The 72,089-nt window shown below is 39.0% G+C and overlaps 1 protein-coding gene across 1 annotated transcript; it reads right to left on the bottom strand.

Moving 5' to 3' along the window:
• Positions 1 to 43,224: 43,224 nt before the first annotated feature.
• Positions 43,225 to 69,092, bottom strand: LOC131216919 (AUGMIN subunit 1-like). Its single transcript, XM_058211533.1, has 6 exons — positions 68,683 to 69,092; positions 66,754 to 66,886; positions 66,484 to 66,618; positions 64,521 to 64,644; positions 43,783 to 43,920; positions 43,225 to 43,698 (listed from the first exon to the last, which is right to left on the bottom strand). Exons 1-6 carry the CDS (start codon positions 68,945 to 68,947, stop codon positions 43,591 to 43,593), a joined length of 903 nt encoding a protein of 300 aa, XP_058067516.1. The 5' UTR covers positions 68,948 to 69,092; the 3' UTR covers positions 43,225 to 43,590.
• Between the last annotated feature and the right edge of the window lie 2,997 nt (positions 69,093 to 72,089).

The following is a 72,089-nucleotide window of genomic DNA, read 5'->3' as shown; positions in this document are numbered from 1 at the left end:
ATCTATTTATTTCGTAATATTCCAAAAGGTTAATAGTCAAAAGCCCATTTTATTTACATATTTACCATTTACAGTAAGTTTTAGTTTAAGTATTGTTCTTCATCATTTAAACTTTAGGATTAGTATCTAATATGAAAGTACTTCAAAAAATTTGAAGAATAAGGTGGTGAAAGGTGAGATTTTTGAAGGAAATGAGAGATTTTGAAGGAAATGGGTTGAAAGAGGATTTGAGACTTTGGGATTGAGGTTTTGAGAAATAATTAAGGTGTTAGGATCGACCCATTGCCTAAATATGTCTAACTCTAAATTGGTAAAAATCTGGGGTGTTACAAGTCTGGATAAGGCTGATAGTATTTATGGGCCTATCAATATGTTTTTCGCATTATTCTAATATTGTATGACTTATGGGCTTGTCAGTATTTCCGCTTACTCTAATTACTCTGATATTGCTTACTTGGCACTTACCTTGTGCACACACTCTCACCACCAACTAAGCTTTGTACAAGCTTATGCACGATAGATGCATGCAGGTGGCGTTAGGTTGTAATAGCGTTGGGCTTGGAGCACGCAGCGGACCTCTGGAGCTTTGATTTTTCAATATATGTATTTCTCTTTTAGCATTATATTCAAATGATTATTTTAGTAGATATGTGATGATGATGTTGCCTTTGTGATTTGGGTAAACTTGTGGTTATGCTTCTTACGAGATAAATGTACATTGGAAAATCCTCCTTATAGGATCCCAGGATCGGAATCTGGCGTATGGGCGCTGAGAGTCGAGAATGGGGTACTACGGAGGCCATCGGCACAGGATTCGATGATCGGGATTCCTGTGAGTCCGATCTCCGGGTTTGGGGCGTGACATCAAGAAAAATGGAGATTGGAAAAGAAGTAAAGTGGGTTTCTAGTAAATCAGATTTTTGAGTAGAAAACCCCAAAAACCAATGGAAAACATGAAATAAATCACATAAATGATGAAAAGGAAGTGCAAACGACTAGAATTTATAAGAAAATCGAAAATAATACACTAACCACAGAGGAATCAAATATGGGTTCGACCGGTCGACGTAGGAGCCATTGGAGAAGACAACCCAAATGAGGAAAAAGTAATTTTTCCTCCAAATAAAGCACCAAACCTGCGGTTCACGGCTAGTCAAGTACATGCTCGACTGGTCGTGCCACGACTGGTTGAGTATGTACTCGACTGGTCATGCACAGCCCAAAATATGCAATTTTACACAAAATTTGAAATTCTAAAATTTTAAAATAACAAATATATACATTATGATACACAAAGATGTGAATTATTAATTCATATTGCACATACTAAGATCAAATTTCAATTTAGCAAACCTGCTTTTGTTGAGCGATTTTGTGAATATGTTAGCTAGTTGATTCTCGGTCAGAATATAATCTAAGGAAATTGTCTTGTCTTCCACTAATTCACAAATGTAGTGAAATCGAATGTCAATATGCTTGGTTCGTGAATGCTGGATTGGACTTATAGATATATTAATTACGCTTGAATTATCACAATATAAAACCATAGAATCTTGCGCAATTCCGTAATCGCTTAGCATTCTTTTCATCCATACAAGCTGAGTACATACATTACCTGTCGTTATGTATTCAGCCTCAACAGTTGAGAGCGATACGGAATTTTATTTCTTACTATGCCAAGAAACTAAATAGTTTCCTACATAGAAACAACCACCACTAGTTAATTTTTTATCATTAATGTTACTAGCCCAATCAGCATCCGTGTAACCAGCTAATTGCACACTAGTATCATGTGGATACCAGAGACCAAGATTTGCTGAACTAACAACATATCTCATAATCCGCTTAACAGCGATTAAATGTAACTCTTTAGGGTCAGATCGATATCTAGCGCAAATTCGTACGCTAAATGCAATATCAGGTAGGCTCGCAGTTAAATAAAGCAAACTTCATATTATACTGCAATATAGCTTAGGATCCACACTCTTACCTATAGAGTCTTTTGAGAGTTTTAAAGTTGTACTCATTTGAGTATCAAAATTTTTTTCACTCTCAAATTCAAACTTTTTAACAAGTTTAAAGCATATTTGGTTTGAGAGATAAAAAAACCATCAGGTTACTGTTTAACTTGCAACCTTAGAAAATAATTCAATTCTCCAACCATGCTCATTTCAAATTTAGACTTCATAAGATCAGCAAACTCAACAGTCATGTTAGCGCATGTAGATCCATAGATATTATCATCAATATAAATTTGAACTATTAAAATGTGATCATTATGTTTCTTTACAAACAATGTCTTATCAACACTTCTCATTATAAAGTTATGACTTAGTAGAAACTTAGTTAACTTTTTGTACCATGCCCTGGGAGCTTGTTTTAAACCGTAAAGGGCTTTTTTAGGCGGTATACATGATCAGCATGCTTAGGGTCTTCAAAACCCGTTGGTTGTTTAACATACACTTCTTCATGCAAATCACCATTTAAAAATGTATTCTTTACATCCATTTGGTATATTTTGAACTTTTTAAAGCATGCAATAGATATAAATAGTTTGATTGATTCAAGACGAGTTACTGGGGCAAAGGTTTCATCATAATCAATGCTTTCAATTTAAGTGTACCCTTGTATAACCAACCTTGCCTTGTTTCTAATAATATTACCACATTCATTAGACTTATTTTTAAAAATCCATTTTGTTTCGATAATATATTTATCTTTCGGTCTTGGAACTAAGTACCAAACATCTTTTTTGACAAATTGATTGAGCTCTTCTTGCATCGCAACAATCCAGTTTTCACCAGAAAGGGTTTCTTTTAAGTTAGTCAGTTCTATTTGAGATGTAAAGTACACGTAATTACACATATCTTCTACTTGTTTACAAGTGCGCACACCAGTGAGAGAATTTTTAAGAATCTGATTAGTTGGATGGTCTTTAACAGTCCCCAGTTCAGAGTTATTTTGACTTGATGAAGTATTTGGTTTATCAATTAAAAGAACTTCATCATTTTCTAAACTTGAGACAGGTGTATTCAAGTGATCGTCAATAACCACATTAATGGACTCTTGAATTACACCAGTCCTCTTGTTAAGAACTCGATACGCTTGACTATTCAGAGCATACCCTAAAAATATCCCTTCATCACTTTTGGTGTCAAACTTACTCAGATATTCTCAGTCACGTAAAATGTAGCACTTGCTGCCAAAAACACGAAAGTATTTGACAGTAGGCTTCTTATTAAACCACATTTCATAAGTCGTTTTACCATTTGATTTTCTAGTGTAAACATGGTTAATTATATAACAAGCAATATTTACAGCTTCAACCCAAAGATTTTTAGGGAGCTTCATACTATTTAGTATTACATTTACCATTTGTTGAAGCACTTTATTTTTTCTTTTTACTATACCATTTTGTTGTGGTGTTTTGGGTGTAGAAAATTCATGTGATATTCCCTGATCACTGTAAAATTTCTCAAAACCGTTATTCTCAAATTCTGATCCATGATCACTATGGATCTTACAGACTTGAGATCATTTTTCCATTTGGATACGTTTAAGTACCCTTTTTACTTCATCGAGAGTTTTTTATTTATCCTTTAAGAAGACTACCCATGTATATATGGTAAAGTCATCAACAATTACTAGAATGTACTTCTTGTCACCTCGACTATCTATTCTAGTTGGTCCAATAAGATCCATGTGGAGAATTTTGAGCGGTTTAGTGTGGCATTGGAGTTCACCTTTTTGTCAGTACTCCTGATTTGTTTACCAATCTAGCATTCACCACATATTTTGTCCACTTTCTATAATTTAGGTAGACCTCTTACTAACTCTCTTTTGCTCAATCTATACACGTTGTGATAGTGTACATGTCTGAGGCACTTCTGCCATAATTCGGTCTCATCGGTATGGATCATGTAACACGATAGATTAGATGAGCTTGAATCACTCACAATGTAGCAGTTTTCAGAAGTTCTGCGACCAGTTAATATTATAGAACCATTTTTATTTAGGATTTCACAACCTTAGTTAGTAAATTTTACACTATGATTATTATCACATATTTGAGAGATGCTTAATAAGTTGTGTTTTAACCCTTTTACATATAAAAAATTCTCAAATAGAGGGAGGTTAAAGAGTTGAACCGTACCTTGGCCAATAATTCTGTAATTGCTACCATCACTGAATATGACTGAACCATTAGTCATGTCTTTAAGATTGGTTAACAGACCTTTGTCGCCTGTCATATATTTGGAGCAACCACTATATAGGTACCACTTTGAATGGCTCGAAGCTTTGAAAGCGGTGTGAGCAACCAAGCAAGTAACCTTAGGGACCCATTTCATTATAGTCTTGGGTTTAGGAGTATAGTTGGTCTTCTTATGTTTGTAGTTGTTATAAGATTAACCCACTGAGTTAGATTTTAAGAGCTCCTTAACTAAGTCAATTCTTATTTTTATAGTTGAAATGGTTGCTTTTAGGTTTTAAGGTTTGAAAAGTCTTAGCATTTTTAGAATAGTTTTGATTCAGACTTTTTCCTTTTGAGTTTGAAGACTCCTCTTTCACAAATTTGGGTAGAGTATTCTTATGTTTGGGAGGAATACTTTTGTTATAGCCTAATCCAGATCGGTCGCCACATTTTCTAGATCCGGATAAAAGTTTTTCTAACTTAAGATCACCTTGGGCATACCTCCAAGTGTCTTTTAAACTCAAAAGTGAAGAGACTTCTAGTTTTTAACTTTTCATTTTCAGATTTTAGATTTTCAACAACAGAGGTTTTGAAATCTAAATCGCATTTATTTTTTGCAAAACAATCTGGAATGTATGATTTTTCTAAGACTAGATTATCAAAATTTTCTTTAAGTTTTGAAAACTTTTCTTTTTGAAGTTTTAGTTTTACAGAAATTTTGTAACTTTTCTTGTATAGGGCATTATAAGCATATTGAAGATCTTCTTCATTTTCATGATCACCATTCAGATTTTCTTCACTAGTTGAATCATCATTATCTGAAAAAGTGAACTTGGCTAGAGTCATTAGGGCTTTAACATCATTATCCGACTCGGTTTCAGAATCTTCTGACTCAGAAGAGGCTTCAGAGCAGGAAGATTCATCCCAAGTAGCCAATATACATTTCTTTTTCGATTTGTCCTTTTTAGGACACTTCTTCGCTAGATGCCCATATTCATGGCAGTTGTAACATTGACTATCTTTTAAAGATTTTCAAGTTTTAGATTTAGATTTTTTCCTTTCATTAGGTTTTTGTAATCAACCCTCTTTTTACTTTTGAAAATCTTATAAAACTTTTTAACTAAAAGGGCCATATCATCTTTAGAATTTTCTAAATCAAAATTGTCATTTTCTTGATAAATAAGTTTGAAAGATTTAAGGGCGATGGATTTACTTTTAGGAGCTTTAAAGTTTAACTCATAGGTCTGTAATGAGCCAACTAATTCTTCTACCCTCATATTATCTGTATTACAAAGTTCCTAGATCGTAGTCACCTTTGAATTGAACCGTTCAGGCAGTGAGCATAGTATCTTTGCATAGACTTTACTTTCTACGATTTTATCACTGAGACCCCACATAGAGTTGACAATGTCATTCAATCTTGTATAGAAGTCCATCAAAGTTTCACTTTCTTTCATACGTACTTCCTCAAATTTGGTTGTGAGGATTTGGACTTTAGATTTCTTGGCAATTGTTGTTCCCTTGTGTGTCATTTCTAAAACATCCTAAGCTTTCTTTGCAGTATCACAGGATATAATTCTCTTGAATTCATCTGGTGATAGTGCGCAAGTAATGGCATTTAGAGCCTTTGCATTGGCACTACTTTCACTTTTCTGAAGACTGGTCCAAGTAAAATAAGGTGTTACTTTTACAGTTACAAATCCATTGGTACCAGTCACTTCAGTGGTTGGAGGGGTTCAATTGGTCGTTGTGGCTTGCCACACGCTCTCATCCATGGATTTTAGGAAAATCCTCATTCTGGCTTTCCAATAGGCATAATTGGAGCCATCAAATGGTGGAGGCCTAGTGACTGAAAGGCTATCAAAATTTGACTTCTTAAAAAGATAAGATCGATTAGCTCAGGAAATAAATCCAAAAAATAATTAAAGCGAGCTATTAGGCTTTGATACCACTTGAAAAGGCCAAGCTACAAGTCCTTGGGGGGGTGAATAGGACTATGCCAAATTAAAAATTAAATATGAAATTTAAACAACTATAAATAAAGATAGCACACAAACAATCTCACAATGCAGAAATGTAAAACAACCTCAAATGTACAAGTATTGAGAGGTTGATATAGATGTTGTTCTAAGGACAACCTTACACCAAAAATCAATGGTTTATGGTAGGACAACCTGATTCCTAGAACGGTCTGTGTATCAAAATCTTAAACTGATATAGAGGAATAAAGAAAAGAATAGCAAAGAAAGTAACTAAGCTATTACAACATTCCTACACTTGCATAAAAAGAATCACAACATTCTCTACAATTGTATAAAGGGAAATTACAACATCCACACAATAAAATATTCAATCAATCACTACAAGACCAGAAATTATAGTGGTTCGCTTGTGTGTACACCAATTGTTTAGAAAAACAGCCACACAATTATCTCCACTCCTAATATCCTCACACAATAGATATTAGCTTTCACTATGAAATAGGTTTTTTAAGGTTCACCTAAAACCCTCACAATTGTGTCTTTCAAGTGAGCTTACACAATTCAAAAGCCCCACACTCTGAGTTTTCTAGATCACCTCAGATAAACCATAAGAAAGAGATTTTTCTGGCACAATCTTAAAGAAACAAAAAGAATGAATTTACAAAAATTATAAAATACTTATCTGGATATTCTCTTTTGTTGTAGTCTGGTAGAACCAATTCAAAGTAGAAGTTCAACGTAGATGTTCAATGTTCACACTTACTTATAAAATGGTTCTAAGTTCTAAATTGATTTTAGATTAAATCACCTTGGCTAGCTTGATTTGATTTTGATTCCAAGAAATGGGAAAACTTCAATCCCTTCTTCAAATAATATTGAAATGTAGAATACAAAATCAAATACAAAAAGTTAATTAAAGAGAATATTAAATGAGCACTAAATAACTAAAGAATATCACAAACTTATCTCTCAGAGTGATGTCTTGATTTTGCTTGAATTGGATATCAAACTCTGAAAATTGTGCTATATTTATAAGTGCAGAACTTGTTCCTTCGATTGGCATAGAGGACAGCTCGACTGGTCGAAGGACCAATAAACTTTTGAAAATTTGGGCACGAAAAGATCAGGTCATTCCATGACTGGTCGAAGGGCCTGCTCAACCGGTCGAGTCCTATCCACGACTAGTCATGCGGGACCCATTTTAGTTACTGGACTTTGAGTCGAGCCTACTGGACTGGTCGAGCAGTCTCCAGGACTGGTCGAGGTTTTAACAAAAAATTCTGAAAATTAGTAACAAACTTAGGACTGGTCAAGAAATTTCTTGGACTGGTCAAGCCAGTATTAGGACTAGTCGAACATAGTCTATGTCTAGTCGAAAAACAGACTATGCACTTATAAAGTGACCCAATTAAATTATGTATTCAAAATGACCTATCTTATGGTCAATCTAGGGTCATTCATACCTTAAAAAACGATATATAAACATTAAATCTTCTTTTGCTTCAGTTGATATTTGTTCTTTGAAGTTCACGAAGCTTGAGATCTTGACATATGATGAAGCTTGAACTTGAGACATTTTGAACCTTGAATTTGAAATACATTGAAGCTTGAGCTCGAGGTACTTGAGTTGTACTTCACCTTGAGCTTTGAGTACTAAAGTAAAGACTATTGTCTTGCCTTAGATGAAGCTTTAAAACCTTGAACTTTGAAGCTTGAAGGAGTGAACTATCCTATGGTATTATACTTGAGTATGTATATCTCTTAATCTTACATTTGAAGTTCTTGAGGTAAAGACCTTTGTTCTTGTACATGAGATGCACAGTCTTGAATATATAGATGAGCTACACAAGACACAGATTCCAAGAGGTTTTGACACTACACAATTTGACAATTATAGGAGCTAGAAAACATAGCACTTGCAGAATCCATAGGGACTAATCTTGTGAGTATTCTGAGAGTAACTAAAAGAAGAACTAGAAAAAGATGAAAACTTAATCTGGAATATTTGAGAGAGTAATTGTGATTAAAACTAGCAAAATTAAATGTGGTAAGTAGGGTGTCGAGGATCCACTTGTAGAGATCAGGGAGATCTAATTTGATTCAAGTTACACGATTTGAATCGGAGTCTCATCCTATCCAATTAGAAGATATTTCAGTAAAATCAAATCTGAACTTCCTTTGACTTAGTTCTCACTAGATGAGAGGTGTGAGAACTGAAAGTGATTCTGTCACAAAACCATGCCCAGGAGATAAGGCAAACAACAACAATTTACCAAAATCATAACCACTTTGGGAGAATTGGGAAAGATAGGGAGGATTCCATCATCCAACCATGCCCAAGGGACAATGGTGAACAATAGAATTTCCTAAATTCACAATATGAATACATGAAAAGAACATACTCAAAGCTATCGCAGATCCATTGTAATTTGAGTCACAAAAAACCATTAAAAACTGAAAGTATTCCTTATAATCGAAGTAGAATCAAAGAAAGTTCAATATAAACATGAATCAAAGCAATAGAAACATCTCAATCATGCTATAAGCTTCACCTCTTAGCCTTAACAAAGAGGTTTAGCCAACCATAGACATAATTGAACTAGAATCTCTTAAGAAAAGCATAAAACAACTAAGGAAAAAGAAGAAAAAAACTCTTAGCGACGGCTTCTCCACGCCTTTGCTCCACTCCTCAAACCCTATATGATGCCTAGGAGTGCCCTAGAGACCCTTATTTATAGTTTTAAGTCTTACACTTTCGCACCGAGTGAAAATTTTTGAAAACCGTCTCAAATTTACGCAGTCCGCATAAAAATTGCATAACGCTCGACTGGTCGTGGGACGTCCTCGACTGGTCATGGGACGTCCTCAACCGGTTGTGGGACACCCTCGACTAGTCGAGCAGGACAAAATTTTAGTTGTTTTACTCGCTAGAGTTCGAATCGAGGAACCTTGACTAGTTGAGCTTCAACTGGTTGAGCGGTGTCCAGGACTGGTCAAGCAGAGGCTAGGACTGGTCGAGGATTATGCACTTTCACTTCAAAACTTCAATTTTCTTCATTCTTGACTTGGTTTACCTGGATCTTTAGTATGTACATTCTTCATTCTTGGTTTCATCAGATCCACTCTTGTCATTAGTGATTCTTAAGCGTCAAATCCATGCTTTTAACATCCATTTCAATCTAAGCTCTTAAATTCACCTTACAACACAAACATGATTAAAATAGAACATTAAGCATTATCATATTCGTAAAACCAAGTAATAAATAGGGTCTAATATGCAATATTTGACCCTCAACACAATTCCCAACTAGCATTTTTCTAGTCCCGAGTAAAGTATGTGAAAAATATTTCGAAAACCGTTGTATAATTTCTATAAGCTCAAGTCGTTTTAAAAACAATCTAGATAATAGAATTCTAAAATACATCAATGTCGAGCATTACTTTCTCCTAAACCCTAGCACTCAGTAAATTTCACAATCTAGTTCAAAGTATTAATCCACGAATTAGAACAATTCTAAACATTGAGTTCCATGAATGCATAGTGAAACCTAAACTTATCACAATCAAATGTTCAATTCTTTATTTTCATGATAACATTGATAATCAAAGGAGCATTCGGGATAACTATAACCTAAACCAAAACTTACCTTACAGTTCAACATTTTATTGTTCCAACTTTTGATTTTTCCATCGATGGCTTTCACGCTATGTTCAATCTTTTCAATGATCATCAATAGGTAGCCCTTTTTTATGACAACTGTTTTTAGCTGGGTATTCTTTTTTTCTCTTTTTTTTAATATTGAACATGATAGATAAATTCCCCAGGTTGGTTCCTTCTATGCTTAATAATCACCAAGTTAATAATTCAATGTTGACTGAAGCTTTAATGTGAAAGCTAGATGTGACATGTGAAATCATGACTCAATCAATGTTTAAAACTTCTAATCATCGATTAATAATTCAAGCTTAACTATGAAATCTAATAAGTAACTGAACCCAAGAGTCATAAATCACCAACCTTAAGTATCTTATACTTCAAAATCACGGATGAACTTCAAAATCACTTGAATTTACAAAATTTTCTGTAAAATTTTCACAATTTTTACTCAAAAACTAAGAAAACACTGATTAGCTTGCCTAATCCACACCCCCAACATAAAATTTACATTATCCTCAATGTAAAAGATATAAGCTTGCAATGCACATGAGACAATGAAAGTAAAGGAGAAGTAATGGAAAGGTAGTACCTGAAGAAGGAAATTTGAGGTGTTTCCTATGATCTCAGTATGAAGATGGTTTAGCACAAAAGACTCAAACAGACAATAGGTAAACTATCCTAAATAGCATAAAGCTGACTATCCTAAACATAACATGAAAGCAATAAACTAATCCTAAACTAGGAAAGCAAAGGAAAAACTACCCAGTCATGCCGTAAGGTTTCTCTTCCAACCAATACATTGATAAATTTCTCAGTAGGTTTCTCAACAAGATCATCCAAAAGCCTTTTTTGCAATAGGCTTGGATGCCCTGGAGCATGAATTTCTAAAGAAATTTATAGACTTCAGTAAAAAATTATCGTTGAATCACTTGAGGTATCCAAAGTATATATGATTCACTTGTGATAGAAAAAGTTTTAATGTTAGTACTCCATGGTGAATCAGAGACTATAAGTAGATAAAATTCAGAAAAATTCTCAGCGGATAATGTAGTCTCAACACATTCCGAAGTTTCAAACTTCGGTTCAATTCCTAGCTCCTCCCCCTTTAATGGTAAACATTCAAGATCTGTGGAGGGATAGGTTTAAGGATAAGGGTTCTCTTAGTCAGTAACAACTACCGAGGTGTTGTCATGCCATGCATTCACTATGTCTTGTATGATGGGACCATTTGAATCCGCAAAGTGTGTCAAGCAATCGTCCAAAGAGTTAGAAAATTCAGCTTGTGATGATCTGCCCAAGTGACTCATTTTCCTCATTAAAGCTTGTGATGATCTGCCCAAGGATTCCATCATTTCTGGAAGTGGATGGATGCATGCTCTCTTGCACTTGCCTTGCACAGACAGATTGAAGATCAATGGGTGAAGCATTGATGTGAAAACTCTGTTCATCGATACCACTCAGTAAAGGCATTGTATTGTTAAGGGTTGACAACTCAAATGGTGGCCTCAACTGGATGGTTTCAAATTCCAAAGTCATATCGAGCAACTCGTCCATCTTCCTTATCTTATCATCATTTAATTCAGAGGAGTACTCTAACCATACCTCATAAAAGTTGGAAGGGTTAGTTGAAAGTGGTTTATCCTCCACATTTAAATCGGCCATGTCAGATAGGTGGAGTAGATCATTATGGTTGACAACTTCCTGAACCTCTTAATCATTGACCTAGGCCAAACTTGAGATCGATTCCAGTCGAATTTGGGCTAAACATTCATGATCGTCATCCCAATACTCATTATCTTCTAATTTTGTGCAGTACACACTTGGGATGGTATCACATTCCTCACATTCTATTCCTAAATTGGGTTGAGGTTCGAATAAACTAACCTATCCTTCATCATTGAAACCAAGTGTGTCATGTGAGTGAAGTATATCAATGTCATTATATTTGAAAGACACCCACCTCTCTTGATCATTCCTTTAGATCATCATCAAGATCAACTCTTCAGAAAATTGAGCCGCATACTCATTAACGGAATCCAACTCCTCATTCCAGATTCCAGAGTTCTTCACAAGCAAGTTAGGTCACTTTTCTCACATTGTGTTTCTGGGTTGAGTTATGGCTGGGATGAACGAGCCTCCTCTAACTTATTAATGCGCAAATCAAGCGCTTCTAATATTTTTCTACTTTTTGCAAGACAGTCTATGTAACTCTAATATGAATCCTCTTGGATTGTTTCTGGTTGAATCTCAAAGGTAGGGGATCTAAGAGAATAATCATTATAACATGTTGTTGGTTTATCTTTCTAATTTTCATGTTTCCACTGATCATAGTCATAGGGATCATAGGTGGGAGAATCCGATGGTTGTTAATACACATTATCACCCATAATATAATTTCTCATTGTTTTCTTCTTGTCTGATGGGTGATAATAATTCTCACTCCCATAGTTATGATAACCCAGACACTCACATACTGTCTTCTTAATCCATGGGGTGTAATTATTCTCCTGCATATGATCGCGTAAGGACTTCTTAACTGGTCGAGCATTATATTCCGGTCGGTTCTCGATGATGGTTTCAGAAAAATTTTGAGACATAGGTTGATTTCTATCATAATCATCATACATCCCTTCCTAATAGCTCTTATCCATCTCAGCATACTGACGTATCTATTCTTGCATGGTGAAACCCTAACTCTAAATTAAATCCTGAAAAAATAAATGAAAAATCCTACAGTAATAAGAGATCTAGAAATAGAAAGAGAGAATTAGAAAAAAGTTACCAATTTAGAAGGTTCTATGTTAGAATCCTATAAAAGAAAACAACAAGTCATTTTCTAAAAATAGAAATTCTAAAATTAGAAAGTTCTTAAAAACAAAAATAAAAAAAAAAGGAGTTAATTTTTAAAAAGGAAAGTTTCGAAAAGAGTTAGTTTCTAAAATAATTCAAAAAATCTTAATCCTAAAAATAGAAACTAGAAAAACCCTAATCTTAAACTAATTCCAAATCTGGCTAATCTTAGAAAAAGGCAACCGTTAGTCCCGGGCAACGGCGCCAAAAACTTGTTCACAACCCCAAGTGTAGGGTCGCGATGCAGTAATAATCTCAGTGAGACCGAGGTCGAATCTATAGGGACTAATCTCGTGAGTATTCTAAGAGCAACTAGAAGAAGAACTATAAAAAGATGAAAACTTAATCTAAAATATTTGAGAGAGTAATTATGATTAAAACTAATGAAATTAAAGGTGGTAGCTAGAGTGTCAAGGATCCACTTGTAGAGATCAGGGAGATCTATGCTTGATTCAAGTTACACGATTGGAATCGGAGTCTCATCCTATCCAATTGAAAGATACCTCAGTAAAATCAAATCTAAACTTCCTTTGACCTAGTTCTCAATGGATGAGAGGTGTAAGAACTGAAAATGATTCCGTCATAAAACCATGCCCAGGAGACAAGGCAAACAACAACAATTTACCAAATCCATAACCAATCTGGGAGAATTGGGAAAGTTAGGGAGGATTCCATCATCCAACCATGCCTAAGGGACAATGGTCCTAAATTCACAATCCCAATACATGAAAAGAACATACTCAAAGCTATCGCAAATCCATTGTAATTTGAGTCACAAAAAACCATAAAAAATTAGAAGTATTCCTTATCATCGAACTAGAATCAAAGATAGTTCAATATAAACATGAATCAAAGCAATAGAAACATCCCAATCACGCTACAAGCTTCACCTCTTAGCCCTAGCTAAGAGGTTTAGCCAACCATAGACATGATTGAACTAGAATCTCTTAAGAAAAGCATAAAATAACTAAAGAAAAGGAAGAAAAAACTCTTAGCGACAGCTTCTCCACACCTTTGCTCCACTCCTCAAACCCTAGATGATGCCTAGGAGTGCCCTAGGGACCCCTATTTATAGTTTTAGGTCTTACACTTTAGCACCAAGTGAAAACGCAGTCCGCGCAAAAATTGCATAACGCTTGACTGGTCGTGGGACGTCCTCGACCGGTCGTGGGCCATCCTTGACTGGTCATGGGACACCCTCGACTGGTCGAGCATGATAAAAATTTAGTTGTTTTACTCACTGGAGTTCAAGTCGAGGAACCTTGACCGGTCGAGCTTCGACTGATCGAGCAGTGTCTAGGACTGGTCGTGCGTAGCCTGGACTGGTCGAGCGGTGTCCAGGACTAGTCGAGGATTATGCAATTTCACTTGAAAACTACGATTTTCTTCATCTTGACTTGGTTTTCTTATATCATTAGTATGTGCATTCTTCATTCTTGGTTTCATCAAATCCACACTTGTCTTTGGTAATTCTTGAGCGTCAAATCCATGCTTCTAACATCCTTTTCAATCCAAGCTCTTAAATTCACCTTGCAACACAAACATGATTAAAATAGAGCATTAAGCATTATCATGTTCATAAAACCAAGTGATAAATAGGGTTTAATATGCAATATTTGACCCTCAGCATATATATCTGAAATATTTAAATTATATTGTGAAAATGTTTGCATTGTTCGGTAGTTGTAACGCCCTGAAAATCGGGGGGTCGAGCATAGACTCAACTCCCGAGTTCCAATGCATCAATTTATGCAACATAGATAATGATGATTAAATATTGTCTGTATTAGTGCCTTAAACATGAATGAGATTATACCAAAACAGCATATCATACTCCAGAGGCAATTAAAGTACGCTAGCGGAAGACTGTGATACGTATAAAACTATTCAAAATATAATAGCAAGCCTTCAGAGTATGAATGTCACTAGGTTAAATAATTACAAGTTCAGTTCCAAAATGTACAAAATAAGAAAGTGTAATGTTCTTTATCCCAAAACCCTGTAGCCCCATCAGCGCAACTCTAGGTCTACATGGACCTGCTAGAGAGTTGCATATAGGAGAACTCCTCCTCATCATTGTAATAGTTCAGCTCTGCCTCATAAGCATTGCCATCACCTGCAGCTAAGACAAAGTCTGGTTGGTGTGTACAACACCATCCCAGAATGTCGGAGTGAGTGATCAACTCAGTGGAACTATGAAGCAAAGGTTAACATGTTATCAATTCAGTCAAGCAGTAATGATAAAGCAATACAACACTCATGTCCTAAGTACTCTTATTAATGCAAGAATGGTATGTTGTAATGATACATGCCCTCACCTGCACTCCCTCTTGTGACAACATCTTACGATCGTGGCATGCACCACTCTCAGTAAATGTGCACTTCCTCGCTAAAGCACCGTGCAATGCGATGCATGATTATATTATCCAAGTTCTTAGTTAGCCCTTTTTCATACAGTAGGATTGGGAAGCTAAGGTACCTCCCTTTATATTATATACCCAAACATTGATCCATCTAGGGTCGTCACTCCTAGTCATTCACATACGATAGATGATTCCAAGTCGCCACAGAGAGGCTCGTCACCTCAGTGCAGGTCTGGTTTATACTCTAGTTTACTACAGAGAGGCTCATCACCTCAGCGCAGTTTAGATTATGCTCGAGGTCACTACAAGAGGCTTATCACCTGATCGTAGGACGACAGCACGAATACAGTGTCCCATACCACCGTATTCGGATCACGAGTCTGGGTTGCTCACTGGATACTATAGGGAGGCTCGTCACCCCAGCGTAGGCCGACAGCTCGACCACGGTGTCCCATACTACTATGCCCGGCTCATGAGTCTTAGCGGATCAAGGTACTAAGGTTAAACGAGTTTTCACTGGTGAGTTTGGTACCTTAGATTCAAGCAATAGCGTCCATACATGGAGAACATACATTAGGCCAATCGGGTTGCTTGACAAGCTCGACTGGTAAGAGCATACGTCGAGCTGATCGACATGGAGCGCGCAAACAGTCCATGTGGCCTAAGCACTGCTGACAAGCAGCGTACGACTCAAATTCATCGGGCGTGTCTGTCGTAGCTAAACAGCTCGACCACCAACCATAGACCATTACTGATTGCCTGGACTACATCGTAGCCCCAAACACAATACAAATAATAGTATGCATAGGTATTAATCAAGGACAGCATATGAAAGCTAAAATCAAATATAAATCTTACTCTAAGCAATTCAACAAACCACATACTACACATGCGTTAGACAATAGCATTTCATCCTTAATTCACATAGTACTAAAATAGGTTGTATGAAGGATTCTATAACCATAGATAAAGGAGTTGAAAATCTCATCTCAACACCCTCGTTACAAGCATTTTCACATTCAGGCATTTCATCAAACACTTAGGCTACACATATCATATACATGTAATGTGGTAGTTATAACAGGTATTATAGCAAATCCCTTTACAAGGGGTTCACTGTGAGTACACCAAGCATGTATTATTAGTCAATGAGTATGGCAAGCATAAATCATAATTCCATACACATTCGAACATTTCAATATGCACATGAAATGCATTAAAATTCACATAATCTACATATACATGCAATATGTGGAAAACATTGTATCTACACACATGTGACAGTAATCAAGTCAGTCATAAATAATTACTGACATTGAAAGCCTTGAAAACCATAACATAAACATTTATAATCCACACCTTACGCTGGTAGACTCGTAACGAATTCAGTTCGTACACGAAGTTTTTGTCTACGGCACCACAACAACCTATAATAGTGACTAGGTTAGCTATCCTATCATTTGCTCTATTTGAACCTCTAAAACAGGTTAGGGTTAGGATTTCTTACCCAAGTACGGAGTCGGAATCGCCGGAAAAGCGATACAGATGTGGCGGTTAAGCACGTAGAGCGTCAGGGAAGAATCCCAGAAGCAAACGCCAACTCTCTCTCTCTCACTTTCTCTCTCTTTCCTTCTCTTTTCTCTCTCTTCTCTCTCCTAGGGTTAGGAATTCGTATGGAATGAGAGAGAGAGAGGGTTTTAGGCCCTTATATAGGCCCAGAAGTGTTGAGAATGGCCCCAGGGCCATGGTATACTTAGGTTATAGCTAAAGACTGGCCGTTTCGGTCCAACGGAGCACATCTGGAGGCCCCTTTTCTTCATGCGGTCGAACTTATGCTTCCTGACATTAGATCTAGGTCAAGCTGAGTTTTCTGTCTGATCGGATTTACAGCTCGACCGTGGCGGACCAGTTTCAGTTCAACGATCACCGGTACTTGATCAGGCCACAAGTGTACTGACATGTGTTGAAAATTTTTCCTGATCCGAGGCTGTAATTGGGTCAGATTCCAACAATTTAAATCCTTAGATTTGGCCTACAAGTGAAATGACTCAATTCACTTAAGTTTCAGTTCGTTTCCTAAAGATATTCGTGTTTCTCACACACTTCGCTCCGGGCTCAAGTTGCGCATTACCGGATACTATTAGGACTTGATTTTTGAAGTAGTGGTTAAGTCCAACATAGCAGTCATAACCGTATGGTTTCATGTAATCGAACTTTCGACGCGCGGTCCAGGTCCGATACGGAGTCTCAAGGTGCTCCCGAGAGCAACAGGTTTAGAGATTGATTCTAAATTTCAGGGTAAAGTAGCTTTAATGATTCTACATGTTTTGGGTCTTGCAGATCATATTTAAAGTGATTAGTGCTAATTTCACAGGTACTCTAGTTTAGCACTAGCTAATTCTCGTCTAATTTCTAAAGGATTTGGTCCTGAGTGATTTCTGCCTGAGGTGATACTCGAGTCTTTATACGAATTTTTTCGAGACGTTACAGCAGTACATAATGGCTTACACTCCACAACAAAATGGTATTGTAGAGAGAAGGAATAGGACACTATTAGACATGGTTCGATCGATGATGGCACAAGCCAATCTCTTTACCACATTATGGGGAGACACACTACTAATAGTTGTCTACGTCCTTAATAGAGTCTCATTCAAATTCATTTCTAAGACCCCATATGAGATGTGGTATGGGAGGATTCCTTCTCTAGTTAATCTATGCCCTTGGGGATATTTGGAATATATTTTGCTACCTGCCTCGCATAAAAGGAAACTTGATAGTAAAACTATTGAATGTGTGTTCATAAGATATCCCCTAGTTTATAAGGACTATGGATAATGGATTGAGATAGAATCTCAGGATGTGACCTTCGTCGAAGATAGATACCCCAATCAAATGAAGTAAAGGTTACAATAAAACTTTTTAAAATTCTCGATATATCTCATGAGAGTGAGAGTTCTGCTTCTTAAAATGATGATGCTCCTATAGTTCGTTAGGACAGTGGGAGAACATCTCAGCAGGCTCCTAAGTTACGTCGAAGTAAAAGATGATTGATTTTTCAAAGATACTTCGATATTGAGGGGCAGTGATTCTCTTGCGTTGCGGTTGATGATGATGAACCTGATTCTTATTAGGATGCATTATTATTTTCTAACTCAGCCGATTGGGTGACTGTTATAAACGAAGAGATCACTTCTATAAAGAAGAATAAAGTCTGAAAACTTGTAAATCTGTCTTCCAATTGGAAAGCGATAGGCAATAAGTGGGTATTCAAGATTAAAAGAAAGGCAAATGCTATAATGGATAAGTACAAAACAAGATTAATTGCTAAAGGTTTCACATAGAAAGAAGGCATTGATTACAATGAGATTTTTTTAGCTGTTGCAAAGTTCTCCTCAATCCGCATGATCTTGCCATTGTCGCAAGTTTAAACTTAGAGTTATATCAGATGGACGTAAAGACCACATTCTTAAATGGTAACTTGGATGAAGAGATATACATACAACAGACCATGGGTTATGTAGACAAAAAGCATCCAAAAAAAAGTCTGCAAGTTGTTGAAATGTATATATGGGCTGAAGCAATCTTCAAGATAGTGGTACATAAGGTTCTACTTAGCCATCACTACTTTTTGATTCACAATGAGCGAAGAAGATAATTGCGTATACATGAAATGGTCTGGAAGATCTTTTCTGATACTATCTCTACATATAGACGATATCCTGCTAGCTGGTAATGACATGCAATTGTTGATGTTGACTAAAGATTGGCTATTTTCGAACTTTAAGATGAAAGATCTTGGTGAAGCTAACTTTATTCTTATGGTAAAAATCATTAGGGATAGCCCTAGGAAATTCTTAGGCTTGTCTCAAGCCACCTACATACAAAAGATCTTTAAGCAGTTCAGGATGAAAATTTCAAAAAGTTGTTGAAACGCCTTTGGACAAAGTTACCAAGTTAGACAAAATCTTGTCCCCAGACTAAAGCCTAAAAATTGGCTATGTCCTCAGTACCTTATGCAATCGTAGTAAGGAGTTTAATGTATGTTATGTTTTACACTAGATCGGATATTAGTTATGTAGCTGGCATAGTCAACCGTTATCAGAGTAACCTGGGATAGTCTCATTGGTAAGCCGTCAAACGTATATTCTGCTATCTTAGAGGAAAGAAAGACCTAATGTTATGTTATGAAGGTACAAAGTTCGAGCTCAAAGGATATTCTGATGCTTCTTGGGGTAATGATACCATTGTGGAAAAGTCTACTTCAGGATATATCTTCTTACTTAGAGAGGGAACTATCTCATGGTCGAGTAAGAAATAGACATCCATAATTCTTTTATCTATCGAAGTCAAGTACATTGCATGTTGTACTGTAATTCAGGAGTGTGTATGGGTTTGCAGATTTTTACTAGGTTTGGGTATTGTATTGAGTGTTCATCAACCTATATCGCTGAAGATAGGCAATACTTCTGCCATTTACTTGGCAAATGACCCTAAACACCACCAGAAGTCCAAGCACATTGAGATTAAGTATCATTACATCTGTAATTAAGTGAGAGATAAGAAGATCGCATTCAACTACATTTCTACTAAGGAGATGATGACTGATCCCATAACAAAATCTATAGCTAGAGATCTATTTCAGGTTCACGTCAGGCAGATGAGATTGAGGAGAGCTTGAGTGATATGCTTATATCTAGTACATTTGATCTTTCATTAATGAATAACACATTTCATTTATTCAGTATTAAGTACTTATATAGACTAGGTATGTAGATCATCAGCATTTACCATGAGATCATGTACGATTTCTATTTTTTGTCAGCAAGACGATCACCCACTCGCACGGGTTGACCAACCTTGAATGTACAAGAGAGGTATATTTGGAGCGATGTTCATAAACTGATGTATAAACTTCTCTTTATTGTGAATAATAAAGGATGAGGATATAAGTGAGTCGTATCCGCCTATAATCTTAAAAGATTGAAGATGAAACTAATTAAGTCGAATAACATAATTGCACCATTACTTTACATGCAATCAACGTTATAGCCTAATTTAACAGATAGGTTGTGAGGTTATGAGATGAGTCGTACCTCATGTGTAATGACATGCGTATTGTAGACCCAACATATACCTAGTATTGTTTACTTTACGACGTGGATTGTAGCCACGTGCTGGGACATTTTACCTACAGATTGCTTTAATTCGATCTAATCATTACAACGTGCGAGTAGCCAGTCCCATAGGTGACTCTTTGTGTCCTTAGCTACTCTCCTCTTGTGTATAGGAGGATGAGATTGAGTGTCGCTACTTTAGTATACTATAACGAAAGGTCCTTGTTGGCCAGACTTAGTTATATTAGGAAAGCAGCTTGATTGATTCCAAATTACACATTTACGTGGGGAAGATTCTGTGACAGCTACACCAAGTTTCTAGAACTATAAATACTCACTTGAAGACTTATTCTCCGGCAATATCGAGTTTTTTTTATAGACTTTTGCAAACAATATACTTTCTTAAAAGTATATATATAAGTATTGTTTTAAATTGATTTTAGTTTGAGTTTGTGAAAATCGGGTTTTCATAATAACTCAATAAGTTGAATAAGTGCGTATGTTGGCCGAGTACTCCAGATCGAGAGTTAACTCCATCCGATGTGATCATACGGACTAGGACAGGCATTATAAAGCTTGAGTTATTGAGTACTAGTTAGGTGACCACTTAGTACCTAAACACCCGTGAGAAGATTATGGTAATCCAACTGATCCCAAGCCTCTGATTCTTTTGATCGCGATGTTTTGTTTTAATTATTATTTAGCGAGTTAGATGGACAAATTATTATTTTTTTTTGTGCCTATTCGACAATGTGATTTAGTGGGAGATGTTGGACATAGGCCGGTGGGGCCCACTGGTAGGCAATAACTGGTGGGTGGGTCCAATAAGGTTTGACCTCTTTTTTATTAATCATTTTTCTTTCTTCCATTTGAAGTTGAATTTCAAATTCAACTTTAAATGAAGATTTAGATAAGGAGATATGGATAAGACTGGATAATTTTCGATCTCATCCAAACTCCCCATCCTTCCCTATAAATGGGAAGAGACTCTCTCGTGAATAATAGATTAAGCAACAACGAGAGTAAAATGAGAAAAGTGATAGATTGATATTTGTCAATTTATCTTGTCCTTGGGACGATCTAAGTCATAGATCATAATTCGAGGCCATCTATACCGTAGAATCAAAGGGGTGATTAAACACATCTTCTCCAGTAGTGGTTAGGCGGACCACTAGGTCTAGACCATTCATGTTCGGCTTTGTGGAGGTCTCATATCGTGTGGACCGTCAGATCTTGAGGGCTCACTCTTCCACATAGATTTACACTTATTTGGATTGCAAATTATAAGGTGTCGTTTGGCACTATGGAATTATGAGGATCTAAGGAGATTTCAAATCTCTCATCCGCTTGACACATAATTAAGGTTATTCGGCACCATGAATTTTAGAGAATTTGAAGGGATTTTAAGTTCTTTGACTATTTGGCACCATAAAGTAAATGAGGATTTCATATCCCTTCAAAAAGCAAGCTTGAAATTAAGGTGGAAGCTAGGATTACATCTTAAAATCCTCCCATGAGTGGCATGTGTAACATGCATGTCACTAGATACTACTAATCTATTGAGCACCTGACCCACTAATAATGTCTTAAAACAATCAGATTCTCAATTGTATCACTAAAATTACTTCAATAGGATAACCTGCGCAATCCAAACATTGTCCATATAAATCAACTGTTAAAAATTGTTGGTTAGTGTCTCATATGTGATCCTCTACTTACGGCCCATTTAAGACTTGGAATTTCATCATTTTTTTTTTACTAAAGTATATATTCCAATGTGCTTATTACAATCATTGTGTCAAACATCACATAGGTACACTAATTAGGGATATTAAAATTTATTTAATAATTAAATTTAAATCCCTATAAATATAATATGCATAACTACTTTTTAATTACAATGGATTATAAATTGAGGGTGCCAAACACAATCACAGGATTCCAAATCCAAGCTATTTCAAATTCAGGAAAATTTTAATCTAAGGCATTTCAAATCCATGGTGCCAAATGAGGCCTGATGATGATGTATAATAAACATACAATAATTATAAATTACAATACTCACCTTCTGGAAAACAAATATTCTAGTTGATAATTTCTATGTTTAGATATATATGATAAAATCATATTGATGATACTTTTATATTATTGAAACATAAAATCAGTAACACAAATAATATAATGTAAAATTGTAATGATTACTGTTATGGGTAAAATGAGGATAAAACAAATATATGAGACAAATAAGCCAAGTAGCCTGACTCGATAACTATGGATTGCTTAAGGGCAAGAAAATTACCCCGACCTTTTATGCCGACCAATGACTTTAGAGGTCGGTCTTGTTCGCCAACCTCAGGAGATGACCTCAGCCTTGGGTACCAACCTCAGCCTCAGATACTGACCTCAGCCTTCGGTACCAACCTCGACCTCGGATGCCGACCTCGGGCTAGGGTACCAACCTTGGCCTCAGATATTGACCACTAATTCGGAATAAAAATACTCTTACAATATATAAAGATAAGATTACCTTCCGAGATTTTTGTCGAGGATCATGCCAATCGAGGATATTCTTGAAGTTAGAGTCTGACTCCAATACAGGCCCCTTAAATCAACTCAAACATGTAAATGATCAAGAAATCCTATAAATATACCCCCTACCATGGTAAAGGTTTATGACAAATATCTCAATTCTTCTACTCATTTTATAGACCTACCATGACTTAGGCATCGAAGGGTCCTCGACCTTAACTGGCACCCCCAGTGCATTCTCTTGTATCTTAATTAATTACAGGTACTCAGCAGCTCGGAGGAGGTGAGGCGAGATTGACCAGATTTATCCATCAACAGTTTGACACTGTTTGTGGGAACGATGTCAAAGTCGTTTCCATCTCACAAAGGTTTCGTAATGGTGAAAGGAAGAAAGAAGACCTTGGTGGCCATCGCCACGACAACTCCCACACTAGTCGCTCACATGATAGTCAAGCAGTCCGCAGATTTTCAAGGTCTGCCTTCACTGCACGATGTTGACTCTGCTTTTCCCACACCTGTTCATCGATCCTGAAATCGAGGTGGCCGTCTGGTCTCTCTGGAGAACCAGGTCGAAGCCTTAACCGGTAATATGAACTAGTTAATCCAGATACTAGAAAGCCAGAACCTGCCCCTCGACCATGGATCAAAGGAAGGGACACCTATTGAGCGGTCTCGACCTCCGTAGGCTCCTCATAACTCGCGTGAGGTCAAGTAATATCCAGAGCAGCCAATCCTCGCACCAGACTAGCAACTTGAAGAATCACCGTCGGAACATCATACCAACCTCATTCCAGCAGTGGTCTCGGGTAGGCCCCGCAACAGAGCCGGTCGACTCATTTTCCTAAAGAATTAAGTCGAGGCCCTAACCAGCAATGTGGATCAAATAATGTGCATATTAGAACGACAACACCCCCTCCCCGACCAAGGCGTGACGTTAGGAGCAGCTTCCACCCAGTCTCGACCTCTAAACCACCTCACGACTCGTATGTTATAAAGGATCGACCGGAACAAAGCAAGTGCATCCCCACGCAAATCGTGGAGGCAACTGAGCTCGCTGAATCCGATCTACGCTGCACCCTGAAGAAGAAGAGACGCAGAAAGGCTCTCGAGGCCATAGTAGAAAGTGAAGTCGTGTGGGAAGCCGAGCTCAAAGAAATCTAAGGACAGCTCGGTGGCATTCAATAGGCATGTCGAGCCTAGGGTCCGACCTCTATGGAGGCTATGCTTGAGGAAGCTGAACCACCGTTCACCGACGACATTATGGGGGCTCAACTCTCATCCATGTTACGAATGCCCCATATCGCTCCCTACTCTAGATGCGGAGACCCGGCCGAGCATCTTGAGTCCTTCAGAGCTTGGATGGAGCTTCATGGTGCCTCGGGCACCGTGATGTACCGAGCATTCTCCCTAACTTTATTGGGGATAGTGCGGAAATGGTACGGACACCTAAAGCAGAAATCCATCAGTTCTTTCACTCAACTCAACAAGACTTTCACCACTTAGTTCATTGGTGGGAAAGACAGAAGGAAACTAGCAACTCATCTCCTCACCATTATTCAAAAGAAGGACGAACTGTGAAGAGACTACATCATTCGTTTCAACATTGAATCTGTCCAAATCGATAATTATTTCGACTAGATAGCGATGGCCACCATGGTAGTCAGCCTCAAACGAGGAAAGTTCATCTTCTCTATTGGTAAGAACCTCCCGAATACCTTTGCCGACCTACTTAACTGAGCTAAAAAATATTCCCATATCGATGAATTCTTTAGTTCATAAAGAGCTACTCGATAAGAAAACAACTCGACTAAGGATAAGAAGTCAAGGGAAGAAGAAGAGCCCTCTGTCGCTAATGTCAAAAGAAAGAAAGGGGATGACCAAGATCGAGACCATCATACTAACAGACATTCGGAAAGTCACTTCCATCGGTGTACTCCCTTGAGCGCCAAGCAGGAGCATGTACTTAAGGAAGATGGAGTGAGCAAGGAAACCTGACGACCGAGGTGAACCAATTAACAAATCTTGGTAATAAGGTTTATTGGCAAACCCCGACCTACTCGACAAGGGTGACCTCCCTTCTCAAAGGTAAAAGCTGCTCGAGACACTACTATTATTTTACTATTTACTATACTCGTGTATTCTACAATAAAAATAACTTCCCCAGGTCAGGGGAAGAGAATTTCTTTTAATGATCTTTCGACTATCCAAACTATATGACCGACTATGAGGACTTCCCCCAATAAAAGGGAAGAAAGCCCTCCACTGAGTTTTACAATGAAAGAACCTCCCGGGTCAGGGGAGGAGAATTTCTTTCAAAATTCAACTATCTAACATACATGATCGACTATGAGGGTTTCTCTTAGTGCAATGGAAGAAAGTCCTTCACCATGAATTCTACTATGAAAGAGTCTCCCTAAGTCAAGAGAGGAGAATTTCTTTCAAATTCTGACTATCCGAGTTGTACGATCAAGCAAAAGGACTTTCCTCAATTTAAGGGAAGAAAGTCTTTAGTGCTAGGCCTACTACAATGTCTACCATTTGACGGTCAACCTATTGATTATACCATGCACGACCACTACACGTAAATGCAACAAAATCGAGGAACATACATTACTTCTAAAGCTCATAAAGTATAGAGCTCGAAAGTAGGGGGCTACTATTATGGGTAAAATGATGCTAAAACAAATATATGAGATAGATGAGTCTAGCAGCCAGACTCAATAACTATGGATTGCTTGAGGGCCAAAAAATCACCCCGACCTTTGGTGCCGACCAATGATTTTAGAGGTCGATCTTGTTCGTTGACCTTCTGAGATGACCTCGGCCTTGGATACCAACCTTGACCTCAAATACCAACCTTGGCATCAAGTACTAACCTCGACCTTGGATACCGACCTCGACCTTGGGTACCAACATCAGCGTCGGATATCGACCACCAACTCGGAATAGAAATACCCTCACAATATATAAGGATAAGAATACCCTCGGAGATTTTCGCCGAGGATCATGCCAACCGAGGATATTCATAAAGTTAGAATCCGACTCCAATACGGGCCCTTCAAATCAACTCAAATAGGCAAGTGATCGAGAAATCCTATAAATACACCCCCTACCATAGTGAAGGTACACGACAAATATCCTAATTCTTCTACTCCTTCTATAGACCTATCCTGACTTAGGCATTAGAGGGTCCCCGGCCTTAATTGGCGCCCCCACTGCATTCTCTTGTATCTCAATTAATTGTAGTTACTCAGCCGCTCAGGTGAGGCGGGATGGTCAACAATTACAAATTTATTTTTCTTTCTTATATTATATTTGCATGTACTTGAAGAAATGTTGTAAAATTACAATGATGAGGCTTTTATACTTCCGTACTAATATAATCCACAGTCCTAACAAGCCCTAAAATATGATATGTTTTTGGACCATACGGATGCACAAAATAATTATATAACTATTATGGTTATGCATTTCCACACCGTGGGCTCCTTGTAATCAAATAGGCTACAAGTATCTACGAATGGTAGGTTAGAAATATTAGAATGGGCATGGCGCATGCCCCCAAAAGATCACATCAATCATGCAAATCTAATCTTAGATTAAAATGGACATGATCACTAAAACAAAATTGGTAAATTATCATGAATGTACTCGACCCGGTTTGGGCTTAGCATGTATGGGCCATGTGTAGCCCGACTTTGCAAGTAGACCGTTGGTTTTAAATCTTTTAAATGAGAAATGATACATAAAGCAAGAAGAACCTTAACATAGGGCACGCATCGGATCCATCCATATCTGGCAGCAGGACAGATGGCTCATGTTTTCCGAATAAAACTCATGAAGCAATCCTGTCCATTGGTCTTTCTACAGTTGGATTTCCAACGTGCATTCGACCTTTGTTTTGGTTCTCCGCTCTAACCGTGGAACCGATGGATTGGATTGTCTAACGAGAGTGACTTTTGAGATAGGCCATCCATGCCAGGGGGAGTATATGGGTAGTTAACGGATTGATTAGGAACATCCACCTTTGGATTTATATTCATTTTCAGGCCCCGCTAGGGCAGCAAATTTACTGGGCCTGGCCCTACAGTGCTAGGCCCATCTAAGCTTTGGTCTTGAGTATTTTAGGGAGGCGTTTGGATTGTAAGTTACTTAGGACCTGTTTGGGAGCGTAGATTTGGAACCCCCTAGATTCGGAGCCCCCTGGATTTAAAATCCTCCTATTGTGTTTGGCACCTTAGGTTGGGAATCAACTTTAATCCAAAAGTAGCTATGGTGACTATGCATGTATATTTACATGGGTTTGAATTTAATTACTAAATCAACTTTAATGTATCTAATTAGTAACATATGTAATGTCTAACACAATGGTTGTACGAAGCCCACTAAAATATATGCGTTGTCTGAAAATGATGAAATTCCAAGTCTTAGATGGGCCAGAAGCATAAGATCATGTCCAAGTGACTAACCAATGATTTTTAACCGTTGATTTACATGGATAATATTTGGATGGTGATGATCATCATATTAAAGTAATTATAGTGATGCAATTGATAAACTAATTGTTTTTGGATATCATTAGTAGGCCATGTGCCCAATAGAATAATAGTCTGGTGACACATGTTACACATGCAACTATCGAAAGGACTTTAGGTGTAGTCCAAGCTCTCACCGTATATTTGAAACCCGGTCTTGATTTGAAACCCCTAGTTACTTTAGGCTGCCAAACAACAGGGGATTTGAAATCCCCTCAACTCCCCCCAAATCTACGGTGCCAAACGACACCTTAAGCTACTTATGCCTTAGGTAACTTATCTTAGTTTTTACTTATTAAATTGAAGTGATTAAGTAAATTTAAGTAAAATAGTTACTTATAATTGATCATAAACCAAACTTATATCAAATAAGTTACTTATCTACTGTTGTAAGTAGAAAAAGTAACTTTTTTGGTGGAATCCAAATGGGCCTTAGTGTTGGCCCAGGACGGGCCTATTTAGGTCAGCCCAAACCTAGCCTGTTACCACCCACATACATATGTTAAATGTGGACTATTGACCATCATTTTTCAACCATTCGTTTTTCTGGTACCATAGTCACCCACCTGATGATTTGACATGTCTACTTTTTTGGCCATATGAGTCCTTTTAAATGGTGGGGCCCATAATTGTAAGAGGTGAGTGCGTGTGGGCTTTACCAAAGGTCAATTAGTAAAGGCAAACGCTAAAAGGGATGGATTAACACTTTGGGTGGGCCATGAATTCCATTTTCCTGGACCCCGCTAATCTAAAAGGATTTGCTCTATCTTTTAATGCATCCTGTTTTTCTTTCTTTCTATATTCTTTGTGCTGGTGAAGCTTTCTTTCGTTCAAAAATCTAAGGTGGATTACCTTTCAAGCCCTACCATGCGTCACATATGTGTTGCATAGGGTAGCAAGTGGGCCAGGCTGGACCGAAGACAAGATGTCTATTGCGTAGCTAGAGTCAGACCTATTGGCTCATCTCAGAGTTCAATTACCAGCTTTTTTAAATGCAACAACTTAAATATATACTATTGGAATTGAGATTACTGTAGCTCGGCCACAAGAGTTGAGCACACTGTCATCCCACGACACATAAAAAAGGGACGACTACTGGTACTACCCCATAGGTTGGGGCTCCAAGGGGCTACTGTGATCTATGGTGTTCACCCACACCATTCATCTATTTTTTTTTTTTCATATTATTTTAGGGTATAAGCCCAAAAAATGAGGCAGATCCAAGGCTCAAGTGGACCACACACTGGGGATTAAATGCCTATTGTTGAAAACTTGTTCAGGGCCAAAGAAGTTTTGGATCGAGCTGGTATTTGTGTCTTCCCTTCATCGAGGTCTATGTGACATTATGAACCGGTTGGATGGTAAATAAACGTCATGGTGAGCCCTAGGAAGTTTTCAATGTGGATGTCATTATCCCCACTGCTTACTGTAGCATGGTCCACTTGATTGTTTAATCTGCCGCATCTTTGGGCTTATAACCTAAAATTATATGAAAAATGGAAGGATAGTGTGGATAAAACACATTCATCATTGTGGCCCTGTTATATTAATATTGCGGAAGTGATGGATCATCAATGCATCAATAATAGAGATTTCATAGTTAAATCTTAAAGGCGTACCTAATTGGGAAGTCATTCCCAATGTCATGATTTGTCGAGAAGGGATCTTGGTCTTCCACAACTTACACAACCTTAGGAGAACCTTTAATGGGACTAGGGTTATCTCTCTTATGTGGGTGAGAGGACCAACACACACACACACACACACACACACACATAGATAGATAGATAGAGAGAGAGAGAGAGAGAGAGAGAGAGAGAGAGAGAGCAATTAAAAAATAGATACATCATAAAAGGGTTACCTATTGAAAAGAAAAAATAAAATAAAGAAATTGCCAATGAAAAAATGGTATAAAGGAATAATGATAATATATGGACATTTCAAAAAAGAATTGAAAAGAAGAATAATAGTGTGAAAGCCGTCAATAAAAAATTGAAAAAACTAGGAATTTCTATTGAATGATAGGAAGGTTTTTTTTTTTTTTTACACATGCACACACACCCCTACACACTCACACCGTAGTGGGATTTCACCACCTATGGATACTCAAACCCTCGACCAGGTGTTGAAATTCTCGAGAGTCTACCACTGGAGAAGAGTAAGGATTCGAATAGTAGGAAGGTTGATTCAATGTCTTTGGTTGATTTGACTATTTTGGGTGATTATGAATGTTAAAATTATTGTAGAAAATTGAATCTCTAGTTGTGTTAAGATTAGATTTCACCATACACCATGGAACTCAATATTTGAAAATTTTCAACTGAGTTATTAAGGATTTGAACTCAATTTAGATATTTACTAAGTGTTGGAATCTAGGTTGATATTAATTTCAAAACTGTGTGCCTTAGAATTCTACTTTTGGATTATTTGAGGATTACAAAAATATACATAATAATTTCTTCTAAAGAAAACTTTATTTTGGATTTAAAAATCCTTCACATATTTTGCTCAGGAGTAACAAAATGTTGGTTGGGGTGTGTGTTGAGACATAGATATTACATATTTTCCTCAATTATGCATTATTTTCCCTTATATTTGAATGTTAAATTAGTTGATTAGAGGTGTTTTCATCATGCACAGAGATTTCGAAGTCTAAAATGAATATTTGTAAAAAGTGATGAACTAAAATCGAAAGTGATGGAGTTTGAAGAATGGAAGAATGAAGTATTAGAGTGAAGATTTGAAGTATTGAAGACCCAAAGAAACAAGTACCGAGGAAAGAAATTGAAGACTGAAGTGCACTAAGAAGAATGGAAGATTTTAAGTAATTTTCAATCGATCGAGCAGAGCTTCGACCAAATTGACAGGTCATTGATCGATTTCGATTGATCAAGCATTATATCGAGAAAATTCGAAATTCCTGGCAAAACTCTTAGGACACTTTTTAGCACTTTCGATCGATCGAAAGTGTGGTGTCGATCAATAAAAAATTATTAGATTTTTAAACTTTACTCGTTGTACAATTTTTACAAGTTTCGATTGATCGAGATATGGTATTCGATCGATCGAGGAGACATCCATCGAATACATCAATCAATGGTGCACGTAAATGCGTAACTTCTTAAGTCAGTAAGGAAATTTCTTGTATAAACAAGGTTTTTTTAGGTGTTTGAGATATGAATTAGGGTTTGGAAGAGAAGTTGAAGGGAAAGCTTCTCTAGTGTCATTCTTCTTCTTCAATTTTTCAATTCTAATTTACTCTTATAGTTTTTTTCTTTTTTTTTTTTTTTTTTTTTTTTTGTGTTAGCCATGCTAGGCTAATCTCTTAATTCAGACTAAAAGATGAACCTTTTGATGAATTCTTAAAGTTAATTCATTTTTAATTCAATTTTATGGATTTCCAATGTTAAATTGTGATTGGTTTAATTGAATTCCTTGTTTAGTGAAGGATTTGATCTGTAAAATCAATTTATCTATTGTAAACTTTGGGTATAATAGATGCTTCTGATTTCCTGCGATCAATTAGCTATATTTTCATGTGAGATGAATCAATTTTGATTCATATATCTTGTTAGATGTTCTAAATTGATTTAATTGCTATATCTTTTGAGTAGATCAAATTATTATTCAATTACAGTTGAGTTATTAAGTTGAATTAGATGAATTGCTTAAGAATTTGTTAATTAGGGATTCCTAGATCCTTAGTTGTTTTGTTATTAATTTTCTACGCAATTCAATTTTTCTTAATGGGAAAACCACAAAATTCTACTTGATTTTTAGTTCTAGTTGTGTTCTTAACCACAAATGTCCCTGTGGAACGATCTTGGAGTACTCCCAAGTTTATACTACATTGCAACCCTGCACTTGGGGTTTGTGAACAATATCCTTTCCTAAAGTGAACATCAACTCCACCTTTTCATGTCCAACCACATTTATAGTGACAGTCTAACCCATCTGGACCTTTATACTATTTGTAATATATTCGTAGGTTTTGAACTAACAATGATTAAAACACACATGCATTGGCACCTGTGTCTATCCATCATTTATTACATGGTACTAAAGAGGCATATTTATTTTCGTAATCACAATCACTATTTTAGACTTCTTAGATTTGCTTGAGTAGCTAGTGGTTGAGTTGTTTGTTTTCTTTTATGATGATAGCATTATCTTGTAAAATGAATGAATTTACCACATACATAACACCCAACAAATTTGTCATGACTACCGAGTTTCTTGTTCTTATTATTATTGTTCTTGGGCTTAGGCTTAGGCTTATGTTTCTTTTTTAATTGAGTGGTCTGTTTTAGTATCAAATTATTTAATTTTCTGTGGACTTTCTTATTCGGTAGATTGACTTTATAAACTTCATCCCTAGATTCCTCATTTTTATCTTGTTGCCTCACCTAGTTCTCAATATAAAAATGTACAATAAGGCTTTTTATGGAAAATTCTTTGGTTTTGTGATGAAGAGAGTTTTTAAATTATTTTCACAAAGGAAGCAATTTTTCAATAACCACTACCACTTGAAGGAGTTCATCTAGTTTAATCCCCCCAGATACGATCTCATGGGCTGTCAAATTGAACTTGTTTGTTTGTTGAAATATTGACTTACCATCTATCATTTTGTATTTAAAATACTTACTAAGAGCATATTTTTTCACATATGCTTCTTCGATTTTATATTTCCTTTATATGGCTGACTAAGTTTCAACAAGGGTTACATAATCACAGAAAGATCGTATAATTAGTTCGATAGCGTACTAAGAATGTAATTCTTGCATAAGTAGATATCATCATCCCATTTTAGACTTATAACAGATAGTTCTAGTTCATGAAGATCGGATGACCTCTTTTTATTGATCACATGAGCCACTGGCATAGTAGTAAGGTAGAAAAATATTTTCTTCCTCCTTTTATAGTATTGTCCATTAAATATATCTGATTGAATTGACCTAGAGTTATTCAAGGCATTTTTTCGAGGCCATAAGGGCCATATCTCAAAATTGCTGAAACAATTTTTAAAAATAAACTTGAATCATAAAAAAATAGAAAACTAAAACTTCACACCTGCTTAGAATAAATACCAAAAGGAAAAAAGAATCTGAATTTTCTTTTACGGTGAGGAGCGAATTTAGTTGGTATCTTTGAGATAGTTCACACCCCTAGATGTTTTTTACTAATGCAATAGGCTTCTTAACACACCACCTCAAGGATACAACGGCCAGTGTGGCTATCTACGACATGCATGGTCCATAAATGAACCCAACACCAAACACTAAAGGCTACAAGGTTCAAATGCCTAAAGTGAGGAAAAGAAGGAAAGAAAATTTTATTTTTCTTTGTTTTGTCCAAAAAAGATGCACATTGTATTGTACTTGAAATGACCTAGGCTATACCCTTTTAAAGACCCAAAGAGTGATCATTTTCATAAGGGTCTTAACCATAAAACAGTCCAATATTTTTTACCATTACTGATGATAATTTGTACGCTAATCGTTATAGACCCATTCCTCAAAATGGAAGCTGTCCAGATTTAATAAGCCACATTAAAGCACATGAGAAAAGGCTAAGAAACATTTAGGCCATTCAAAATAGATTCAAAAATTCAAATGGTCATTCAAGATAGATTCAAAATTTGAATTTGAATTAAAAATAAAAAATAAAAAAGCAAGACCAAGCCTAAGGGTCCAGATCAAGCCATCTAGGGGTCGAATCCTCCCTCATGCGCACACATGCGATTACTGGTTTTTGGGTTGGTTTTCTCAACGGGGAATAATAATTAATTTTGGTTTCTATCAAGTGTTCGATTTTCTCTAAAATCATAAGTGGAATATGGGATGACTAGCCTGAGCTCATAGTGTCAACCTGATCATCTCAAAATGCAGAATGATCACTTCCGTGTTAGCGTAACTATACCTCAAGTCACAGAAAAGCCTATTTACATTCAAAGTGTCAAAGTCGAAAACTCAAATGACTAAAGGATAATATGAATGACTCTAGTATGAGACACTTATAAGCCTAATGCATTGCCATGTAAGAGAACCGTAAAGCCTCGAAAAGCATAGGCAAACTGCCATTACAACAACCTGTCTTAAAAGTGATCCTAAGGAATTGTGCAACATCGAGAACTACCTTTCCAAATCTAAGTGCATTATCCTCGTAAGGTTGTAAAGTGCACAGGGGTTCTAACCATTCAAAATCGCAGACATCCTCGATGTACATATGCCGATAACAAAGTGAAAAGGGCTGTAATTTAATGCACTATAAAGTAGGGGTGTATGCGAACCGAGCTAGCTTGGTTAGCTCACTTGACTCGACTCGAAAAAGCTCGATTCGACTCGGTTTGAAGCTAAGTTCGAGTCGAGTCGAGCTGATTTTTTTAGCTCGAAAATGAGTTCGAGCAAGCCCCAGCTTGACTCGACTCAGATCAAATCCAGCTCGGATCGAACTAGTTCAGTGACTCGGTTACTTTGCCATTGATGTTGCTCACCAACTGTTTGATAAAATGACTCAACGAAATGTGGCTGGTGGCAAGGAAGGTTTGGTTGGTGGTAAGGAAGGTATGTACATGAAACAAATACGTTTTTTCTCTTTTTTTTTTTCTTTTTTTTTTTTTCTAAAATGTTATTTAGAAGTTGTTTGAGAAAATACCTATAAAACCATTGCTTGTCTGTAAAACAGTAGGATTTTGAAGTTGCAGTTAAGGTGTTTGTGGAAATGCCTCAATGGCGAACTCAGCTCGATCTTGGTTCGAACTGACTCAAGCTGGCCCGAGCTACTAACCGAACCAAGTCGAGCTGGCCAGTCAAGCTTGAGGACCGAGCCGAGCTGAGTTCGAGCTGAGGTCAGCCACTGTTCGAGCCGAGTCGAGCTGAGGCCAACTCGACTCGGTTTGACTCAATGTACACCCCTACCGTAAAGCCGCAAAAAACACAGAGATAAATTGCAACATTTTCTCCAACTCTTGTGAGGCGTTCGAGTAATACTTTAACCAACTGAATCTTTCAACAATCACAGTCTAGTTAAAATTGACCAGACCGCGTTTATGTCTAACCCAGAGGGTGGAGTGACCTGACATGTGCAATGCTCTAATAAAACCTCTTTTGGCTAAGCCAGAGGCCTTGAGATTCCATCAAGATCAATAGAAAAGGTCATTGGTCTGTCCCAAGAATAATCAATGGTCCGGATTAACAATCCCACAACTCATTAAATTAGATAACGATCGATCGACCAAGTTGTTCAGAATATTCAGCCATGCACATCTTCAATCAGGCCACATCTACTCGACTCCAGAGGTTAGAAAAGTCGGTTGGATCATGTTAAAAGGATCCCTGGGACCCATCGGAAGTAACTATCAGATCTGATCGACCAAAGTCAAATTTAATAAAGAACAAATCACAGTCATACATCAAGGCTTTGAAAACCTTGGACATGCACCCTACATGGCAGATTGTGCACGTGAAAAAGTAAAAAAACTAGTATAGCTTACCCTCGCCCATAAGCCCGACCCTTTCTCAGACACTCTGCCTATCAGGGTTGACATCGGCTAAAAGTAAGCCTATAAGCCTATATGCGGTCCTTGAAGGACTGTCTATTTATGTCTATATAAATCGCACAAAAGTAAAGCATTGGACGGTAAAGAGTCAGTTAAAAGGGGTTGTGAAGGAGAGAAAAACTATAAAAAGGGTTTTTTCTCTGGGGAAATTGGGTGTGTAGGGTGTAGAAGCGATGTTCGATCGAAGTCCCGATTATGTCGAAACTCTGCCTGATTCAGGAGATGTATGTCACCGAAGTTGCAAAAAGACATGAGTAGGGTTGGAATCAAAGACATGCGACCACCCCTTTTGTAAAAAAATGGTATCTGATTTCAGCTATTTTTTCCTACATCTCAAAATCAATCTGCATTCAATTCCACACATTTAAAGACATCGACAAAACACACACATACACTTTTTACTCTCTTACAATATTTTTCGCTTGCTTATATTCATTGTTTTTTCATTTTCATTCACTAACCTGGGACCTTAAATCCTAGGAAGTAAGGCCAGATGTGATACTGCTAAAGTTCCCCTAAAAATTTTCAAAAAATCGAGAAGCCATATAAAGTAAAGACTATATATTGTGTGGGCAGAAAATAGTATTTAAGCCTTTTCTTTTTGGTGACCGAGGCCCTTATCCAAAATCCACGGTCACGTATCAAACCGCAAGAGTCACTTGGTACAATGAATCTTTTGATTCCTCAAATGCTAAATTGTTCTACAGTTTCTATCTGGTCATGAATCTTAAACTGATTTTGACCAGTGGCAACTCCAAAGTATACAGATACTTGAGCCACATCTATGACACTGCACAATCATGAAAACAAAAGCGATTCTAACCAAACTAAATCCAGCTGCCTAGTGCATTAATACTCATACTGGGTGTTCACACCCCCCTTATGCACCCTTTGTGTGTCATACATGTTACATGGTGGTACATGTGCTGGGTTGCATGTCAATTCACATGCAATGAGATTTTGGTGATCATTCCCTCCATTATTATGACATAGAAGAGGTGTAGGGCAGAAGGGTGAAGTGTGGACTTTAGGAGGACGATACAATGCAAACATTTATAGGATAAGCTAAACACACAAATCGACATGTGGAGCTCAGTAGATGTTTTAATGACATCCAACCCGTTCATCATGTGTGCCACCTAATCTTCTCGTTGGAGCCCAAAAATCTGGCAAAAAAACTCAGGTCGGCTACACAACAGGGAACATTTGGTATGGCTACATTGATCAAAGCTAAAATGGACTGTGAAGATCATGTCGTGTCCATTCACCATGGTCCCCCTCCAGAAGATTTTGGATCATAATGGTGGGCTCCACATTCAGGAACAAATGATCCACAGAGATTTTGGATCACAAAAATGTGGACCCTACATTATGGAAGCGAGGAGGTCCATCTTATGAAGGTTATGGATCAGGAAAAGGTTAAAAAAAATAAAACGGTGGCGTCGCCAGAACTTGAACCGGACGTGATAACCAACTACACCATGACACCATATTTATATTAATTGATTAGCGTGCTTTCTACCATTCTTTTCTTCAATGCATCTCATGGTTCTCTTTCACTCTTATTTTTTATGGGCCCAATTTGAGGTTAATCTAAACATTTTATTTTTTTTTTCCTTTCGACCTCTGATCATTGATCTATACCATCCATCATGTGTCTCCCCTTTTTATTGCTCGTGTCTCTATAAAAACATTTCAATTGAATGAATATAAACCATTTGATCAAATGCTAATAAGACGGATTATTCATATCAATTATGTCATAGAAGGTACAATTAGAGTTGGTCATGGGATGACTTGACTCGTCTGACTCCTTCAGACCCGACTCGATCCAAACCGAGTAGGTGAGTTGATCCGAACCAAGTGGACTTCTTCCAATCCGAATTCAAACCATGTCGAGTTCGGGTCACCCGGTAACTCAACTCGACTCGACCCAAAATCCAACTCAATACTAACTTGATTCGATCCAAAACCCGCCTCATGTGTGTGCGCGCGCGCTCGCGTGTCCCAGATTTGATGTTTCATATATGAGATGGCATGTAGCTGATGGAGAGGCTGCAATTCCGGCAAGTGCACCTAGGTTTTGAGTTGTGATTTCAGCCTGTGCATACCTCCTGCACCCGACTTGACTCGACCCAACTTCGTACCTGGGACCAGGTCAGACTTGGTTTGAATTAGTCCAGGCCAGACCTAGACTTGGATCAGGTCAAGCATGCTGGACTCGATACCGAATCAGTTTGAGTTTGGGTCAGGTTTATTTCAAAATTGGATCGAGTTGGATCAGCCCTAACTTGGTCCGACTCAACTCGATGCCCAGCTCTAGGTGCAATTATTGATCTAGACGATCTACCATGTAAGGCTTGCCACTCAAAAACAGATATGAATGCTATCGGCAGTGTGGTATTTGTATCACATCCAACTATACAAAAGGTATGCCCCACCATGATAATGGGACGCTCTAAAAACTTGGGCAATACAATAAAAATGTGGGCCCACCACTAATGCTGGTAAGCTGTTATAACTTGTAGGGGAGTCATGGCACGTGACATAGAAAGAAGAGGGTAGAGAAGATGAGAATGATGGACGGAAACGGTGTAGCCACACGCAGAGAGAGAACAAATGGTTTGAAGTATACAAGGAATAATGGGATGGGATACCAACCATAGGTTTGCGTTTGGGGTGACCATCATGTTTATCTTTCATCAAAACCGTCAATCAGGTGTACCTCATAAGGATGAAGTAAGTCTACAAAAATCAGCATGATCTAAGACTCATGTGGACCATACTGCATGGACATACAGGTTTTAGGAGGAATTTTACATGGTTCCCATTGATGTAGGGCATCAAAGTTTTCTTCTCTTTTTTTTTTTCTTTTTTTTCTTTTTTTTTTTTTTAATTTTATTTTAATTTCATGTATATTTTGTATGTACAGTAAGGGTAATGATTTGATGGATGGAGTAGATTTACATAAACAACATTGGTTGGCCCAGCGGAGGTTGGGTGGGGATCTCACATGTGGGCCTCACCGGCAAACCTCAGGTGGAAATGGCCAATGGATGTCTGCAAATGGCACCCATAAAGGCATAAGCATACCGTACCATCAAACACGCAATTATATCACGAGTCAATGTTACCCAACACCTTGCATGTGACCTTTCCCATTCCCACACCTTACTAAATTAGACATGAGGCCACACATGTTAATGAACGGCTTGTATTTAATCAAACATATGCGATTAAGATTTGTGTTGTGCATGTCAAAGTTGTATTTGACACGAATTTCATTGAATGCTTGCAACACAAGGCACTAAACTAGTCAAATTATGATCACACCTGAAAAGGTTGATCTGACTGTTCAACCACTAATGCTGTAGCGAGCAAATGAATTAAAATGAGAGAGTTATTCATTCAATGGGATCTTTTTTACTTGTGTTAAGGACTTCTCTTTTAACAGTGACTGTAGATCTCAAAATTCTCAGGGATGTTATGACATACGAATAAGATTAAAAATAAAAGTTAATAACCTATTTTATTAATTTGCATGGTGCACGTACTGAAATAAATAAAGAAAATTACCTATGATTGCCTATGTGAATAGAGCAATTGTGGCGTACAGTCTGCATGACGTGATTGGTGTGATCTATCATGTTAAGATGTGGAGCCACATCTAGACGGCCGCTAGACTAGTCGAGTACCCTGCTCGACCAGTCTAATGGCCCACTCGACTAGTTGTGGACGGTTTTGACTCAAAGTCCAGAGAGCATCAGTTTTTTGGTTCCGTGGTACTCGACCGGTCGAGGCCCATGCTCGACCAGTCAAGCACCCTGCTCGACCAGTCGTGATTACGCAGATTCGTTTTCAAATTTGATGCGGACTGCGGATTTTTGAGTCGGTTTTCGCAGAGGTGCGAAAGGGGAGTTGCCTAAACTATAAATAGGGGTCCCTAGGGCTTTTCTAGGTATAATGAGAGTTATTCCAAGGTGTGTGTAAAGAGTTTTCTCCGTACTTTAAAGGAAGAGGTTAGTATATTACCTTGTAATCTTCGTTTTTCTTCATAGTGGAAGTTTGCATCTGTGATTTTTTATTTTTATTTTTACTTTTGTTAGGGTTTTTCTATGTATATCTTGTCTTGAGGTTTGTTTGGAATGCTTTGATTTCTTTTCTAGTTTATATTTCTTCTTATTTATCGTTTGTGGGTGAGTCCGGTGATTGGATCTTGATTCACTGCGTTGTTGGCGTGCTGCGTAATAGTATGGACTTGGTGATTGGTGGAATTCAATGATGAAAATTGTAGATAGTTAATTTACTTCTAAGGTATATTGCAATGATGATGTTGGACAGTAGCTGATCTAAGTTAAACTAAGGATTTTGAATTTGCTACAGCATGGTTAGTCAAAAGTAAAATATCGAAGCTAAAATTAGGATAAACAAAATTGCATTGTAAAGATTGATTGGTTGTGGGTGGCAAAGGCCCGAAGCTCTTCACCGAGTATTGTTTAAATGGATTTGGAATGGCAGTGGTTGAGTCGAAGTTTCCTTACTAGTTTCTACGTCATGTGCCAGCTGGATTCAAATTATTTATGTCATTATGAGACGATCTCATTAATTTTGGATGAATCTATTTATTAGCCTTTCGCTTAATTATGGACGAATCTATTTCTTAACTTTCGGCAATATCTGTGAAAACATCAATCATCCCTGTAAAATTTTCCTTTTCGGCGTGATTGTGTGAGAGAGCCTTGCGTACGTATCTTAGATTGCAAGATCTCCATTATCGTCGTAACTTTATATAGCTTGTTGGATACGCTGCTTGGTTACATCATTCTATTCGTGCCATGGTCACATATCTTCTACATAGTCTCCCTTTTCTCTCTTTTCTCGTCAGGGCTTGGTCACATGTGCCACTTACGTGATGGTCACATGTCTTCCACATAGTCTTTCTTTTCTTAACCACTAAATACGGATTTGAACCATGTTGCTTTTGACAGGTTACTTGTCATTGAAAGTATGGATCAAAGATTTCTCGGGCGCAAGTACGATCTAACCTCCCGTAATTTGTACGATAATATTGACATGTGACGGCATCCCATTGGTGGACCCGGTAGGCAGGTGTAAACAATGTGAACAATATTTTCCACGGCTTTGATGTTGCACCAATCGGACACGCTGTCCAAAATAAGAACATTGCATGCTTAAGTAAACATACAACGATGTGTGTGAAAATTTCTCTTAGTTGGTATTTCTTTTCTTTTTCTTTTTTTTTTTCCTTCTCCAACGCCATTGTTTTTACAGCGACTTTCCATTTCCCGGCTTTGACTTCGGGCAACAGCCACCGACATCTGACCAACTTCCTCTATAAATCACCGCCGTCCTTCTATACACGTGTCATGCACTTCAAATCTGGGCTGCCCAAATAGTGGGACCCACTACAGATGGCTTATAACCCAAGAATTGTACTCAAAGTTGGATCCTCGCTGGCCCATTGTTTGATATCTAATAGCAACAGAAGCTAAAGGTGGGGAACGGCCCAAATTCAACCACAGGCCGCATTCACTACTAGGCTTCAGTAACAACATGTGGGGCCTACCGTGATGTGTGCGTGGCATCCAATCTCCCATCATGTGAGCCTCCCTCATGTTCAAATCAGGCGGATCCAAAACTTAGGTGGGCCGCACCATTTACAATCATGCCTTAATCACATGGTGTGGACCACCTGAGATTTTTAACGTATGGATTTTGGGCTGTCCATTAATCCTTTCGACGGCCCACATGCGTGCTGGATCGACATGATAGACGGCTTAGATATCATGCACACATCAAGAGAGAGAGCCCACAAAGAGTTGTCGGTTAACCTTAAACTACAAAGCTAATGAATTCAAGAAGTCGCATTAAGTTGCAAAAGGGCCAGACCAGGCCACGGCTTGTATGTGTACAATCCGAAGGACGAGGACCCATGATAAAATCGAACCCAGGCCCGCCACAAGACAGTCATAGGGTTCATGACCTACCTAGCGTAGGAAAAGGATGACCGGCCCTGCCAATACAACCCACCAATCACATCTGGTCAGGCGTACCGCCACCGCGGCTCGTTCCACTACAAGCTTTGTAATTAAGCTTAACCTATTATGTGAGGCCCACCGTTGCGTGTGCATGACATACAATTCATCCACCCCTTCATGTTCTCCTTGGCGCCCTTATTGCTCTGGTGGGCCACACCAAATAAATCATGCCTAAAACCTAGGGCTGAAAGTCGGGCAGGTTCAACCTGACCGACCTGACATTGGGTTGGGCTAGGACAGGATGTATTGGGTTTGGTCTCGGGCTTCGGCTATACAAACACCAACCCGATAAAACTTGGGTCGGGCTGGTCTCGGGTTGCACAACCTGAACCCAACCCAATAAAACTTGGGTCGGGCTCGTCTCAGGTTGCACAACCTGAACCCAACCCGATCAACATATAAGTTATAAATTATAATTGAGTGCGGATCTTCCGTGTTGAAGGCACGGGAAATTCCAATGCTGTTGGGTTTCATTAATCCACGTCATTTCCAATGACTCGAGCTAACAAGATTTGTCGGATTTCTTTCTTCCAAATAACTTGTATGCTACACAACACCTCAACACGGGAAATTCCAATGCCGTTGGGTTTCATTAGTCCACATTTCTTTCTTCCAAATAACTTGTATGCTACACAACACTTCAACACGGGAAATTCCAATGCCGTTGGGTTTCATTAGTCCACGTCATTTCCAATGACTCGAGCTAACAAGATTTGTCGGATTTCTTTCTTCCAAATAACTTGTATGCTACACAACACGACTTTTATAGGAGTAGTCCTATATTTTAGCTTGTTTGTTTAGAAAAAAGGAAGTTTTTTTAACTATAAATAACTACATATATAATTAATAAAATCAAAAGTACAAAAAATAAGACCTATATTGAAGATATAATAGACTAATGTAATAACAAAAATATTAGCATGTATCAACCCGACTAACCCAACCGAGCCCGCTTGGGTTGAGAATTCCCAACCCGAGGTTGGGTTGGGTTAGAGTTGAGGTATAGGAACCTTGGGTTGGGCTAGGGTTGAGCACCAACCCACCCAACTTTCAGCTCTACTAAAACCTCTAAAATCACGCGCATGGCCCACCTGAGTTTTGGAATGGCCTGATACTTGGGAGTGTCAATTCATCACTGTGGGGTATCTTCTGAATGGATTGGATGGCATATACAAAACATGATGGCCCCAGACAATCCAAAAATGTTTTTTAATGGTGAGCATTCCTTCGTCTGGCCCCCCTCAAATATCGATCAGCTTGATTTTTGGATTCCCATGCGGGGGTACACATGATGGGCTGATTCATTCATAACAACAAGGTGTGGCCCACACATGACATTTTAGCTTAAGCTTAACCAAAGCTTTGCTGCTCAGCCCATCAGAATAGTAATCAATTCAAATCTGACAGTATATGAACGGCTAATAGTAGTAAATTATTAATACTTTAATAGTGTATTAGGGCTGAGCTGGCCCACCGGCACTTATCCAGCTCGATCAACGACCCAACTTGAAATTCCAGTCCTAAGACTGATCCACGAGTCTACAAACCAAGCCAAAACCTGGGCCGTGTTGGGGTAGCCACGCTCACTCGCCACCATGCTCATGCATAATCACTGAAATGCTTGTTGCTAGCCTCAGGCAGCTCCTCTAAATCATGTCCCTAGCTGGCAAGTGATGGGCTGATGAGAATGGCATGATGGGCATAGCTTCGATCCCGGAAGTAGACTGCCTGCTAAGCGTATTGGGTAAACTCTGTGGGGGCCACCTTGACGTGTGTGCCTTATCCACACCATCCATCCATTTTACCAGCTCATTTTAGCGCATGAGCCCAAAATTGAAGCATATCCAAAGCTCAAGTGGACCACACCACTGGAAACAATGGGGATAACGACGTCTACAGCGGAAACCTTCCTATAGTGATCTTTATTTGTCATCAAACCAGTTCATAAGGTTAAACAGACATAGATGAAGGGAAAACACAAATATCAGCTTCATACATAACTTCCATGGCCCCTAAGAAGTTTTCAACCATTGATCTGTCAATTTGCTGTTTCCTGTGGTGTGGTCCACTGGAGCTTTGGATGAGAATCAATTTTCAGCTCATCCCCAAAAATGAACTGTTAAAACGGATGGACAGCATGGATTAGACACATACATCATGGTGGGCACCACAGAGTTAGCATAGTGAGTTTCTCAGCATGCAGTCTGCTTCCTTCGATCCCACCCCCAAAACCAGTTGTATGCTACAACCCATCTTTCTTTGCCTTCTGAATATTGTTTTCATGCTTCCACCTATGAAAAGGAGAACTGATGACACAAGCAACAGTACTGCAGCCATACAACCTTCTTCCACCAACATGCCACTTGCCTAGGACATTAGTATCATGAAAACAGTATGTGCACCATGATGATCACCATTCTCAAAATCCAAATCCAGTGCAAATCCAAGAATTTGACAAGTTCATGTATTACAATACAACAGGCAGCTGGACGATTGGCTTTTGATGTCATTGCTGAGCTGGTCTGCTGTCCCTTTCTATTAGCAGGGAAGAAAATCTTCCTTTCACTAACCTTTGAGGGATGTGGAGGAAGAGATGCTAGGATCTTTGATGATAAAGCTGCTCTTCTTTCCTCCCATCTCAATCCCTCGTGGAATGTAATGATATGGTTTTCTTTAAAATAAAAATTCACTAACATGGTATCGAGTCCACATTTCGATGTTATATGAACAGCACACGCACCAAGACATTATTCTGTAGTGGCGAGAGCCGAGTGCAGTACATCTTCAAGGTACTTTTCAGCAGCTGTGTATTGCCTTCTTTTCTCCTCAATAGCTAAAGCAGCAAGAGCTTTATCCTGCACAAGTAGAAATGGTCTGAGATGCCTATCCAATGCATCAGCTACATACCACAAGTTCATGTGATTGAGATTAGGGCATACCGGAGGTAAGTCCTGGTAGCTTCTCAAGGTATCTAAAATGGGCTTTGTTTTCTTCTCCAAGTCTTTTTTATGCTCGGCCATTTCCACCAGCACGCCATGGCTAATATCGGAAGTGTAACCGACCCGATTTAGTAATGCCTGTTCCCAAAATACATGAGGGATGTAGAAATCAGATTTTGGACAATCAGTACAGCAAGGTTTTTTTTTTTTTGTAAAGATAAAAACAAGGGGTCTTAGATGCAAAGAAATCATATTATAAGCGTCCTGTACATGCACGGGCCCATTTCATAAGCAGGGAACGGAAGGAAAAGAAACCAATTTCCTTTGACAAGATGTTTTCACCCGTTTGATTTGCAAAGTGAAAAGTCAATTCCTCATATTCAATTATCTGGCACAAGAAACCAGGCGACTGTTGTCAAATGAATTGGAGATTTCCAGTTTCAGAACAAACATATCCCTATGAATGGAATCCATTTCTCAGTAGTACCCATAGAAATAATCATTACAATTTCCATGTTTTTTGTTTCTTTTCTTCCTTATCAAACAGGCCTGAGAAATCTCCTTAAGAAACTTTATAGACCAAAAGAATTCTTTACACCAAAACCCCTACTATCAAGGCAATGGCCACGGCACTATGGTAGTAAGCAAAAGTTTTAGGTTCAAGTGGATTGGCATATCATAAAGAGAGAATGATCAGATGGGACGGGAAAAAGCATTAAATGTGTGAATGTGTGCATATGGGTTTTATTTTTTTAATCTCCAAGAAAATATATCTGCATGAATATTTCATATAGAACTATAGAAGTGGAGTACAAGGAAGTTGATGAAGTTGTAGAAAGCCATGCAAGTGAGAAGCTCTGAAGGGATAGTGGCATTCTAGAATGCAAGAAGCAGCACGAGTCCAACGCCCCTAGCCAAACATATGAGGGCAAGGGAAACTCCTAGCAAATCAGGGTCCATGATGCCCACATGCATATCAATATCAAGATGCAAAGGCTGATCAGTCAATATCCCATTTCCATTTACCAAACAGAGACAAATCGATGTATGCTGTCCAATACATGTGAGCAACACAATGGAAGACACTGGTCGGATAATTGTATGGCCTCTTTAATAATGATTTTTGGTTTTTCTTTCAAAAATAAAAATAAAATCTTACCTTGTAGAAAATAATAATAATAATAAAAAAATAAAATAAAATAAAATGTTGCCTGACATAAGATGAAATAAGCATGCAGATAAGTAGAAATATGATGGCATAGGTGTGTGTGTGTGTGTGTGTGTGTGTGTGTGTAAATACATAACCCAAAAGAGGCCACAGTTTTGCATTCTCATCAGCCTTGATCAATGAAATTACGTAAATGTTACTTGTCACCATGGATAAAATAAAGCCATACTACCGGCCCCAACCAATATGGGATTCAGGGGTAAATCAACCAACCAAGAAAAAAATGGGCTGCAATCATATATATGAATATCAGTATCATATCGGCTAATACAGCCATATCGAATCCGTATCAGCAGATGATGATATGCGATACAGGGTCATATCAGCCCAATGCGAAAAAGTTGATTCATATCAGCCTGTATTGGCTCATATTGTCTCCTCTTCTTTTTTCCATTTAAACTAGGAATGAAGCTTAGAAACTCGTTTTAGGCTAGATCTAGACATATTTTGGGATCAAACAAATTATTTGAATGGGATTCGACAAGTTGAAGCAAAGTGGACCATTATGGGAAAAATCGGAAAGAAGGGTTAAACATTCACTTTCTTTTTTATATTTTCATCTTCTTTTTGTTGTATTTCAATATAATGGGCCCTAGTTCACCAAATCGTGCTTGATTTGTGTTCAATTAGGGCCCATTTAGTTGACCTTCAACAAGTCAAACCGACAAACAACATTCTCATCAAAGAATGGTCTGATACACTATCATATGCATGTCCAAAATAAATAAATAAATAAATAAGATTCTAGAATGTCTTATTATTCTCTTTGTTTTCCTGATATTTTCCTTAATTCTTTGGCCTAAAAAAAATCAGAAGATGCATGTCCAAAATAAATAAATAAATAAATAAATAAAGATTCTAGAATGTCATATTATTCTCTCTGTTTTCCTGATATTTTCCTTAATTCTTTGGCCTAAAAAAATTCAGGCCGATACATCCCCGATAATGATAAACAATGTCGTATCGTATCATTTTTTCCGCCGGGCCAATATGCCAACCGATATTGACATTCAGAACCATGGTTGTAATGGGCCGTATCGGAGCTAATACGAACCGTACTCAATATGGGCCTATCAGCATGTGAAATTGTAATATCGATGGCGGTTCAAAATACAATCCTCGTCTAGTTGGCATTGGGTGAATCCCATGGGATCATCTAGGGGTGACCCATAATGTGTTCGCATGTCTTATAGGTGTATTGACTCACAATGAGGTGGAGTGGGCTGTTTGGCAAAGCATGAAGATCCTTACAGCTTTAATTCTTCTCTGTTATCCTTGAAGGTGACTCTGAAATGCAATCTGTTGGGCAAGCTCGACTTTTGTCTTGCCTTGTCATTTCTCTCATTGGTTGGAGGAAATCAGGGAAATTGAAAGGGAACTATCTTAGTTTCCTTTTACCATGTCTCTAGAGATGCTAGTGATCTAGCCGATGATTTGGCTAGGAAATGTAGTCTCCTAAATCTTGTTGTTGGAGACTAGGAAATGTAGTCTCCTAAATCTTGTTGTTGGAGACTCCATCTCTTGTAATGCTTGTGTTAGCTTTATTGTAATAAACTCCTTTCAAATATTCCAAAAAAAAAAAAAAAAACCCACGAAATCTTGTTGCTAGCACCTTTGCAAGGAAGTAGAGAAGAGGAGCTCACCTTGGAGTGTTGTTTTAAAACCATTTGGGAGGATGCTTTCTCATCATCTCATCCTTCTGGCCTTTTGGTTGTGGTATTGCATGTTTTTTCCTTTCTTTGTTTTCTACTAAAATTATCCGAAAAAAAAATAAAAATAAAGAAAAGAAAACATATAGATATAATTACTCACTAAAAGTTTCGAACCATTTGGGAGGATGCTTTCTCATCATCTCATCCTTCTAGCCTTCTGGTTGTGTCATTGCATGTTTCTCTTTCCTTTCTTTGTTTTCTACTAGAATTACCCAAAAAAAAAAAAAGGACAGAAAGAAAGAAAAGCAAGAAAAGAAAAGAAAACATATAGATATAATTACTCACTAAAATATGTTATTATCTAATGTAGGGCATTTCACACCAGGCTCAAGTGAGGTGGTCTGTGGAATGCAGGGGCACACTCAGGGTGAGTGGCTCATGTGAGGCGGGTGGCTCATGTGAAACGGAACCCATGTGAAGTGGGGCCCACAAGAGGAGTTCGACCGAGGTCCTAACCTACGGGATATGGGGCCTGGGTTATAAGATAAAGGGATTAATTCGCCATGCTCTATCAATTCGAGCTTTTAGAACAAGTGGTTAATTGTCCTGCATCAAATTGGTATCGAAGCAGGAGGTCACGTGTTTGAGACTTCTCACTAGGGGTGATTAATGCAAGGGCATTTTCACACTGGGCTCGAGTGGAATCTACTGTTGACAGCACAATAGAAGAGAAATCTACAAAAATTCTAGCTAGACATGCATCGACTAACAGGGACATAACTTGAGATGGAAGAGCAAGAGAAAAGAGGAGATTGAGAGAGGAGAAGCTTTGCATATCCTCTCTTTCTGCATAGCACCTTTATTTATAGAAAAGAGAGATTACAAAGGATTTATGGTGTGCCATAAAATCCGTTACGTAAAGGTAACGGTGGCAACCGTTACATGTTACGAGGTCGTAAAGTCTGTAACGGTTGTTACGGAAAAATTGACCTATGAAGGCCTATTATTGGATTTAATCCTCCACAAAAACTAATAAATTCTACATATTTTGACCAATTCAAGGTGAAAAATTAATGCAAGGGCATTTTCACACCAGTCTCGAGTGGGATGGTCGATGGGATGTGGGGCAAGGTGTCCCGTATCGGTATCGGTTAGTGTAACGGTGCCCTCCAAAACCGATACGGATACGGGGGCGTAACGGCGATATGGGGGCGTAATGGACCGTAACGGCGCTTTTTTTTTTTTGGCCAAAAAAATATGAAAAAATATGGATTAAATCCGGAATATTCAAAGCATTCCAAATATGCATTCATTTATAAATTGGAACATGTTTATGGTGGTGTAACGGTCCACTCTTTGGTGAGAAGTTGTATCGGATTGTCTGATGAATTTATGAACCAGATAACCTGAATTTGACCACAAAATTCATATATTTATTTTTCTAAATATCTAATTTATATACTTGACAATTTGATATCGTTTCTCCCAATAGTTCTTTAAAAAAATGAAATTACATTCAGGTAGATGGCGTTGCCAATTTGGGGCTGACTTGGAGGACTAATCCATGCTCCAAATCAGCCTCAAATTCATGCAATTTATTGGAATTATCCCACTTATGAATTGGTGGACATTTATTGGATAGTGAATCATGAAAAAAATAAATAAATAATCAAAAGGCCCTATTTTAAAAAATAAGCGTCCACAAATTAACAATTAAACTATTCAAACAATTTGATTTTGGCATTATGAGTTAGTAATTACAGTCCATAATTTAATTGGTAAATTCTAAGTTAATTCGTGTCTTGTGTACAATTTTTTAAGGGACCAAATTAGGTGGGACTCAGATTGTGAAGTGTAGCACACGAGTTTTTTGGGCCCCACCCGTGATGAATGTGTTATATCCACACCGTCCATCCATTTTGCCAAATAATTTTGGGGCATGAGCCCAAAAATGAGGCAGATCCAAAGTTCAGGTGGACCGCACCATAAGAAACAACAATAATTAAACGTCCACCAGTAAAAATTTATTGGGGGCTACAAAAGTTTTAAATCAAGCTGACATGTGTGTTTTCCCTTCATCCATGTCAGTGTGACCCTATTAACAGGTTAGATGGAAAATAAACATTACAGTGGACCCTAAGAAATTTTTAATGGTGAGCATTCTATAACCACTGTTTCCTATGCTGTGGTCCACCTGAGATTTGGATCTTGCTCTTTTTTTGGATCATGACTTAAAATGACGTGGCAAAATGAATGGACGGCATGGATAAAATACATATATCATGGTGGGGCCCATGTGGCACGTGTACCATTTATTAAGTTGTCCGTTGAAAGGGTGCCGCGTACCCAGTCCATTCATTTGACGTCAACAATTCCTGTGGGCCTGATCATGTGGTATGTGTTATATCTAATCCGTCCATTCATTTGATGAGCTCGACTTAAGGATTGACGCGAAAAATAATATAGATCTAATTATCAAGTGGACCACACTGCAAAAAGCAGTGGGGGATTGAACTTCTACCGTTGAAACCCTTTTTGGGATCACAGATGTTTTGGATCAATATGAAATTTATTTTTCCTCTTCATTCAGGTCTTTTTGACCTTACAAACAGATTGGATGGAAAATAAACGTTACGGTGGGCCCTATGAATTGTTTAACGGTGAAAATCATTATCTCCGTTGTTATTTTTGGTGCAGTCTAGACGATCTTTGGATATGATTCATTTTTTGAGTAATGCTTTAAAATGATCTCTAAAATTAGATGAACGGTGTCGATATAATAAATACATCACTGTGGAGCCCATGTAACTTTGATCTCCTTTGAACCGTTCGTACAACTCGGAGCTCGAGGAGTGTCAGCACTCATCTTAGCATGACACGTACCTGCAGCAGCTACAGCAGCTATACTACACCAGTCAAATCGCTTCCGATTTCAAAAGAAAAAAACGGGAGAGGGAAACCGAAAAAGAAAGAGAGAGAGAGAGAGAGAGAGAGAGAGAGAGAGAGAGAGGGAAGAAAAGAAAGAAAAAAGGTACGTTTTTTTTTTTTTTTTTTTTTCCCTTTTTCTTTAGCCCGTAACAGCTATTACGGGACGTAACGGCCGTTACAAAATCGGGGGGGTGCCCGTTTCGACCCCGTATCGCGTAACGGTGTCGGCCATTACAGTTACGTATCGGCCGTTATGGCTGATACGTAACCGATTTGGGACACCCTAATGTGGGGGCATACTCGGGGTGGGCGATGTTAGGCGGGTGACTTATGGGAGGCGAGACCCATGTTATGTGGGCTCATGTGATGTGGGGCCCACAAGGGGGTTCAACTGATGACCTAACCCATGGGAAGTGGGGCCTGAGTTATGAGATAAAGGAATTGATTTGCCACGCTCTATCAGTTTGAGCTTTAAAGCAAGTGGTTAGTTGTCCTGCGTCAAAAATGAGATTACTCCCTTGGCAAAACTGGGAGAAAGTTGGGCCAAAAGATCCCGATTCAAGATAAATTCATGAGGAAGTGGTATATCTTAAACATCCACCCTGTTACAGCCCCTGTAACGGTCCATTTTCTTTTCAATAATAATAATAATAAAGAAATTGTAACGGTCATTGCGGGGGCTATAACAGCCATTACAACCCATATCGTAAAGGCAATGGTGGTGGCCGTTATGAGTACCGTTACTATTACAAAAGACCTTGGGACAAAGAGAAAAGACTCCTCCCTTTAGTAGTAGAGAGAGAGAGAGAGAGAGAAAGAGAGAGAGAGAGAAGAGATGTTGGAGAACTGCGGAAGCACACAAAGACAAATCAAGCAAAGTACTACTAATCGCACAAACAATCCGAATTTTATATGGAAAAACTCTCATGGGAAAAAACCGTGGCACAAAGCGACGAGTAATGCACTATGAAATCAGAAATTACAAGAGAGAGTGTTACCTATTCGAACAAGCCTCAAATCCAGTTCACTAGCCCTAGTTATGCCCTTGAAGCCCTTAGGAACGAATTAAAAAGCCCAGAATTCCTATACTCCATCCTAAATCTTGATTACACTCGATATATATAGTATCATATGGTATCATAATTGGAATAGGAAACAAATCCCGCACTTATGCAATTCTGCGCACACGCTCGATGGGACTTCGATGGCATCGATGATTTGTCCATGGCATCGAACACCTTCGATGACATCAAGTAGAAACACCAAAACGTTCTAGCAACAAAATGTGGATTTTCCGGATTTTTCTGATGGGACTTTGATGGCATCGACACCTGCTCGATGGCATAGAAAAACCATATTGTTTACAGATTTAAGACATCAACAATGGGAGAGACCTAATCTAATCACAATACAAAGGAGAAAAATTAGAGAAAAAAAGATGGTATGGTACACGGAGGAGTAGTAGGGCCTTTGTACACTAACATTCCCCCTCAACCTGCTGCATGGACATCATTCATGCTAATCTTGTCACTAATAGTCTTGAGATGAACTGATGTGTGCAATGTGAATGATTGCTTGATGCAACGTAGAGAAATTGGAAAGAAGTCGGGAATCCCATGTCCTGAAGGATGGCTTTTACCCATAGTAATTCACAAGTTGCATGACCCATTGCACGATATTCTACTTCGGCAAACAGTGAGCGACAACGGACTACTTCTTACTTTTTCAAGTGACTAAATTTCCTTCTACAAACATGCAATAGTAATACCTTGTATTAGAGCACCAATCAGATGAAAAACCAGCTCAATCAACATAAAAAAAACTTATTGATATTCGAATAAACATGATTTGCATAGACAAGAGCTCAACTTGGCGCAACTTTTAAATAAAGAAGAATTTGATAAACAACTTCAAGATGATGGTGACACAGTTGTTGCATAAACTGACTTACAATTCCAATAGAGTAAGAGATGCCTGAATGAGAAAAACTGAGATAAATTAGCCAACCCACCAACCTAATATGCATGCCCGGATTATCAATTTCATATGATTGTCTCTTGTGCAACTTATGATTAACTTCAATAGGTATGTCCCATGGTTGAGCCCTAAGCAGTGTTCGAAATATCGATACTATCGGCCGATATTATCGATATCGCACCACTGCGAGACGATACACCCCCGATAACCACCAGAAGATACCAAAAAAATTCAAAATCCCAATATCGGCTGATATATCGTCGATATCGCACGATATGGCAAGATTTCCTCTCCATTATCGTCAAAGACAAATGCACGGACAGAAAATCGGATCCAGCTTGTGGAGAATTAAAAAAAAAATTGAATTAGAAAAAAAAAAGGAAATCGAAGCGTACTTGGCTGGAGGTGGGCCACTCGACAGGTAAGTAAGATTTTCTGCAAATTTTCTTCAACTTCCCCCTTTCTTGGAGATTCCGGCAAGGAATCAGGCCGTGGTCGACATTTCCGGGTCACAGGAGAAATCTATCAACGTCCGAAGAAATCCAAGCGAAATCCGGAGAAATCCTCTCCGAAATGTCGAGAAATCATCGTGAGATCTAAAATTTCCAGGATTTGGGCAAGATTTTAGGGTTCCGGAAGGCCGGAACCCTCTCTGCATCGAATTACAAGAGCGTCCGAGCCCTCTTTAAGTGATTTTGGGTTGGGTGCTGTACCGCACATCACCGAGTGTTGACGTCATCAAGTGTTGTGGGTCCCATCATAAGGCATGCGTTATATCCAAACCGTTCTTCCATTTGGCGAGCTCGTTGTAAGGCTTGAGCCGAAAAATAAGACAGATCCAGAGAACAAGTGGACCACACTGCAAACAATAGACAATAGTGGGAGATTGAACGTCTACCATTGAAACCCTTTTGAGGTCAGAGAAGTTTTGGATAAATTTGATATTTATTTTTCCTCTTCATCCAGCTCTGTGTGACCTCGTGAACAGATTGGATGGAAAATAAAAGTCATGGTGGGCCCTACGAATGTTTTAACAGTGAGAATCATTGTCCCTGCTATTTGTGGTGTGGTCCACTTGAGCTTTGGATATTAATTATTTTTTGGCTCATGATCTAAAATAATCGCTTCAATTGGTTGAACGGTGTGGATATAATAAATATATTATTGTGGGGCCATATAACATTAAATTTGGTCCAAAAGGAAGCGGATTGGCTGGTGTACCAAACGAGGACGCGGATTGCGTACTACCCCTGCCCATCCCTAGCTCCGAACGGGCAGGTCTGTGGTCGGGCCCATCGTGATGTATCTGTACATCCAAACCGTCAATCCCTTTTCTCATATTATTTTAAGGTATGAGTACGAAAATGAGGCATATCCAACGCTCAAGTGGACCACACCAAATAATAAACTTGGTTGCATTAAAATGCACTAAGCATCAAATGTCAGTGGGATTAAATGCAAGAGTCATTTTGTAGGGCCATCCAATCTGTTCATAAAGTCACAAAGACATGAATTAAGAGGAAAAACAAATTTTATATTGATCCAAAACTTCCGTGAACCCCTAAAGGGTTTCAATGGCAGGCGTTTAATCCCCCCATTACTTTTTTCAATGTGGTCCACTTGATTGTTAGATCTATCTTATTTTTTGTCTCAAGTGGAGTATACTCAAGGAAACAATGGTAGTTGAACACAGTACCATTAAAAACTTTTTAGGGTGCACCTTGATTTTCCCTATATTTTATTAGGCACTTAATTTATTGATAACTTCACATAAGTTTGAATGAAGAGAAAAAACAATTATCAACTTGATCTAACCTTTTGTGGCCCACTAATGGTCAATCATCATTGTTTCCTATGGTATTGTCCACTTGATTATTGGATCTGCTTCATTTTTTTTGAATAATGTCCTAAAATGATATGAAAAAACGGATGGATGGGGTGGATACTGAATATAGTTGTCAATTTGTCATAGTTCAATCGCACAGCACATATCTTAGTACAATATACAAAGGAAACCTATTATGTCCATTTCTTTTTTGAGATTTTATGATTTAAAAGTGTGTATTAGGGTCTTTTTAAACAATCCCTGAAGTTTCATTGAAAAAATCAACAATTATCTTAATGTTTCCCCATGTTTCCCAAAAGTGCGATAAATTATGCGATACAAACGATATATCCCATGCGATAACCGATATGTATCTGTATCCCAAGGGTGCGATACATTGTGCGATACCGATATTTCGAACACTGGCCCTAAGTAAGCCAGCCCCATAGAAAAAGTCTAGAACATACTTATATTGGGACAAGAAATTAACCTCAATTCCAAGTATTTTTAGTAGCCCTAAATCCTTCATCTCAAATGATAATCCAAGAATTTCTTAACACGGTCAATCTAAATAGTGCTTGTACCAATTAAGTTAATATCATCAACATAAACAACTAGGATTGTCGTGTTGCCATCCATATATTTTACAAACATAAAATGATCAAACGTACTTCTTTTAAATCCAATGTTGAAAATCAGCTTTTCAAACCACGCACGAGATGATTGTTGGAGGCCATATAAGGCTTTCTAAAGACAACAGACCTTTTCAAACTCCCCCTTAGGCCAAAATCAGAATGAATGGCCATATATATTCCTTCATGAAGATCCCCATGTAAAAATACATTTTTGACATCTAGTTGGTACAAGGGCCAATTACAGTTCATGGCGATAAACAATAGAATGAAAATGGAGTTAATTTTGTTACAGAAGCAAAGGTTTCATCGTAATCCTCTCTAGGTAATTGGGAGAAGCCCTTAGCAACCAGTCATGCTTTCTATCTGTCAATAGATCCATTTGCGTTGTATTTAGCTGTGAACACCCATTTGCACCCAACATGTTTTCTCGGTGGAAGAGTGACTAATTCTCACACATTCTGTTTTTCAAGAGCAGAAATCTCTTCCATCATGGTTGCTTTCCATTTAGAGTAAGCTAGGGCATCCACAATTTTGTCAGAGATTGGAACAAAGATAGATGAAACATAGAATTTATAAGAAGAAGATAGATTGTTATAGGAGAGTTATCAATGGGATGGTGTGTGCATGACCGAGTTCCTTTGTGAAGGACAGTTGGGAGATCCACTTGGTCTAGTTCCAACATTAAAGAGTGGTGTTGTTTAGAAAGACGTGAGTTTTTTTCCTTCGAGAATAAACTTTGAGTTCTTTCATTGGAGTAGAGCTTTATACCTCTTGGAGATGAGACTCGTCAATGATGGGAAGGAGAAGCGAAGCAGAGAAAGTGTGTACTCTCTGAATTGAACTTAGGTACAATTTCCAAAAATGTAACATCCTAAGAAGCATTTCTTTTTCGATTCGTAAGATAGCAACAGAGATAGTAACATTTGTACCCCTTTTTGGAGTTCGAGTATCCTACGACTACATATTTTATTGATTGTGGTCTAAGTATGGTATGACATGGTCCAAGGAGGTGGACAAAGCAAGTGCATCCAAACACTTTTGGTGGCAGGGAAAATAGAGATGCATGCAATTGTAGCATTCGTAGCAGGTAGTTTCCTTTAAGAACGTGTATCGGAGTTCGATTGATTATATAGGTAGCGAGAAGAATGGTTTCATCCCAATATGCTTTTGGAATTGACATGCCTATTAGAAGAGACCGGGTGGTTTCAAGTAACCGTCGATTTTTAACGTCTAGCCATGCTATTTTGTTGTGGTGTATGAGGACACGAGGTTTGAAATTCTATTCCATTATCTACAAAATATTTCTGTAAAACACGTTGTAAATATTCTCAAGCATTGTCATATCAAAAGGTTTTAATTTTGCTACTGTATTGGGTAGAGACCATTTGATGAAATAACTTTATAATTGATGAGACTTGGTCAGAACATTAAAGAGATAAACCCATGTATATTGCGAGAAATTATCTAGGAAAATTTTGAAACCAAATACAAAAACTAGCGGAACAGGTCCCATACATCAGAATGTATAAGTTGAAAATATGAATGGATAAAATGTTTGTGTTACTTAGATAAAAAGCAGTTCGACAACGCTTGGACAATTAACAAGTTTTTCATTGTAAGATAGCATTTTTATAGAATTTTCTAGGAAACAAATGGCATAATGACTAATGAGTTCAAAGATAAATGACCTAAATGAGTGTGTCGATGGGTCACCCACCTTTTATTCTCTATTTCGAAAGCAGAAACATGGCAGAACTAGATATTTCCTAACTGAGAAAATAAAGCCATCGATCTTCACGGCCACCATCAATCGTCCTATTTGTAGCCAGATCTTGAATAACAAACAGGATGGTAAAATAACATAGAAATTTTGTTGTTTGGTTAGAGAGCTAACAGAAAGAGGATTAGATGGAAAAGAAAGAACCTGAACTACATAGAAGATAAACATGGGATTAGAAAGACAAAAAGTTCCATTTCCTAGATGTTTAGAGAGGGACCATCAGCCAATTTGATATTACTAAAAATACGAGAGTAGGAAATATATCCATCAATCATACCCATCATGTGGGCAGATGCCCCCAAATCAATAATCTAGGATGTCTAAAAGACGTGATTCACAGTTGCAAAAGTATTTGACTGCTCTATCTGATTAGCAGCAGAAACGAAAGTTTGGAGAGCTGCCACTTGTTGTTAGTTCACTAATGGTTATGTCCCTTTGGTCTTGGGCACTGTTGTTTTGTCCTTTAGCAGAAGATTCTTCAACAGTGATCACATCAGAGAATTCTTTGTTCTAACATCCCATGGTCAAAGATTAGAATGAATAACCCAGTAGTATGCTTTTAAATATTGCCTTTTTTTTCCACAGTGCATGCATCTGAGCTTATCTTTGTCCATTTTCCCTGTCCAGTTCCTTGCCCCTTAGCACTTTTCAAGACTGATCATTCTAGAAGGATAGCTTGAGAGACATTCTGTCATCAAGCCTCTGTGCATATGTAGTTATATACAGATTTTGGGGTAGGAAGAGATTCTCTCCCAAGGATTTGTATATGTGGAGGTTCAAAGTCCAAACTAAGACTAACTAGAAACTTAAAGATCCTAAGTGGTCTGATTTGATTTTTCAGAACTTCCAATTTGAGAAATGGTTGTTTGACAGTTATCTAATTTTTCACTTTTTTGTTAAAGTTAGCAAAATACTCTTGCAGGATTCCATCACCCTGATCGAGATTGTTGATCTGTGTGTGTAGTACATACAGGTGGGCTAGATTGTTGATCGATGTGTGTAGTATATACAGGTGGGCTAAGACTTCTTAATGAGAGTATATTTTGGCTATTTTATCCTATACATCCTTTATGGTTTTCAAGAAATAGAGGACACCACTAACATTGAGTATAATGGAATTTAGCAACTAAGACATCACATGCTAGTTTTCACTTTCCCATTCATCATAAGTGGGATCCTCAGGTTTGGGTTGTTTATTTGTTCTCATTTTGTATCCCAGTCTTTTCCATGCTCCGTTATACATTCGGGTTGCTTGAGATCACTCCAGATACCATCTAGTTTTATTGTAGTTATCGTAGGATTAGGGCTATCCATTTGTCTAGATGAAATTTGAGTATGTTTATTTTTTATTTTCAAGGATCACAAAATGTATTTAGATAACCAAAAAGGAAACAAGGAGGAAGCTAACCCACTGAGATAGTGGGACGGCTAAGCTCCAAGAAAGATCATATTACATCCCTTATGTTTATCAGTATTACTTGCCCATTCAACTACTAGCCTTCTAGCTCTAGAAGCAACAAAATCTGACGACTTAGCAATCTCATTGAAACATCTTTCGTTTCTTTCCTCCCAAACAGACCACCAGACAGCGAGAATGGACATTCTCCATAGAATGGTCTTCAATTTATCCAATCTTTGGCCATGCCAAGCCTTAAGGAAACTATCTGTCAAAAGAGGGGAAACCCAGAAGATGTGAAAGCGGGATAAGAATGTCCAAATTCTATCGATGAAGGGGCAGTGGATGAGCAGATTATCCACCGATTCTTCGTCGGCCATGGAGCACAGAAATTTGAGTATGTTTATTATCTCCCATTTAAATAGAAACTCTAGGGATGATACTAAAAAATAAAAGGATAGAATTGAACCAATTTTCCAAGGGCTAGTAATGGTCTAAGAGTTAGATCTTAATAGTCCAAATGTCATTCCAACAACTTTCTAGAGGCCCAGACATGTATCCGGGGACCATGGAGAAGTCTAGGTGTGATTCCGATGACTTTTGAGAAGCCTGGACTCAGATATAGCAACTTCCAACGACCATGGAGGGATTTGGGCTGGATTTCAATGGTATCAAGATGGTATAGACCCACATTTGTAACGCCTTGAAAATCGGGGGTCGAGTATAGACTCAACTCCCGAGTTCTAACGCATCACTTATGCAACATAGATAATGATGATTTAATGTTGTCCGTGTTAGTGCATTAAAGATGAATGGGATTAAGCCAAAACAACATATCACACTCCAGAGACGAATAAATTTACGCAAGCAGAAGACTATGATTGATAAATATAACGTATAAGTTGTTGTAGATCTCTAGAGTGTGAAAATGTCACCAGGTTAACCATATACATGTATACTCCCAAAGTGATCAAAGCGAACTCGGCATAAGGAAGACAGTCATCCCAGCTGTCCTTAAAATCAAGCACACAAGCTCGCAGCATATTCTCCAACACCTGATTCACCCGTTCCGTCTGCGCATCCGTCTATGGGTGGAACGCGGTACTGAACTTCAACTTCACACCCATTACTTTCTGGATACGAGTCCAGAAGATAGATGTGAATCGTGTGTCTTGGTCCGACACGATCTCCATAGAAACTTCATGTAGACATACGATCTCCCTGATGTATAACCTGGTCAAATCATCCGCAGAGTTTGTAACTCTAATCGGGAGGAAATGAGCCGATTTCGTCAATCGGTCCACGATCACCCAAATGGAATCATGCCCCTTTTCTCGTCTTCGGCAACCCAGAAATGAAATCCATAGAGATGAAGTCCCACTTCTATTCAGCTATGGGCATAGGCTGAAGTAAACCAGGAGGTCGGCGATGCTCGGCCTTGACTTGCTGGCACGTAAGGCAACGGGACATGTAATCTGCTATATGGGCCTTCATGTTGTCCCACCAATAAGAACGCTTTATGAAACATCACGTCTGGCATGTGAAATGGCACCAATGACAGTAATAAATCATTATCCGGCATTGAAAATCTTGAAAACCATAACCTAAACGTATATAGTCCGCACCTTATGCCGGTAAATGCGTAACGGATTCAGTTTGAACACTCCGCCTTCGTCTACAGCACAACGACAACCTATAATATAAAATAGGTTAGCTATTTCATCACATGCCCTATCTGAGTCCCTAAAACAGATTAAGTTTAGGATTTCTTACCCAAAAACGGAATCAGAATCGCCGGAATAGCGATATGGTAGTGGTAGCTAAGCACGTGGAACGGCGAGATTGAGTCCCGAGAACAATCTCCCACACTCTCTTTCTCTCTCTTTCCTTCTCTTTTCTCTCTCCTCTCTCTAGGGTTTGCAAATTCGTATGTGAAGGGAGAGAGAGGGTTTAAGACCCTTATATAGGCTCAAACGTGAGCTCAATGGCCCCAGGGCCATGGTATACTTATGTTATAGCCAAAACCCATCTGTTTCGGCTCAATGGAGCACTTCTGGAGGCCCCTTTTTCTGCATGCGGTCGGACTTAAGCTCCCTAACATTGGATCTAGGTCAGGCTAGGTTTTCGGTCCGATCGGATTTACAGATCGACCGCGGCGGACCAATTTCAATTCAACGGTCACCGGTACTCGATCAGGGCCACAAGTGCACTGACATGGGTTGAAAATTTCCCCTGATCCGAGGGTGTAATTGGGTCAGATTCTGACGGTCTGAATCCTTAGATTTGGCCCGCAAGTAAGATGACTCAATTCACTTAAGTTTCAGTTCTCTTTCTAAAGGTATTCGTGTTTCTCACACACTTCGCTCCGAGCTCAAGTTGTGCGTTTATGAATACTATTAGGACTTGATTTCTGAGGTGGTAGTCAAGTCTAGCAAGGCAGTCATAACCGTATGGTTTCGTCGTAATCGGACTTTCGACGCGCGGTCCAGATCTGATACGGAGTTTCGGTGTGCTCCCGAGAGCAACTGGGATTAGAGATTGATCCTAAGTTTTACGGTAATGTAGCGGTAATGATTTTGCATGTTTTGGGTCTTGCAGATCATATTTAAAGTGATTAGTGCTAATTTCACAGGTACTCTAGTTTAACAATAGCTAATTCTCGCCTAATTTCTAGAGGATTTGGTCCTGAGTGATTTCTGCCCGAGGTGAAACTTGGGTCTTTGTATGAATTTTTCCGAGACGATACAATCTACCCCCCTTAAAGAAAAATTTCGTCCTCGAAATTAGTACATTTTCGTACTCTTCGAGAATCTGCGAGTAGTTCTTACGGACCTCGGCTTCTGTCTCCCAAGTGGCCTCTTCCTCAGTGTAATGCATCCATAACACCTTCACCAACGGGATAACCCTACTACGCAACACCTGCTCCTTCCTTTCTAGGATGCGCGTCGGCCGCAGAACATTAGTAGCATCCTCACTCAACTGTACCTACTCCCATTTGAAATAGATACATGAAATACGTTGTGCATGCCCTGTAAGTGGTGTGGGCAGAGCAATACGGTATGCCACCACACTCACTCGATCAAGTATCTGAAATGGGCTAATGAACTACGGCGTAAGCTTCCCCTTCTTTCCAAACCGAAGGACTCCTTTCATAGGAAAAACTTTGAGGAACACATGGTCTCCAACCTCAAAATCTAATGGTTGCCGCCTCGTATCGGCGTAATTCTTCTGTCTGCTCTGTGCTGCAAGGAGTCGACGCCTGATAATGTCGATCTTCTCTGAGGTCGTACCAATGGCTTTTGAGGTCACGGCACAGATTCAAGGTACTCCAGTCTTTTTATTGGTGGACACCGGGTCCACTACCTCCATCATATCATGCACGGCAGTCAAGCGACTGGGGTTAGACACTGCTCCTATGAAGGGAGTGAGGGTCCTTACCGCCACAGGGACTTTTTCTGACGTTACCCAGATTTGCGAGGGTTGCTCGATAGACTTAGGGAGTAGGACGGTACCAGTTGACCTGATTGTTGCCCCCCTGTATCATTACGACGTTATTCTCGGTATGGATTGGCTCACCGAGATGCGAGCAGAGATTGATTGTGAGGCTAGGGTGGTGACAGCCCATGGACCTGAGGGCATGGCTTTTACTTTCCCTGTTCAGGTTAGTCACCCTTCTCGTTTGAGTTGTTACGCTTCTCTATTGGAGAGTATTGATGGTCCGACGTTGGGAGATACGCCTGTGGTTCAGGACTTCACAGACGTATTCGAGAAGATCCCGGGACTACCTCCTCGGCGCGAGATCGACTTTACTATCGATCTTGTGCCTGGTGCGACACCTATTTCATTGCTAACATATCGCATGCCTCCATGTGAGATGGAGGAACTGAGGAGACAGATTGATGATTTGTTAGAGGCAGGCTTCATATGACCGAGTGTGTCTCCTTGGGGAGTGCCTGTGTTGTTCGTGAAGAAGAAGGATGGGTCACTGCGATTGTGTATTGATTATCGCAGGCTGAATCAGGTGACGGTGAAGAACAAGTATCCTTTGCCTAGGATAGATGATCTGTTTGATCAGTTGAAGGGGGCACGATACTTCTCGAAGATCGATCTGCAGTCAGGGTATCATTAATTGCACGTCAGGGATGAGGACGTGCAGAAGAAGGCCTTCAGGACCAGTTCTGGACACTGAGTTTCTCGTTATGTTGTTCGGTCTTACGAACGTACCGACCGTGTTCATAGACCTAATGAACAAGGTGTTTCTGTCGTTTCTATTCCGATTCATCTTTGTGTTTATAGATGACATACTAATATACTCTAAGAGTCGGGAAGAGCACGAGAAACACCTGCGAGCAGTCTTGGGTACTCTGAAGAAGAACCAGTTGTTCGCACAGTATAAGAAGTGCGACTTCTGGAAAGAGGAAGTCAAGTTCCTGTGACATGTAGTGTCCAAGGAAGGAATAGCAGTTGACCTCGCTAAGGTAGCCGCGGTTCAGGACTGGGAGCAGCCCGGTTCGGTTACTGAGGTGAGGAGCTTTCTTGGTCTGGCAGGGTACTACCGTCGATTTATTAGGGACTTCTCCAAGATTGCTAGACCGCTATCTCAGTTGACACGGAAGGATCTGAAGTTCGCCTGGAATGAGAAGGCGGAAGCAGCTTTTCAGGAGCTGAAGGATAAGCTAACGTCCACCCCTATGCTAGTATTGCCAGAGTAAGGGGTTAAATATACTATATACACCGACGCGTCTCGCGTTGGTCTGGGTTGTGTCCTTATGCAGAAGGACAGGGTGATTGCTTACGCCTCGAGACTGTTGAGGAAACACGAGGAGAACTACCCTACACACGAGCTGGAGTTGGCAGTTGTCATCTTTGCACTAAAGCTCTGGGGACATTACCTCTACGGAGAGGAGTTCGAGCTCTTTTGCGACCACAAGAGCCTCAGATACATATTCACTCTGCGGGACCTGAATATGAGACAACGACGATGGATGGAAACCTTGAAGGACTTCAAGTTCGAGGTTTCCTACCATCCGGGCAAGGCTAACCTTGTGGCTGATACGTTGAGCCGCAAGAAGACGATAGAGTTTGCGGCTCCGCTGATGGTGGCGGAATGGGGTATGGTATAGTTTGTGCTAGACTTCAAGCAAAAGCTCACCATGGTGGAACCGTATGAGAGTGTCGCACACATTCGTGTGCGGCCATTTATAGATGATAGGATCATCACGGCTCAGAAGGATGATGAGCGATTGGTTGAGATGAGAGAGCAGTTGAGCGACGGTGAAGACTCGGAATGGAGAGTTGGTACGGATGAGGGTTTGCGATATCGTGGCCGCCTGTGCGTCCCAAATCTCCATGACTTGAGAAGAGAAGTTCTGGAAGCCGCTCACAATTCGAAGATGGCGATGCATCCTAGTTGTGTGTTTCTGGATACTATTAGACTTGATTTCTGAGGTGGTAGTCAAGTCCAACAAGGCGGTCATAACCGTATGGTTTCGTCGTAATCGGACTTTCGACGCGCGGTCCAGGTCCGATACGAAGTTTCGGTGTGCTCCCGAGAGCAACTGGGATTAGAGATTGATCCTAAGTTTTACGGTAATGTAGCGGTAACGATTCTGCACGTTTTGAGTCTTGCAGATCATATTTAAAGTGATTAGTACGAATTTCACAGGTACTCTAGTTTAACACTAGCTAATTCTTACCTAATTTCTAAAGGATTTGGTCCTGAGTGATTTCTGCCTGAGGTGAAACTCGGGTCTTTATACGGATTTTTCCGAGACGTTACAACATTAGGGGACTGTGGAGGAGTCTGGATGCTGCTACAATGCCAGAAAGTAGATTTCGGTAACATTGAAGAAAGTACGACCCAAATTTGGTGCCAAAAATCTTGCCAGAACTAGATTCCAGAGTTATAAGAGTCTGCAAACGATCTTTTAGTGAGATCTATACCTTGAGATGATGCAGATGCCACTTCCAAAGGGAACTGCCAATGGAGGAAGCACTTCCAGAGACTTCGATTCATTTTAGACTCATTTGTGGGATAATGATGGAAAAATCTCTCTTTTTCACATCTTCCAATTTGCGGTTTGTCTGGCAGTGGGTAAAAAAAGAGTGCTAACCATTGATAATCTTCAGAAAAGGTCCATGATGCTCACCAACGTCTGCTCCGTGTATGGAAGATGCTAAGTCATAGATTATTTCCTTATTCATTGCAAGTTTGCTAGTGAGGTTTGGTCTACTTTCTTGGGTCTATTTGATACGGCATGGTTGATGCCGGTCCATTGAAGGTGCACTGTATGCTTGGCATGGTGGCGGTGTTGGCAAAGAGGAAAAAGTTTTGTGGCGTCTTGTTCTTATGGCATTGCTCTGGGCCATTTTGGGAAACGAACAATTGTTGCTTCTGCAACCGTCAGGGTTCGATAAGTGAGTTTGTTAGGAGAACCAAGATAGATGTAGTGGGGTGGGCGTCTAGCTTACATTCTGTGGACGCTTGTATTTTTTATTTTTATTTTTGGGTCTTGCTATCTTATAATTCTTTACGTTCCCTTCTTGGAGGTAATAAAATTTCTGTTGCCTTTTAAACAAATCTCTCTCTCTCTCTCTCTCTCTCTGAGAGAACAAGGGCTAGACAATGGAGCTTCAAAACTGGAAACAAGGAAGAGGAAGAAAAGTAGAAAAAAGGGGGAAACTAAAGAAGCAAGAGAAGGGATTTGGATTAGAAAAGCTTTTGTACAATGTAAAATATTATGAGAGAGAGAGAGAGAGTTTTTACATATCCTCTCTCTCTCTCCATGGCACCTTTATTTATAGAAAAGAACGATTACAAAGGATAAAGAGAAAAGACTCCTCTCCTTAATAGGAAAGAGAGAAACAGATAGAGAGGAGAGGCGTAACCTGACCACGATACAAAGGACAAAAATCAGAGAAAAAGGATGGTATGGTACACATAGGAGTATGAAAATGGCTGGTCTATGGTTTGCATTCATTCAAAACTTAAGAGCATTTCAAGTCAGCGAAGCCCACGGAAAATAAAAAATAAAACGCTTGTGACATATTAATACTAGCCACACGACTGAAACAACAAGGAGGTGTAGAAACAAAAACCCAGATGATTTTACCTAACATTATAAATGGATACAATCAGGATTTATCTACTTGGACCAGCAACTCTACAATATGACTCTGGAGTCTGGACTGATGATGTGATCAGGTCATGCTCATTTTCTTGCCCACTCAATTACTTTTATACTAATTAATTAAATTCCATCTGAAAAAAAAAAAGAAAAAAGAAAAAGAAAAACTTACATAGAAAACAAGCATTACCTTATAATTAGAATATTGTTGATTGTATTGCCGTTCTTTTGAGGCCATAATGGCCACGTTTGTCTTCCAATGAAGCATTTGAGCCTCACAAGTAGCTACTTCATCATCCAACTTTTGAAGGGTTCTGCAAATAATAAACAAAAACTGTTTTAAAGTTAAGTCACATGAGCACTATCCCCACATGACCGCATTAAAATAATAAAAAAATTTAAAAAAAAAAAAAAGAGAAAGAGAAAAAGATGCCGACATGGACCATTTTTATCAGAAGAAAACTGACAGGTTATCAGCAACACCATCGGCAGGAGGGCCATCCAAAGGTGAATACTGAATACTAGTGACAGGAAATTTACAAGTAGAAGTCTCACGAAGAATTGCTATAGAAGGCATATTTGAACTAGAGTTTGACAATCTAGTACCCTGAAATGTTACCTTTCAGAAACGAAAAGAATAAAAAAACAAAAACAAAAACCAAAAAATGTTGTATCTGACTCGACAAGGTATGACAAAGCCAACTCTTAGACATGTTTAATCCGACCTCAATTTTTGCTGAAAGGTGATCCAATTTTATGGCATACCTATTATATTATTTATGCATTAACGGAATTTCTCTTCTTCTTTGTTTTTTTTTTTTTTTTTGGAAGGCATATATTAATTTATATTTATATTACTTAGCTAGCGTAGTTTAAAATAAAACAAATGTGGTTAAACACTATAAAAGCTGCTTTGATTATGCAAGTTGGGTGCTTGTCTGCCGAAACTAGAGATTCAGACTCAGTCCCATTCAAGGTAACTTGAACTTCCTACAAACTTGGCAGACCCAACTCGCAGCAACTCGGTCTTCATTCAAGGTAAATATATCCACATTATGCCAAGCATGAATTCTAGAGATGTTGTCATGACCTACATAATACAATGACATCAGTCAACAAGTTCCTGACAAGATCAAGTCAGAGTCCAAATCTGACTCAACAAGGTCCTAGCTGGATTCTTATTTTCAAACTTCTATCACACCTCAACTCAACTAGAGCCAGGCGCAGACCATGCCAGGAAATGGAACCATGCCAAGCAGCTTGAAAACAACTTATCTTCTTTCAGATGGGTTATGGATGCTAGGATAAGGGAAGACTATTGGCATGCAATTGATATCAAACCCACACAACCAGAGTCTAACAGCAAAGAATACAAGGTGCTATTTTTCCATTTCCCTTTCTACTTCTTCAGCCCAATGAATGTGACAAGAACAGTTTCACCTATCACATTTCCTCCACAAATCGATATAAAAGAATCATCCGTGGGTAATTTAGACCAACACTTGCCAATTGATCCCCAAATACAAGTGCGATGAGACATTTAACTTATGCCAATGTAAGACAAATAAGGATAGACAACAATGAGAAAATGGATGAGCCCAAGAGGAACATTTTTCCCATTAACACTGTCATTGTCAATCGTATTTGCAAGCAATTGCACTATCAATCATCTACAAGAGCCACAATTCAATATGTTTAGCTCACTCCAATTGGTAAGGCTTAGATGATGACAGTGAACATATATTTCAGTCGTTTCTCTCATCGATACCAAAAAGCTCACTATGGGCGAATCTCAGCACCATCCAAGGATCAGTTTGTGATAGAAAGGAGCCCTATTTTTTTACTAAGGAGATGGTGGATCAAGCAACCAAAAAGCTCACTGACATTGTCAATCATATTTACCAGCACATTTCACATGGCAAACTTTCTTTTATTGGTGCGATCAATTTCCTTTCTCTCATCAGTCCCAATTATGAATTTCTGATCATTTTCTCCAATTCAACACCTACTCAATAGTAAATCTACATACATGATAATGAACAGAACTGTCAAACAAAAAAATAAAAATAAAAAATCATATGATGCACCATCTAAATGTATTCAGATATGACAGACCCAAGAGAGAACAAAGAACAAAAGGATTACGAACCGACTTTTTCAAATAAGTCAGCCTTGCAAGAGCCTTCCGTGTATAGTCAAGAAGAACTTCTGATTCCTTCTTTACCTTATCCCTCTTTTCCTCTATACCAGTCTTTCTCAAAGAAATATCTCCCATTGCCACAAGAAAACTGCATCACATCCCATCATCATTCACCACTGCTGCCATCTCAATTATGAAGAAAATTTCAAAAGAAAGGGAAATAAAAAGAAATTAAGGAAATTAAAAAAGGCAATGTGGATTGCAAAGAAGAAACGATACGCACCTACTCATTTCAGTGTCTCTTATATTCAACAAATTCGAAACATTTGCTAGAACCTGTGCAGATGCGATAGCATTCGGCGATAGACTCTCATGGGCCAATCCCACATTTTCCAAAATCTCCCTAATCCTGACAGCTGCAATCGTTCAAGAATCATCCGTTAAAGCCTCTAGAGAAAATCTACGGTTTCGAGAAAATGTACTACAAGGCAGAGGATCATAAAAAATCCACTGTATAGAGAGTCACAATCATGCACTCGTCCACAGTGCACATGCCATTCACATATGAAATCCAGACTCAAATTTGTGGATCTTGACAGACACATCCCAATTAATCTATGTAGGGAAATCCTAACTATCCAATCAATGAGCATTTGCCCATTGAAGTAGGACCAATCCATTTGATAGCCACCATTTAAAATGGAAAGGATTCTGCAAACAGTGCGGGTTTTTGTGTTATGCCCCATCCGTGGTGGGGCCCAACATTTGGCTTGTCTGGATTCAGTTGTGTGGGTAGTGGATCACGCCCATGCTCTCATCCACCATCCACCTCGCAAGCAAAAACCCGAATCCAGACCATCCAGCTTGTGTTCTTGTTCTAATGGCCTTACGGCCATTGATAAGGTGATAAGGATTGCCCAATCACTGCAGTTTTTGGTTATGCCACGTCCACGGTAGGGCCCACAATTAGATAAGGATCTGACGGTCAATGATATTCATGTTCCTGTCCACCATTTAAATGCATAGATGAACTAAGGTGTCGTTTGGCACCATGTATTTGGTGGTATTCAGTGGTAATTGATAGTAATTGTACCTTTCTAGTGCATTTGGCACCAAGTAATAGGTGGTAAATGAAAAGTTTCTTTTTGGTAAAGATGGTTCCCTTTTCAAAGGCAAGAAGGTCGCATGAATAACAAAGTTGTTGCTAGGCCAATAATCCAGCATACACATGGCATGCAGATGATACCCTGAAACAATCCAATTATCGGCCACATCACTAGAATGACACCAATAAAATGATCCAAATTGTCCAAATGTTGCCCATCTAATGGACGGTTAAAAAAATGTCCATAAGTTGCGTTGTTTGGGATCCTTATGTTTGTGGCCCACCCAAGGCTTGGAATTTGCTCTTTTTTTTTAGCAAAGTATATATTCAATGGGCTTGTTACAATCATTCTATCAAATGTCACATATGTACACTAACTGGGGATATTAAAGTTGATTTACTTAATCAAATTTAAGTTCCTATGAATATACTACAGAATTTCAATGCATTCCAACCAAACAAAACTTTTGAATTCCAGTTTACAAGCTGTCAAACACAACTGAGGATTTCAATTCACATCGATTCCATGGTAATTGTGATTTGGATTCCAATTCATACGAACTAAAAGCTACCAAATGAGCCCTGAATTCCAGACCACCCAGCTTGCAGGCTCCTCCATCGATTAGGCCATAACCCAAAGACACATGAGAAGTTCAAACTATTCGACTGATGGACATTCACCTAGTATATTTTTACAGTTGAACATTTTTCTTTTTCAAGGCCCATCCATCCAGTACATCCAGAGTGCGACCCATAATTTAGTCAGCCTGGATTCAAATACGCCTAAGTAAACGTACAATAGATGAATGCACGAATGGTATTCCTCCATACTCCATCAAACTATCATATCATCCCTCCTTAAGGATTGAGAAATTGAGAAACGCCAGTGCAAACAGTGAGCACCGAGACTCGGTGAGCACATTGCGACCTGCCCTTATAAAGACTGTACGCGGGCAGGTCGAAGCGTGCCCAAATGAGAATTTTCAACCGCCCAATTTGAAATGCATGTTGAGATTCCCGCCCACTGTTGTTGGAAGGAGATGTGTGCACCCACGATCTGTTTGTTGTTTTTTTTTTTTCAAAGGAAGAGGCAGACCTAACCCTAACCTTGGGAGCGGTACTCCGCGGCCTTTTGGCGGAGGTCCGACGCGACAATCCCGGCCGCCTGTGTCTTGGATTGGGAGACAGTCGCAAGCGCGTGGAGATGCGCGATGCTCCGCGGCGTGTACTCGAACTCGGGCACGTCCTTCCCCGCGGCGTCGAACTGCGAGGCGAGCCAGGATTTCACCTCGGCGACTCGTGCCGTGTCGAACGCTGCCTTAGGCTCGCTCGCCGTGGACGGATCCGATGCTGCGGCGATTAGATCGCTCATTCTTTCTCTCCGGTGAAATGAAGAGTGGCGACGTCACAGATTTTGAATACGGTGTCAACGGGCCGGGCCAAGCTCTGCTCAATCCCGACCTGCATTTTTTAACGTACCTCAGTCCGGCCCAAGCCCGAAACGGGCCGAAATATTCCATCCCAAGCCAGTAGGAGATTTTTACGCGAGCCCGAGCTTGAGTGCGAGAGAGAAAAGCAGGCCTGGTTACAACGTATTCAGTCAAATCCCGGCGAAAATTTAGTTGTATTATTGCTAGATTCTGGCCAAGAGATAAGACTGGTGTAAAATTGCGCGCTCCATTGGACCTATAAAAGTTAGAGAAGATAGATTTGGGTGGCCTGTTGTTGACCCTCCGATACCTAAGTTAAATTTATAGATTATCAAATATGTAAATTAAGGCTTACATGTCACCTTCTCTCTCTCTCTCTCTCTCTCTCTCTCTCTGCCTGAAGTGGCCCTATATATAGGGTTAGGGAATAGGTTCCGAACCTCCTTATCTTAATGTGCTATGATGAAGAGTCTCTATTTTGAAGGAAATCGTATCCCGAATATGTCTCTGAAGATGTCGGAGTAATATTTAGCCAAGCCTAAATATGTTGGAATGATCTTTGGCCAAGCTCCCATCTAGCGTAGTGATCTTCGGCCGAAATTAGGCCGGATACTTCTCTTCTAGATCCAGGGCAAGACTCCCTCTGGATATCTCGTACCACTTCTCTAGCAAAGGTTAACCCGGTCAGCTCGAGATGCTGGAGAGCTTAGGGCTAGAGCTCCTTCCCCATAGGTTCCTTATGTGTTGTAGACATTCCTAACGGGGCAAGTGCTCTCTTATTGAGCTCCTCCTCTGACAGCTCAGCTCAGTGGCTCATCTCTAAATCGGAGGAATTGATTGTCCTGTGTTGATGGCCCTTCTAATCGGACCTCAATCACCCCAGCTGAGGGGGATCTTCCTTAGCTCGGAGGCCTATCACTTGTAGATAACTGTCGCTCTTCCCGTGTGAGGGACCAGTTCAGTTTTCCCCACACAATCGCCTCCCCCCTGTTAAACATCTGAGCTTTGCCTGCTCGAGCTCGAAAGTGAGATTAAAAACTAGTCTAGATATGTGGGAATTTTAGATTTTGAACTAAACTCAAATCTTAACTCTAGAAGAGGCGGGTGCTGAAAAGTCGACATTAGACGCAGAAGTTGAAAAGGCATCATTATTATGCAGAAACCGAAGAGGCATCCCCTTTAATGTCTGTACATTGCAATCATCACCTCAAATTTTGACTGAATTGGGGGCGACAACTGTCAATGGAGCCATCGTGCCTCTGCTTGGGCAAACCTTGTGGCAACACGTGGAAGGGTGCATTAATCGAGGAATTGCTTCAGAGCCCCATGTTGACATGTGGCACTGTATGGGAGTAGATGTAGCATGGCGAGAGTCTATAAATATGTCGAGATTGCATGTTTTTACTCATTTGTATCATGAGATGCCCCAACTCTGCTGACTTGAATTGCCCCTGCTTTCACCATCTTCCCCGGTTTCCGATGTCTCCTTACCCTTGGAGTCCTCATGCTGAAGCATTCTCCTGGTAGGCTATTTCCATTGCTCCTCTTTTTCCTTCTTCTCTCTTTCTCTGTCCTGTCCTCCCCGATGTCTTTCAAGGAGGATTTCGGTGTGGCCACCATCTTTGACTGTCTTTTGGATAAGTCAATGGGGTGGTGCCTTTGATTCAGATCCCTGCCATCTATTAAGGATGGTCCTCAAGGGCCTGTCCCCCATCCGAGGTAGAACCACAAGTCGAGCCAACTTCCTCACCCTCTGGTGGGCTGGTCCTTACTGTTGACACCTTTGTATCATGGTTGACGGTGGCCGATCTGGAATCTCTTAGGTCGGTTTATAGTATTCCCATCTCGGTTGGCCTTCACCTTTCTTGAGTTGGGGAGGTCCCGAGCCAACCTCTTAATGGGGAGGTCGCATTGTATCCTGCTTTCTTTACCTGTAGTCTTCGTCTGCCTCTCTCCCTTCTAGTGAGAGAGGTACTTTGTTGCTTGGAGTCACCCCAGGGTAGCTAATCAATCCAAAAGGATGATCCTAAGTGCAGGGCTATGATATAGTTTTAACTTGGTGAGATTGAGATCGAATCCTTAGGGACTTATATTTGTGCATTCTCAAAAACACTTTAAAACTATAATCAAAACTAAAACTAACTATGAATTTGAATTTGATGAAGTAATTATTGAAATTAGGTAATGTAAAGAGAAAATCAATAATAATAATAAAAAACACTGAAACGTCAAGGATCCATTTCTAGCCATTCTAAATGCCTATTTCAGTTGATTCAATTAGATAACTAAACTGGAATCAAAGTCCTATCTTATCTAGTCAGATAATATAGCAGTTAATTCATTATTCACAAACCAAAATAGATTTAAACTTTAATTTATTCAATTTCCACATAAAGCACCAAGTTATTGATCACAAGGAATTCAAAGTATCTATTGTACTCATAGTCTGCGATAGATCAATGAATTGTACAGATCAATCCTTTACAAAATAAATAAGCAAACAATTTTAGCCTTTGTCATGCGCCAAACCTAGAGATCGGATTCACAGGAATCCTGATCGCCGAATTCGGTGCCGGCAGCCTCCGTAGTACCCCATTCTCGGCTCCTAACGTTCATACGCCATATTTCGATCCTGAGATCCTACAAGGAGGATTTTTTTTATACATTTAACTCGTAATAAGCATAACACAAGATTAGCCAATTCACAAAGGCAACATCATCATCACATATCCATTAATCTAGTCATTTGAGTATAATGCTGAAAGGAAAATACATAAATCGAAAATCAAGCTCCAGAAGACCGCAGCACGCTCCAAGCTCAACACTGCTACAACCTAATATCACCTGCACGCATCTATCGTGCTTAAGCTTATAGAAAGCTTAGAGGGTGGTATAAGTGTGTGCACAAGGTAAGTGCCAAGTATTTAATACAATGTTGTCATCATACAATACCGGAAATACTGGTAATCCATAAATTGTACAATATCGGAATAAGCAGAAATACTGACAAGATCATGAATTATTAGAGTAAACAAAAATGCTGACAAGATTATAAATCATACGATAACAGAGTAAGTGAAAATA

Source organism: Magnolia sinica, chromosome 10 (assembly GCF_029962835.1).
Source record: "Magnolia sinica isolate HGM2019 chromosome 10, MsV1, whole genome shotgun sequence".
Taxonomy (NCBI): Eukaryota; Viridiplantae; Streptophyta; class Magnoliopsida; order Magnoliales; family Magnoliaceae; genus Magnolia; species Magnolia sinica.
This window is presented reverse-complemented; position numbering and strand designations above follow the sequence as displayed.

Excerpts from the sequence above, each read along its gene's own strand:
- LOC131216919 (XM_058211533.1), bottom strand. The coding sequence starts at position 68,947 with ATGAGCGATCTAATCGCCGCAGCATCGGATCCGTCCACGGCGAGCGAG. Across the intron at positions 66,619-66,753 it reads AGAGACACTGAAATGAGTAG|TTTTCTTGTGGCAATGGGAG; the intron begins GTGCGTATCGTT and ends GATGTGATGCAG. Across the intron at positions 64,645-66,483 it reads AGGCTGACTTATTTGAAAAA|AACCCTTCAAAAGTTGGATG; the intron begins GTCGGTTCGTAA and ends TATTATTTGCAG.